Source organism: Oncorhynchus clarkii, chromosome 16 (assembly GCF_045791955.1).
Source record: "Oncorhynchus clarkii lewisi isolate Uvic-CL-2024 chromosome 16, UVic_Ocla_1.0, whole genome shotgun sequence".
Taxonomy (NCBI): domain Eukaryota; kingdom Metazoa; phylum Chordata; class Actinopteri; order Salmoniformes; family Salmonidae; genus Oncorhynchus; species Oncorhynchus clarkii.
The window spans coordinates 5,695,680-5,766,002 of record NC_092162.1 but is presented as its reverse complement, the minus strand read 5'-3'; the positions used below and the strand labels follow the sequence as shown (position 1 = coordinate 5,766,002).

The 70,323-nt window shown below is 44.8% G+C and overlaps 4 protein-coding genes across 6 annotated transcripts in view; 2 read left to right on the top strand and 2 right to left on the bottom strand.

Moving 5' to 3' along the window:
• LOC139367892 (nucleolar and coiled-body phosphoprotein 1-like) overlaps window positions 1-17,115 on the bottom strand; it is a 21,233-nt gene extending 4,118 nt beyond the window's left edge. The window contains exons 1-12 of one of the 2 annotated variants that reach the window (XM_071106262.1): window positions 16,806-17,115; window positions 16,176-16,234; window positions 15,805-15,959; window positions 13,199-13,281; window positions 12,518-12,560; window positions 11,966-12,129; window positions 11,203-11,323; window positions 10,951-11,040; window positions 7,316-7,981; window positions 2,782-3,636; window positions 2,232-2,633; window positions 1,694-1,818 (exon numbers count right to left, since the gene is read on the bottom strand). In XM_071106262.1, coding sequence (XP_070962363.1) covers window positions 1,694-1,818; window positions 2,232-2,633; window positions 2,782-3,636; window positions 7,316-7,981; window positions 10,951-11,040; window positions 11,203-11,323; window positions 11,966-12,129; window positions 12,518-12,560; window positions 13,199-13,281; window positions 15,805-15,959; window positions 16,176-16,234; window positions 16,806-16,916 — 2,874 coding nt within the window. In that variant the 5' untranslated portion in view covers window positions 16,917-17,115. The remainder of the gene's footprint in view (window positions 1-1,693; window positions 1,819-2,231; window positions 2,634-2,781; window positions 3,637-7,315; window positions 7,982-10,950; window positions 11,041-11,202; window positions 11,324-11,965; window positions 12,130-12,517; window positions 12,561-13,198; window positions 13,282-15,804; window positions 15,960-16,175; window positions 16,235-16,805) is intronic. The other variant, XM_071106261.1, reaches the window with a different exon arrangement.
• A 117-nt stretch (window positions 17,116-17,232) lies between these two features.
• On the top strand, window positions 17,233-17,949 carry LOC139367893 (mitochondrial ribosomal protein S6). Its single transcript, XM_071106263.1, has one exon. The coding sequence runs from the start codon at window positions 17,343-17,345 to the stop codon at window positions 17,697-17,699; it is 357 nt and encodes a 118-aa protein (XP_070962364.1). The 5' UTR covers window positions 17,233-17,342; the 3' UTR covers window positions 17,700-17,949.
• Window positions 17,950-22,919: 4,970 nt separating this feature from the next.
• Window positions 22,920-36,587, bottom strand: LOC139367891 (equilibrative nucleoside transporter 1-like). The gene is made up of 12 exons (XM_071106259.1): window positions 36,504-36,587; window positions 35,632-35,713; window positions 33,143-33,297; window positions 32,550-32,689; window positions 31,170-31,304; window positions 30,233-30,330; window positions 29,479-29,548; window positions 29,205-29,284; window positions 26,210-26,318; window positions 25,957-26,042; window positions 23,903-24,102; window positions 22,920-23,085 (listed from the first exon to the last, which is right to left on the bottom strand). The coding sequence occupies exons 1-12, from the start codon at window positions 36,527-36,529 to the stop codon at window positions 22,974-22,976; spliced, it is 1,293 nt and encodes a 430-aa protein (XP_070962360.1). The 5' UTR covers window positions 36,530-36,587; the 3' UTR covers window positions 22,920-22,973.
• Window positions 36,588-42,016: 5,429 nt separating this feature from the next.
• Window positions 42,017-64,379, top strand: LOC139367888 (prosaposin-like). 2 transcript variants are annotated; one of them, XM_071106256.1, is made up of 14 exons: window positions 42,017-42,173; window positions 49,037-49,170; window positions 49,305-49,379; window positions 49,999-50,124; window positions 52,594-52,818; window positions 53,184-53,324; window positions 54,748-54,804; window positions 58,472-58,609; window positions 58,833-58,925; window positions 62,542-62,725; window positions 63,003-63,166; window positions 63,563-63,643; window positions 63,827-63,934; window positions 64,284-64,379. In XM_071106256.1, the coding sequence occupies exons 1-14, from the start codon at window positions 42,140-42,142 to the stop codon at window positions 64,314-64,316; spliced, it is 1,593 nt and encodes a 530-aa protein (XP_070962357.1). In that variant the 5' UTR covers window positions 42,017-42,139; the 3' UTR covers window positions 64,317-64,379. The 2 variants fall into 2 exon arrangements, with proteins under 2 accessions (XP_070962357.1, XP_070962356.1); XM_071106255.1 differs by having other exon boundaries at window positions 42,035-42,173; window positions 53,181-53,324.
• Window positions 64,380-70,323: the final 5,944 nt, after the last annotated feature.

The window sequence follows — 70,323 nt, the reverse complement described above, 5'->3', positions numbered from 1 at the left end:
AGTTTCCCTGCATTAAAGTCCCCGGCCACTAGGAGCGCCACCTCTGGATGAGCATGTTCTTGCTTATGGCCTTATACAGCTCGTTGAATGCGGTCTTGGTGCCAGCATCGGGTTGGGGTGGTAAATAGACGGCTACGAAAAATATAGATTTAAAAACTCTCTTGGTGAATAGTGTGGTCTACAGCTTATCATGAGACACTTTTCCTCAGGCGAGCAAAACCTAGAGACTTCCTTTAATATTAGATTTGGTGCACCAGCTCTTATTGACAAATAGAACAGAAAGACGAGGGCTGTCTATCCTATCTTGCTGATGCAGACGTAAACCCAGCCAGCTGTATGTTATCCATGTTGTCGTTCAGCCAAACATAAGATATTAGTTTTTAATGTCCCGTTGGTAGGATAGTGTAAGAATATTTTGAAGATAAATACGCAACGCAGAGGACCTAAGGCCTAGATTTAACGATCAATGGAAATAGTGGTTTTTCTGTAATAGGAAATTATTGATCACTGGGTCAGATACATGGCAGGAATTTGTCCAGGGATTGAGCCTGAAATAGGATACTGTTATTTGGCCATTGGCCCAGTTTTATTGCAAGTAAGTCTAATTGGTCAACCACAGGCTAGGGCTGGGTTATAAATTACATCTTGTTCCTTTGTTCTGTGGAGAGAATCACTGAGGACAGGGGAGAATGATCATCTACCATCTACCTCCCAGCATGATTTGTTCTCTTTGAATAAACCTATTTACCTCCCCCTGATTTTCCTTGGGGTCTGTGTTATTGAAGAACAACATCAACTGCTAATCTTGAGCGGAGCTCATCCATTTTGTTATCCAATGATTGCACGTTTGCTAATAGGACTGATGGTAGAGGGGGATTACTCACTCGCCGTCGGATCCTTACCAGGCACCCCGACCTACGTTCCCGATATCTCAGTCTCTTCTTCGGGAGAAGGACAGGGATTAGGCCCATGTCGGGTGTCTGAAGCTAATCCTTCGCGTCTGACTCATTCAAGAAAATACATCTTTGTCCAGTACGAGGTGAGTAATCAATGTCCTGATATCTAGAAGCTTTTTTCCGTCATAAGAGACGGTGGCAGAAACATTACGTACAAATTAAGTTGCAAATAACGCAAAAACACAATTGGTTAGGAGCCTGTAAAATGGCAGGCATCTCCTTCAGCGCCATCTGTCAGCACACAGCCAAGAAGACAAAGGCAGGAGTGGTCTTGAAATGTCCTTGAGTGGACAAGCGTATCTCTGAATAAACCTGAAAATAGCTGCGCAGCAACGCTCCCTTCACACCTGACAGAGCTTGATAGGATCTGCAGAGATAAATACTTATGTAAAAGTTGTTTTTAATTTCTTTAGAAATTAGCAAATATGTCCAAACCTGTTTTTGCTTTATCGTTATGAGGTAGATTGACGAGGGAAAAAAAACGATTTAAATACATTTTTAGAATAAGGCTGTAACGTAATAAAATGTGGAAAAAGTCAAGGGGTCTGAATACTTTCCCAAGGCACTGTACAGAAAAGTATCTCTGTGGTACAGAAATGCAACATCTATTTCTGTATACTAAGTCTGACACCATGTCAAAGTTTATTTCCCATATACAACAAATACCAAACCAACAAATGATAAGTATTAAATAGTTATACTAGCCAAGCGCTAGCCAGTCTCTGTTCTGTTCTCACCTTCTTAGAGACTTTAGGGAACGTCTGTGGTGTTGTTGCTGCTGCTTTGTTATTTTTAGGTGTTGTTAATTCTTCCTCGTCCTCTGAGGCTCCTCCTTCCCTTTTTCTCTTACCGTTTACAATGCCTGTGGAGGGAGAGAAGAGGGATAAATGAGGAAAAATATCCTTCTTGTCAATCTATCCAGTTACATAAAAATCCTGGTTATAAGAAATTAAACTAACCCAATAATAAATTTAAAAAAAAAGGGCAATACAACTATAAAACAATGGAACCAATTCAAGCAAGGATGACTTTTCAAGTAATTGAATTGTAGCGTGATAATTAGCCTTGCTGCAAAACATGGGCCATTTTTCCTTCTCTTGGTAAATGGCTCCAATGTGTAGGCCATTAAGATAGCACTCAACACAATACAGTTGTACTAAGGCTTATGAGGCATTTAAAAGCTATAATTGTCAAGAATCAAATTGGGTAAATATCATGAGCTTAAAATGACCACTGAACAGTTTCCAGACCTTTTTAGTGGCGTTCAAAACTCACCGTTAGCGATGGGAGTGGTGACTGCTGCCTCTTCTTCTTCAGACGAAGAAGAGTCGTCTGATGAGCTGCTGGCCTCCTTGGTTTTAGCTGCTGGGGTGGTCTTGGGGGTGGTCTTGGGGGTGGGTTTCACAGACTTTTTACTGGCCTCCTCTTCCTCAGAGCTACTCTCCTCGGAAGAGGAAGACTCGGCAGCCTTCTTCGGTTTCGTTACCTTGACTGCAGAGGTTGTTGCTTTGGGTGTAGCTGGCTTTCCATTGGTCAGAGCAGGTTTGGCGGGCGTCGCCTTGGCGGCCTCTGTCTCCACCTCCGAGTCGGAACTGTCGGAAGAGTCGGAGCTGCTTTCGGCTGCCTTTTTAGCCGAGGCTGGTGTTGTAGCCTTCACTGCTGCTGGTTTGGGCGCTGCTGCAAGGTTCAAAGTTCAATTTAGTTGTCATATGTATAAAAATACAACGCTTAATGCTTATTCACAAGCGACCTCGAAATATGAAAGATACAACAACAAAAATACGCCTACACATAAGTATGAGAGATAATGTGTGAATCTTCTTACCCTCTTCATCACTGGAGTCATCTGAAGAGCTGCTGTCCTCCTTGGCTTTAGGTCTGGCTGCTGCGGTGGTCTTGGGGGTGGTCTTGGGGGCGGTCTTGGGGGCGGCAGCGGGTTTCACAGTCTTTTTACTGGCCTCCTCTTCCTCAGAGCTACTCTCCTCGGACGATGACGACTCTGCAGCTTTAGCCGGTGTCTTGACGGCAGGACTCTTGGCTGCAGGTTTGGGGGTGGTCTTGGGGGTGGTCTTCTTCGTAGCAGCAGCCTGGTCCTCCGAGTCCGAGCTGTCTGAATCGGAGCTGCTCTCGGCTGCTGCCTTGGCTGGGGCTGATTTAGTCACCACTGGGGTGGCTGGTTTAGAGGCCGATTTAGTCACCACTGGTTTGGCTGGTTTAGAGGTAGCCTTCTTAGCTACGGCCTCATCCTCATCTGAGCTAGAGTCGGAGTCCGAGCTACTTTCCGCTGCAGCTGGTTTAGTAACTGGGGTGGCTGGTTTGGAAGCTGATTTAGGAACCGGGGTTGCTGGTTTGGAAGCTGATTTAGCAACAGAGGCTGGAGTAGCCTTCTTAGCTGGGGGTTCGTCATCTTCAGAAGAAGAGCCGGAGTCCGAGCTGCTTTCCGCTGCAGCTGGTTTAGTAACTGGGGTGGCTGGTTTGGAGGCTGATTTAGGAACCGGGGTTGCTGGTTTGGAAGCTGATTTAGCAACAGAGGCTGGGGTAGCCTTCTTAGCTGGGGGTTCGTCATCTTCAGAAGAAGAGTCGGAGTCCGAGCTGTTTTCTGTAGCAGCCTTGGCTGGGGCCTTGGGAGCAGCTGCAGCAGGTTTAGCTGGTGTCTCGTCCTCAGAACTGCTGTCAGAGTCTACAGGACAGACAGGTGTGAACATTACAGCATTTAAAAATGGTAGATTCAGTTAAATAAAATGTGAGTTTGTTTGACAGTCTAAGCCAAGACCTAAATTCTAATCCCCCGAGTGCTATGTAACACTTAACTGTGATTTTCTGTGGATGTTATTCAGTGCCAAACAACGAGCAGAAAATCTTTTCTTAACAGGTTAAGACAACTTTTTCCGCTGTCAGACTGAAATGTATCCAACTGGTGCAGAGTGAGAACAGAAGCAAAACTGAGGACAGGGAAGACTGAACATCTCCCTCCCAGCATAACATCTACGATTTGTCCTTTTCAAATAAATCTATTTTTTCTCCTCCTGATTTGCTTCGGCGTCTTCGTTATTGAAGAACAACCTCAACTACTAACACCGGTTAGTCGAGGTAATATGTACATGTAGGTCAAGTTAAAGTGACTATGCATAGATAATAAACAGAGAGTAGCAGCAGTGTAAAAGAGGGGTAGTCTGGGTAGCCCTTTGATTAGTTGGTCAGGAGTCTTACGGCTTTGGAGTAGAAGCTGTTTAGAAGCCTTTTCGACCTCGACTTGGTGCTCCGGTACCACTTGCAATGCGGTAGCAAAGAGAACAGTCTATGACTAGGGTGACTGGAGCCTGAATTTTTAGGGCCTTCCTCTGACACCGCCTGGTATAGAGGTCCTGGATGGCAGGAAGCTTGGCCCAAGTGATGTACTGGGCTATACGCACTACCCTCTGTAGTGTCTTGCGGTCGGAGGCTGAGCAGTTGCCATATCGGGCAGTGACGCAACAAGTCAGGATGCTCTCGATGGTGCAATTGTAGAACCTTTTTGAGGATCTGAGGACCCATGCCAAATCTTTTCAGTTTCCTGAGGGGGAATAGGCTTTGTTGTGCCCTCTTCACGACAATCTTTGTGTAATGGACCATTTCAGTTTGTTGGTGATCTCAACCTGCTCCACTACAGCCCCGTCGATGAGAATGGGGGCATTCTCGGTCCTTTTCCTGTAGTCCACAATCTCCTTGGTCTTGATCACGTTGAGGATGTTGTTGTCCTGGCACCACACGACCAGGTCTCTGACCTCCCTATAGGCTGTCTCGTCGTTGTGGAGTCGTGCCTGGCCATGTAGTCTTGAATGAACAGGGGGTACAGGAGGGGACTAATCACGCACCCCTGAGGGGCCCCCGTGTTGAGGATCAGCGTGGCGGATGTGTTGTTCCCTACCCTTAACACCTGGGGGCGGCACGTCAGGAAGTCCAGGATCCAGTTGCAGAGGGAGGCGTTTTGTCCCAGGGTCCTTAGCTTAGTGAGGAGCTTTGAGGGTACTATGGTGTTGAACACTGAGCTGTAGTCAAAGAATAGCATTCTCACATAGGTGTTCCTTTTGTCCAGGTGTGAAAGGGCAGTGTGGAGTGCAATAGAGATGTAACCTGTGGATCTTTTGGGGCTGTTTGCAAATTGCCGTCGGTCTAGGGTTTCTGGGATAATGGTGTTGATGTGAGCCATGACCAGCCTTTCAAAGCATTTCATTGCTACAGACGTGAGCGCTACGGGTCGGTAGTCATTTAGGCAGGTTACCTTCGTTAGTCAGGTTTAGTCAGGTTACCTTTGTGTTCTTGGGCACAGGGACTATGGTGGTCTGCGTGAAACATGTTCGTATTACAGGCTAGATGTCGACTGATTACGACTTTAACGCCGATATCGATTATTGGAAAAAGAAAAAAAAGCAGATACCGATTAATCGACCGATTCTAATACGTATATTTGTAATAATGACAATTACATCAATATTGAATGAACACTTGTTTTAAACTTAATATAATACATAATGAATAATGCAAAAACAAAGTGTTGGAGAAGAAAGTAAAAGTGCAACATGTGCCATGTAAGAAAGCTAACGTTTAAGTTCCTTGCTCAGAACATGAGAACATATGAAAGCTGGTGGTTCCTTTTAACATGAGTCTTCAATATTCCCAGGTAACAAGTTTTAGGTTGTAGTTATTATAGGACTATTTCTCTCTATACCATTTGTATTTCATACACCTGTGACTATTGGATGTTCTAATAGGTACTATAGTATTTCCAGTGTAACAGTATAGCTTCCGTCCCTCTCCTCGCCCTTACCTGGGCTCGAAACAGGAACACGTCGACAACAGCCACCCTCGAAGCATCGTTACCCATCGCTCCACAAAAGCCGCGGCCCATGCAGAGCAAGGGGAACAACTACTCCAAGTCTCAGAGCGAGTGACGTTTGAACCGCTATTAGTGCGCACCCATTTCACATCGGTTACAGCAGCCTAAACTCGGGAGTTGATAGGCTTGAAGTCATAAACAGCAGAGCTGCTGGCAAAATGCACGAAAGTGCTGTTTGAGCCTCCCGGGTGGCGCAGTGGTTAAAGACGCTGTACTGCAGCGCCAGCTGTGCCATCAGAGTCCCTGGGTTCGCGCCCAGGCTCTGTCGCAACCGGCTGCGACCGGGAGGTCCGTGGGGCGACGCACAATTGGCCTATAGCGTCGTCCAGGTTAGGGAGGCCTTGGTCGGTAGGGATGTCCTTGTCTCATCGCGCACCAGCGAATCCTGTAACCAAGGTTGCCAGGTGCACAGTGTTTCCTCTGACACATTGGTGCGGCTGGCTTCCGGGTTGGATGCGGCTTGGTTGGGTTGTGTATCGGAGGACGCATGACCTTCAACCTTCGTCTCTCCCGAGCCCGTACGGGAGTTGTAGCGATGAGACAAGATAGTAGCTACTAAAAACATATACCACGAAATTGTTGAGAAAAAGGGGTAAAATTATTAATTTTTTTAAAAAGAAGAAAAAGAAAGTGCCTACCACCGCTCACCGTGGGGACGACGTCCTCGATGCACTTACTGATAAAGCCAATGACTGAGGCCATTGAAACCTTAATTTAACTAGGCAAGTCAGTTAGAAACAAATTCTTATTCTCAATGACGGCCTAGGAACCGTGGGTTAACTGCCTGTTCAGGGGCAGAACGACAGATCTTCGTCAACCTTGTCAGCTCGGGATTTGAACTTGCAACCTTCCGGTTACTAGTCCAACGCTCTAACCACTAGCCGCACCAATTGTTGCTTGTAAGCAGGAATCAGGAGGATAGAATTATGGTCAAATTTGCCACATGAGGGAGAGGGAGAGCTTTGTACATGTCTCTGTAAAGGTGGTCTAGAGGTTTTTTCCCCCTCTGGTTGCACATATAACATGCTGGTAGAAATGAGGTAAAACAGATTTGAGTTTCCCTGCATTAACGTCCCCGGCCACTAGGGGCGCCACCTCTGTAAAGGTGTAAAGGTGGTCTAGAGGTTTTTCCCCCTCTGGTTGCACATTTAACATGCTGGTAGAAATGAGGTAAAACTGATTTGAGTTTCCCTGCATTAATGTCCACGGCCACTAGGGGCGCCGCCTCGGGACGAGCGTTTTCCGGTTCGCTTATGGCCACAGAGGGGCCCAACCGGCGGGAATGAGTCGCAATTTACTGGACGGCTTAACGTTTGTAACATAACCCGTGTATAATAGTAAAAAAAAGTTCATTTGTCTCTAACACCGAGTCACAGATCTGTTTGTGGCCTCTTGCCAACTTATTTCAGCACAAAGAGATCTGGGATGCATTCTAAAAATGACTCCATCTTACAGCCTCGCCAACTTGTATTAAATGTCTTACCAGAGCTGGAAGAGTCTGATTTCTTAGCTGGGGCAGTCTTCGCTGGAGTCACCTTGGCTGCTGTTTTTTTAGCCTCTTCCTCATCTTCTGAGCTCGAGTCAGAGTCTGAGGAGGATTCAGCAGCCTTGCCTCGGGTCACGGTAGGAGTCGCCTTAGCTGGTGCTGCTTTCACCGTCCCCTCTTCGTCATCCTCTGAGCTCGAGGAAGAGGAGTCGCCGTCCACCACCTTCACAGTAGCCTTGGCCCCCGCTACAGTCACAGTCTTGGCCCCCCGCTCCTTCACCTCTGCCACCGTTACGGTTGCTGTAGCTGGCGCCACTTTCACTGTCTTCGAACCCTTCTCCTCCTCTTCCTCCTCTGAGCTGGAGTCTGAGGAAGAGTCTTCCTTGGCAGGGGTAACCGTTACTTTGACAGCTGTGGACTTAACCCTTATTACTTCTGGCTTCTTAGCCTCTTCTTCATCCTCAGAGCTGGAGTCAGAGTCTTCTGCTGGCGTAGCCTTAGCTGGGGTAGCCTTAGCTGGGGTAGCCTTAGCTGGGGTAGCCTTAGCTGGGGTAGCCTTAGCTGGGGTAGCCTTAGCTGGGGTAGCCTTCGCTGGGGTAGCCTTAGCTGGGGTAGCCTTAGCTGCTGGCTTCTTTGCTGCTACTTCTTCTTCAGAGCTGGAGTCTAAGAGGAAAAAGAGAAGAATCAATGAAACTGTTCACTTTAAAATCAAAACACCTCAACTCAGGTAAAACAGTTGTAGTAGTGGCTCGTCATTAAAAAAAAAAAAAATGTAAGGACAGGTTGCACAACATATTTCCACAAATCTAACGTAGATTGACGATACTCCATCTAAACAGTCTTTATGCAAAAGTTAACAAAAACACTTCCTATTTTAGCAATTTGCATGACATTTATCAATATTTCAAAACGTACAATACTTTGACGTCAAGGACTACCGGCCTGGTGCTGGCGGCAGTGCACTGTACCGGCATGTTTGGTTGAAATGCAAGTAGACGGGAATAAAGTCTTATTGCGTCGGACAGACTAGTGATAGGGGAACCCGCCCCTGGCGCGTCAGTCATATGCAGGCCTCACTTCGGTAAGTAGGTACTAAAGTGCCCATAAACGTATCATGTTATGTTGCTAGTAGATAAACAAATATAGATTGTTGTCTAAGTGCACCAGATCATTCAAAACCAACTGTCCCCACACACACACACACGATTCAGCGTGATGTTTGGCGATGGAATAAGCTAGCAACAACTCCTCCAACAGAACACTGTTTTGCATATTTCAAGACGTGCCTTTATGATTTGCTCTACTTCCTGATCTTTATTGGCCGATGTAACGTGCAGGATATCGTGGTAGCCAACGGTTGTGTTCACCATCATCTGGGTTTACTGCTGCTAGTAGTATCACTCATGTGTTTTTCACAGTAAAAGAAATGTGCTGAACTGCTAGTAACGTGATGTGTTTCACAGCTGCTAGTGGTTAGCTAGTTAATGTGACGTGTTTCACGGCTGCTAGTGGTTAGCTAGTTAAGGTAACGTGATGTGTTTCAGGGCTGCTAGTGGTTAGCTAGTTAAGGTAATGTGATGTGTTTCACGACTGCTAGTGGTTAGCTAGTTAAGGTAATGTGATGCGTTTCAGGGCTGCTAGTGGTTAGCTAGTTACGGTAATGTGATGCGTTTCACGGCTGCTAGTGGTTAGCTAGTTAAGGTAATGTGCTGAACTGCTAGTACGTGATGTGTTTCATGGCTGCTAGTGGTTAGCTAGTTAAGGTAATGTGATGTGTTTCACGACTGCTAGTGGTTAGCTAGTTAAGGTAATGTGATGTGTTTCACGACTGCTAGTGGTTAGCTAGTTAAGGTAATGTGCTGAACTGCTAGTACGTGATGTGTTTCATGGCTGCTAGTGGTTAGCTAGTTAAGGTAATGTGATGTGTTTCACGGCTGCTAGTGGTTAGCTAGTTAAGGTAATGTGATGCATTTCAAGGCTGCTAGTGGTTAGCTAGTTAAGGTAATGTGATGCATTTCAAGGCTGCTAGTGGTTAGCTAGTTTAGGTAACCCAGCAGCAGTGGGAAAGATGCTATGCTAAAAGCGCGCTTGTTTACGTAACTGATAAAATAATGTTGTAGCTGATAGAGAATAAAGAAATCACAGGACATGGTCAGACGATAAGATGGTTTTATTCAGAGTGCCAAAATATGTTGTTGTTAATAAATCCTCTTTGCGATAGGGGGCAGCATTTTCACTTTTGGATAAATAGCATGCCCAATTTCAACTTCCTGCTACTCATGCCAAGAATATAAGATATGCATATTATTAGTAGATTTGGATAGTTTTAGAAACTTCAGTTTTTTTCTGTTTGAATCAAGTCTGTGAGTATAACAGAACTTATGTAGCAGGCAAAACCCCGAGGACTAACCATTCAGAATTATTTATTTTTGGAGGTCACTGTGTGTTCATTGGGTTCTCATGGGGAAACGATATTTCTTAGGCACTTGTTTGCAGTTCCTACCGCTTCCACTGGATGTCACCAGTCTTTGGAATTTGGTTGAGGTTATTCCTTTGTGCAATGAAGAAGTACGGCCATCTTGGAAAAAGGTAACGCTGTTGAGAGTTGGCCAAGACTTGAAAAGTAGCATTGGTTTGTTGTCTTCCTGTATTGAAAACAGATAGACCCGTCTTCAATTTGATCGATTATTAACGGTTAAAAATACCTAAAGTTGTATTACAAAAGTAGTTTGAAATATTTTGGCAAAGTTTACAGGTAACTTTAAAGATGTTTTGTAGTGACTTGGATTGGAATTGGAAGCTGTTTTTCTGGATCAAACGCGCCAAATAAATGGACATTTTGGATATATATGGACGGAATGAATCGAACAAAAGGACCATTTGTGATGTTTATGGGACAGATTGGAGTGCCAACAAAAGAAGCTCGTCAAAGGTAATGCATGTTTTATATTTTATTTCTGCGTTTTGTGTAGCGCCTGCAGGGTTGAAATATGCTACTCTTTGTTATCATCAGATAGTAGCATCTTATGCGTTCGCCGAAAAGCCTTTTTAAAATCTGACACGTTGGCTGGATTCACAACGAGTGTAGCTTTAATTTAGTATCTTACACGTGTGATTTAAGGAAAGTTAGATTTAATATAATTTTATTTGAATCTGGCATTTTCCCTGGCTTTTGGCCAAGTGAGACGTGACTGTCCCCCTATCCTAGAGAGGTTAAAAGAACAAGACTTTAGGATGATGTGTGTCTTCACCGTCTTGTGTGGACAGTGGCTTCCCTCCTGCTAGTGGTCCTCTCTATACGTCACTTTTCCCCAACGCGACTTCGATCAAATTCATATAAAATATACAGTTCTACCGAAATACAAATGTAAAGTGATCTATCATATTGGGACTTTTATTTTGAAGGATGTAAACAAATCAGAATGTCGAACAGCGCAACCTAATTCTTCAATCTTCCCTTTCGCCCGTCTGAAGATGTACAACGTGTCGTGTTTACAATTTCTCTAGTCTAGAACCTTTAGAACCAAGGTCTACAACAGATATAACCTATAGCCTTTAGAAACTAGGTCTAGAACCTTCAGAACCAAGGTCTACAACAGATATAACCTATAGAAACTAGGCCTAGAACCTACCTGTGCTCTCAGAGCTGGACTCTGCCTTCTTAGCAGCTGCAGCAGCTTTGGGGGTCACAGTCTTGGCTGGGGTGGTTTTGACTGTTTTAGCTGAGGAGAATAACGAGGTGTCAGATACCAGGACAGCACTCAGGGCCGGTTTCCCAGACAAATGTAGCTGGGTCTTGGACTACAAAACACTTCATTTGAGTTTAGTCTTAAAATAAACTATGTCAGGGAATCCGTCCCTAAGTACAAACAGTAGTTTGTTACCTGACACTTTCTTCTTCTTCTTCTCCTCCTCCTCATCATCGCTGCTGTCATCACTGCTGTCCGAGGAACTACTGTCCTTCGCTGGAGGGGTCTTGACGGGGCCAGGAGGTTTCACTGGGGTCTGTTGGGCGAGACATTCAGTCTAGGAGGTCAAGGTATCACTAACTACATTGTGTAGACAGTCTGAAGATGTAGCAGCTGCACATGTGGTTTTAATTATCATTGAGGACATGCTGAAACAAGACATTTAAAAAAAAATCCCGCCAAATATGAAGAGTGCCTTGGTATTTTCGTTCTAATGTGTACATTGTAGATTTTTTTCATGAAGATGTGTAATGACTTAGTTTTACGGTTGACTGAGTCTTCATTTCTCGTCTAACCCCCCCCCCAACCAACACACATTTACTCCACAATATATAGCTAATGTTCCTCCTTCCATACCGGCATCGTATGACAGTGGCACACAATACTTTTGTTAGATCAAGAAGATACTGTACCACGCCTAGGAAGGGAGACTGTCACTGACAACACAGCTCCCATGGTAACGTGGACACCTGTCCTGTTTGTGAGTCCTGGGCACATATTTACAGATAGTCTCAGAATAGGACTGCTGATTCAGGATCAGGCCCCTTCTGTCAACCGACCTGTAGTCGTTATGACCCGAAAAGGGCAGAACAGATCCTAGATCAGCTCTCCTCCACCGAGAGGCTTTTTGAATAGACCCCCTGGTGAGAGGTTGTGTGTTGTGGATCAGTTTCAGTACCTTAGTGGGCACCTCGTCTTCACTGGAGCTGTCTTCACTACTGCTGCTGCTCGCAGTCTTCTTCTGAGCTGCTGCCTTAGGGGTCGCGGCTGCAGCCTTTCCTGCCTTAGGGGTCGCGGCTGCAGCCTTTCCTGCCTTAGGGGTCGCGGCTGCAGCCTTTCGTTCTGCAGAGCAAAGAAGAACAGTCAGCAAGACAACACCACAAAACAAGTAACATCCAAGAAGCAACCGCACAATGAGGGAAACAACGCTGATACAAATATGGGATCATGGTGGTCGTAAAGCGATTGTCTTGGTCGGGTGTCCGTCTAAAGAGATTCCATGTCTCAAGGGACTTCGTGGTTGAACAAAGGTTAAAATGTAGAAAAGTTTGAGGTCATACGCACAATCCTAATAAAAAAAAATAATGGGTGCTGGGCTAAAGACAGACACTAGAAAAGAATCCGATAGAGATCCTTCTGGATCAAAACGTTGTCGGTAAAGGTGGCAATTGGGAACATGTTCAGTGCGCGGGACTTCCTGTTCATTCCAAAAGGTTAAAAATGTACTTACTAGCTGCAGGAGCTTTGGCCTCATCTTTGGCTGCTGCAGGTTTCTGTTAGCAGAGATGAGGAACGGATTTTTTTTAAATAAAATAAAAACATGCTGCAAGAACAGACCTACCCCAACACCATCTTTATAACATAACCAACAGCAAGATGCCGTCATCAGGACACGCATCATCTTCACTAAGCCCCCGCCCCCCATTGCTCTGTTATGGTCGGCCATTATAGCAAATCAACAACATTGATATTTTATTTTGATCCCCATTAGCCCGAAAAGAATGGCAACAGCTAATCTTACTGGGGTTCTACACATTACGAAAAAGACAAGACGTTTACAATTTTCCTACATTTAAAAAACATTAACATGTAGTTTGTGTGTGTGCGTGCATCTATCAGTTTCACATACATACAACCAATAGGTCACATGGGGGGGGGGGGCGTTATGCCGTGATGTGATGCTTTATCGGTTTCAATAAACCAGGTTTGCTGTTCACTACATGAGATGGAAGGGAGGTCCATGCAATCATGGCTCTGTTCTGGACCTGGAGACTGTGAAAACACCCCTGTGAAAAGACCCCTGGTGGCATGTCTGGTGGGGGAAGTGTGTGTGGACCTGACCATAGATCACACGGTTAGGGATTTTAACATAATAAAAGAGAAAATAAATTGTAAAACATAGCTCATGTACCTTCGCTACAGCCTCCTCCTCCTCGTCACTGGAATCATCACTGCTGCTGGAATCTGATTTAGCAGGGCGTGGAGCCTTGGCTGCTAACGAAAACACATCAAGAAACCGTTTAAAAAAGGTAGACTTAGTAAAAATGTTGCCACGAGCAACACCGCAGATATTGAGATTAGCGAGATGCAAGACTTTTGCTCTAACAGCATCTGTGCATGCGCACGGGTTCACTTCACAACGTCGTAGCCAGGATACCAAAACAGCAGAGAAGTTGAGCCTCGCGCTTCACCTCTTCGTGGATGTGAAAATCTACCCAATATGCTGTTTCCATATCTCAGAGTCCACCTTTTTTACCCCCGTTTTCGTGATGGTCAATTGGTAGTTACAGTCTGCAACTCCCGTGCGGACTCGGGAGAGTCGAAGGTCGAGCGTCCTCCGAAACACAACCCAGCCAAGCCGCACTGCTTCTTGACAACGCACGCTTAAACCGGAATCAAGCTGCACCAATGTGTCGCTAATGCGCAATGGGACAAGAACATCCCTGCCCGCGAAACCCTCCCCAAACCTGGATGACGTTGGGCCTGGTATCGGGGGGCCTCGCGGTCGCAACACAGCCTGGTATCGACCCAGGATCTGCAGTTACGCAGCTAGCACTGCCTTAGACCGCAGCACCACTGGGGAGGCCCCTCTGAGGCTACCTTTAACTGGATAAAAAGGTCAACTCTGTCCATCAACGCCATGGCAATGTAGGATATTGGTTTAGGGGCAGCGGTTCTCAAACTAGGGGTCGCGAACCCATGTGGGGTTGCCTGGTATGAAAGTTGGAGAATTTTAGAAATCCTTCAAACGCGCACACACACAGTACCAGTCAAAAGTTGACACACCTACTCATTCAAGGGTTATTTATGTTTACAATATTTTACATTGTAGAATAGTGAAGACATCAAAACTATGAAATAACACTTTTCTGTTACTACATGATTCCATGTTTGTTAAACATATCAAAATATATGTTAGATTATTAAAAGTAGCCACCCTTTGCCTTGACAACTTTTCACACTCTTGGCATTCTCTCAACCAGCTTCATGAGGTAGTCACCTGGAATACATTTGAATTAACAGGTGCACCTTGTTAAAAGTTAATTTGTGTAATTTTTTTCCTTCTTAATGCGTTTGAGCCAATCTGTTGTGACATGGTAGGGTTGGTATACAGAAGATAGCCCTATTTGGTAAAAGACCAAGTCCATATTATGGCAAGAACAGATCAAATAAGAAAAGAGAAACGACAGTCATTAATTTAAGAGATGAAGGTCAGTCAATCCGGAAAATGTCGAGAACTTTTAATGTTTTTTCAAGTGCAGTTGAAAAAACCATCAAGCGCTACGATAAAACTGGCTCTCACGAGGACCACCACAGGAAAGGAAGACCCAGAGTTACCTCTGCTGCAGAGGATAAGTTCATTAGAGTTACCAGCCTCAGAAATTGCAGCCCAAATAAATGCTTCACTGAGTTCAAGTAACAGACATCTCAACAGTCACTGTTCAGAGGAGATGGAGTGAATCAGGCCTTCACGGTCGAACTGCTGCAAAGACACCACACAGAAGAAGTGAAGGGGACACCTAGTCAGTTGTACAACTGAATGTACTCAACTGAAATGTGTTGGCTCAGGTATTACACTATAGGGCCAACATGGACCATAATGTGCTGCCTCAGGTATTACACTATAGAGCCAACCTGGACCAGGTATTACACTATAGGGCCAACCTGGACCAATGTGTTGGCTCAGGTATTACTCTATAGGGCCAACCTGGACCAATGTGTTGGCTCAGGTATTACACTATAGAGCCAACCTGGACCAATGAGTTGGCTCAGGTATTACTCTATAGGGCCAACCTGGACCAATGTGTTGGCTCAGGTATTACACTATAGAGCCAACCTGGACCAATGTGTTGGCTCAGGTATTACACTATAGAGCCAACCTGGACCAATGTGTTGGCTCAGGTATTACTCTATAGGGCCAACCTGGACCAATGTGTTGGCTCAGGTATTACACTATAGAGCCAACCTGGACCATAATGTGCTGGCTCAGGTATTACACTATAGGGCCAACCTGGACCATAATGTGCTGGCTCAGGTATTACACTATAGGGCCAACATGGACCATAATGTGCTGGCTCAGGTATTACACTATAGGGCCAACCTGGACCATAATGTGCTGGCTCAGGTATTACACTATAGGGCCAACCTGGACCATAATGTGCTGGCTCAGGTATTACACTATAGGGCCAACGTGGACCATAATGTGTTGGCTCAGGTATTACACTATAGGGCCAACGTGGACCATAATGTGCTGGCTCAGGTATTACACTATAGAGCCAACCTGGATCATAATGTGCTGGCTCAGTTATTCTCGCTTGCATTGTCCTTTCCAGCATTGTTCCAGGCCAGTATAACTCCATTCAGCAGTGTGGCTCAGTTGATAGAGCATGGTGCTTGCAAAACCAAGGGTTCGATTACCGCCGGGGATACCCATACAAAAATATATGCACACACTACTGTCGCTTTTGATAAGACTCTGCTAAATGGCAAATATTAAAAGGACAGATGAGTGCGTACCTGTGGGTGTGGCCTTGGCAGGTGCTGCAGCTTCCTCCTCGTCGCTGCTCGACTCCTCACTGGAGCTCTCTGCAGTCTTTGCCTTCTTAGCAGACGGACTGTCACTGGCTCCCGGACCGATGGGCAGCGCCTTGCGTTTCTTAGCTTCGGGAGACCTGAGAAAAGGAATGGCGAACAGAGCAGTGAGAGGCATTCAAAAATAATTTAAACAAGCTGTTACCTATTGGTATGTGCACTTAATGGTTTAGCCCCACAGTCATCGACAAAGGGCTCTGAGAAGATGAGGTTGGGATTGAAAACATACACATGTCAAGTCATTCTCGCCAGCCACGTTGTTGGGTTGTAAAGTTACTGGACAAGAGTGTACTTACTTCACCCAGAAGTTGAAAATGTCAAGAAGACCAGCAGCTTCTTTTTCATCCTGGGGTGGCTGTTGCAAAGGAAGAATATTTCACATCAGTCATTTTATTCTCTTTGCAGGTTTATAGCCATCATGAGGCATTTACATGTAACCAATTTTTTCTGAACAATGTTTTACCTACAAACAAGTGCATAAAACACATTATGAGGAGTATTATTAGAACGAGTAGTTTTCGATGATGGATCAATGTTCGAACAGCAATAACCATTTCCCAATAAACATTAAAAGCCTGACATGTTAATCTAGCTTGTTAGGTAGTTATAGCGTACGCACACGGTATTTCATTGCCTGCTGACTCGTCAGACAGACATTTTATTCAATCGTTCAACGTTAACTTGCTAAGCTATCTAGTTGAGTCCAGTTATTATGTGATGGCAGTTGAAGAAGCAATCATCCTAAAAGTTGAATATGTAACTTAACATAATCAATGGGTATTCTAATAAAAACGAATTATTAGTGGATTGGAGTCACACGTGTTCTCTCGGCACGGCGTGCACCTCCTGCGTAGCAGACTAGCTCACCGAGCGGTACACAACATTGTCAACAACTACTAAACGGGATACAGAATATTGTCACTTACCACTTTAGCTTGTTTGATGAAGTGTTGGGCAGCCTTGGTAAACTTGTTCTCCAGTAGAAATGAATAGACATGTTTGTAAAGATCACTCGGCACGGAACTTTGCTCCGCCATTTTCACCAGGCTCGTGTGGAAGAAAATCGCCGAAGACGCACATGCGCGTTGAAACGCCGTCGCGTAATAAACAACGTCACCAAAATAATAAAAACCACGGAAAGCACATCGGTAAAACAAAAAAATCTTTAGTTTGAGTCCGATAATAATTTATTACTCAATACTAGTAATATTAATGAACATAGCTCTACACATTGTCCTACTTACGTTTATTATGTATTGTATGAAGATATTCTTATGTAAAACGTTTCAAGCGCCATACCTCAACCTTTGGTACAGTCTAGTGTATATATTTTACGTCATCTCTAATCGTCTCACGACATGGCACCTGACGTCCGGGGAATATTGTAAATGAAGGACATTTGTATGAGTCTGGACGTTTAAACTGTATTACTGTCTGTTCTTGTCTTTCACAATCTGTAAATCATGCCTCGATATGAACTTGCCCTCATTGTAAAGGCCATGCAGAGGCCGGAGACCGCGGCACTTTTGCGGCGCACAGTGGAAACCTTGATGGAGCGAGGCGCTGTGGTGAGAGGCCTGGAGAACCTCGGAGAGAAACTTCTACCGTACAAGATATCGAAACACAACGAGCGACACACGCGCGGTGGATACTTTCTGATTGACTTCCACGCTGCTCCCGGTATTGTCACGGGCTTGCTGGATCATCTGGAGAGGGACATTGACGTGGTGAGGCCTACGGTCTTGAAGAATGATCCGGAGCCTTCCAATGGACCCTGCTGCGGACACCCGGTGGCATCTAAACACCAGGACACAGTGTAGAAATTGAACCGTCATCATAGGAGTTATTTCTAGTTGCCCAGCTTCTGTGACACATTGAGAAGTGGATCGCATTTGATAGCCAGGCTTTAGCCTGGGTGCCGGTCTATTTCTGCTTCCTTGCCAACAATTTAGAAATAGAAGACAGGGTTTTTTCACATCCCGAGGGAAGACTCACATCATGTTCATTAGGCACCAAACGGAAGAAAATTGACAAACAGGGAGGCACCGCCTGGACACAGAACCATCGTTAAATTACAATATATCATTGAGTACGTTTTTGGCATACAAAAACATGTAAACACATTTTCCTTGGTCATTCATACCATCCAATATACTGTAATACTATTTCAGTGCTATCTGCTTTTAATGGTTGATTAAATGACTAAACAAATTCCAAACTTATAAAAAAAATACATCGTTTCATTTTGTATTCATAATTTGCACAGTCAAGTTTTGGTATGTGTTTAATTACATGACATTTTCACCTACTCTTAAATTTCATTCAGTGAGACGTTAAAGTAATGCTGCATTACCTTCCCTTTCAATCATTTAGCAGACAAGCATATCCAGAGCAATTTAGTGCATTAATCTTAACGTAGCAAGGTTAAGACAACCACATATTACAGTCATATAATTAAAGTACACGTTTTTCTCAAGCAGCTGTCAGCAAAGTCGGTGTCAGTAAGAAAAGACTAGTGCAAGTATTTAAAGCCGATTTTTACGTTGATCTGAAAATGTGGTCGGAGGCGTCATGGAGGGTGTGATGCAATTTCGGACCTCCGGAGGCATAGAGACCAAATTGAGCTGGCTGAGGCATCTCCGTTTGCCTCATTTTGTAACAATGCGGTGGGCTCCGTGTAGCTCCGCATTCACATGATTAGTTGGTGGGAGGTCCTGCATGAACACAAACTCACTCCATTGACAACTAATAATATTCTGCACTGGGGGGGGGATAGACAAACACACTATCCGGGAGACACTTCCACACTGTAAAACCAGGTGGCGGTCTAGGTGCTGAGCTAAGCCTTGGTAATTACTCAGCTGTGTCCAATTAAGGAGATTGACAATCAGAGCGCAGCTTGGAGAGCCGACTGCTTTTTGTTTCGAGTTTGGAATCTTGAGTTTAGGCATGATTTTTGAAGTTTTATTTTTAGTGCTACTTATTGGTTTCGTAACAATACCACACTAGGTATAGCATTCTTTTCCTCGTCGACTTCTACCTTAAAGTAGGCTTTTTTGAAGGCTGCTTAGTGTTTATTCCATCATACTTAAAATTGAAAGTACTGTATTTGGGACACTACATTGAGACCACATACCATTACACTACTGGAAGTAACATTTGTCATTTAGCAGATGCTCTTATCCAGAGCGACTTACACTTACCGTATGCTTCCCAGTCAAAACAGTTTGGGTATATATTATGAACATTTTGTTCGGTTTGGTCTTCCCTAACCCTAACCCTAACCCTAACCCACCCGGTGATTGGTCAACAGTACTACACCTAGTAGGAATGGGAACATGAAGTCATTCAACGAGAGAGACAGTTTTCATGCACATTATTTTCATTTTGAGAAATATTGCACCAAACATCATGGCTAGATGTCAAATTGCTGTGACTAAGACCAAAAACATCATAATTAATGACAGATTTCTTGATCTTAGATTAATTTGGACTATTTTGAGGAAGTGTTCCTGGCTATGTTGTTGCTACGGTGGCTCAAGAGGGACAAATGGTACAATTGCAGGGTTTTTTTTTCTTGTTTTTCAAGCGAAGGTCTTTAGGGAGTATGAGAGCACAGATGGTCGCCATGCCTACCCGAGTTCTGCGAGGTGTAAACCAAACCTATGTATGCGGATTCCTTTACATTTAGTGCATAGCTAGGTTAGACAACCACATGTCACAGTTAGCGCATTCATCTTCAGATAGCTAGGTGAGACAACCACATATCATAGTCAGTCAGTGCATTCATCTTAAGGTAGCTAGGTGAGACAACCACATATCACAGTCAGTTAGTAACATTCATCTTCAGATAGCTAGGTGAGACAACCACATAGCACAGTCAGTCAGTGCATTCATCTTAAGATAGCTAGGTGAGACAACCACATATCACAGTCAGTACATTCATCTTAAGATAGCTAGGTGAGACAACCACATATCACAGTCAGTGCATTCGTCTTAAGATAGTTAGGTGAGACAACCACATATCCCAGTCAGTTAGTAACATTCATGTTAAGGTAGTTAGGTGAGACAACCACATATTCCAGTCAGTTAGTACATTCATCTTAAGGTAGTTAGGTGAGACAACCACATATCAGTCAGTTAGTGCATTCATCTTCAGGTAGCTAGGTGAGAAAACCACATATCACAGTCAGTTAGTGCATTCATCTACAGCACATATGTCAGAGTCAAGGCCCGCGGGCCACATCCGGCCCGCAAGAAGGTTTTTTACGGCCCCTGGGATGATCTTGATTTATTATTAGAACCGGCCCGCAGCAAGCCGGCAGCCCGCAGATCTTTTACACGCACCAATACTACATTTCCCACAATGCAAAGGTGACGCACCGAGCAGTAGGCTGCTTCATTTCAATATTTATTGGCACAGCAGTCGTCAGCATCACAGTAAAATTAACTTTCAGATACCCATCAAAAATGGCAAAACGGAAGGTGGATACTGAGAACCGGGGGTTTCAAACAAGGTGGGAGTCGGAGTATATGTTCACGAAGGTAGCTGGAAAACCTGTGTGTCTTCTGTGTGGAGAAAGTGTGGCGGTACTGAAAGAGTATAATCTGAGACGACATTATGAAACGAAACACGCGGACAAAAACAAGAATATGGACATGGAACAAAGGCTACAAAAGGCAGAGGAATTAAAACGAGGCCTCAAATCTCGACAGGCTCTGTTCAAAAAAGCCAAATCACAAGGCCAGGCTGCTGTCAAGGCCAGTTTTATTTTGGCAGAAGAGATCGCTAAATCAGCCCGGCCATTTACGGAGGGGGATTTCATCAAAAACTGCATGATTAAAGTTTGTGACGAAGTTTGCCCAGAAAAAAGGCAACTCTTTTTAAATGTGAGTCTGAGCAGAAACACCATTGCCGAGAGAGTAGACCAGTTGTCCATCAATCTAAAAGAGCAGCTTGTGAAAAAGGGAAAAGATTTTATTGCATATTCCTTGGCTGTGGATGAGAGCACCGACATTTCTGACATTGCCCAGTTGTCAATTTTCATCCGCGGAGTGGACTCCAGCCTAAGCGTGACAGAGGAGTTTTTGGCTTTACGTCCTATGCATGGCACAACTACGGGGCATGATTTGTATGAAGAGGTGTCAAGATGTGTAAATGAGATGGAGCTGCCTTGGGAAAAACTTGTGGGTTTGACAACCGACGGAGCACCTGCGATGTGTGGACACAGGAGCGGACTGGTGGCGAAGATACGGGAAAAGATGCAAGAGGAAAACGCGACAGGTGAGCTGACAGCTTATCATTGTATCATACACCAGGAAGCGTTGTGCGGTAAAGCCTTGAAAATGGAGCATGTAATGAGCATCATCACGCGCACAGTTAACTTTATCAGAGCCAAAGGTTTGAATCACCGCCAGTTCAAGGCATTTCTGACGGAGTTAGAAACGGAGCATGGTGATTTGCCTTATCACACAGAGGTGCGATGGCTAAGCCAGGGAAAGGTGCTTCAAAGATGTTTCGAGCTTCGTGAGGAGATTTGTCTATTCTTGGACAGCAAAGGGAAAGACACAACACAACTCCGAGACGAAATGTTTCTGTGTGAAATGGCTTTTCTGTGTGACATTACGAGTCATCTGAATGCAATAAACTTGCAGCTGCAGGGTCGGGATCGTGTCATCTCTGATATGTACAGTACAGTGAAGGCATTTAAAACCAAACTGACTCTGTGGGAGACGCAGATGCGGAAAGAAAATTTGAGCCACTTTCCCAGCTGCCAGACCATGAAAGAGAAGCTCTCTACCAGTGCGTTCCCGAGCACACAGTTGGCTGATAAAATAGGTATGCTTACCACTGACTTTCGACGCCGATTTGCTGACTTTGAAGCACAAAAAAGCAGGTTGGAACTGCTCGGTAACCCATTTGCTGTTGACGTGGAAAGCTCACCACCAAACCTCCAAATGGAGTTGATTGACCTCCAATGCAATGATGCACTGAGGGAAAAATATGCGGCAGTGGGTGCTGCGGAGTTTGCCCGTTTCCTCCCCGGCACAATGCCCCAGCTGCGCATCCAGGCTGCTCAAACGTTGTCTATGTTTGGCAGCACATACCTGTGTGAACAACTGTTTTCTTTGATGAACCTGAACAAAACATCACACAGAAGTCGACTTACTGCTGAACACCTCCACTCAATTCTGAGGATTTCTTCAGCTCAGAGCCTTACCCCGAACATTGATGAACTTGTGGAAAAGATGGGACACCACCAAGTATCACCCTCAACCTCAAACAAGTGAACATTACTGTGCAATCACATATTTAGAGTTTTTACTCAGTTCAAGTTTAAAAGTTAAAATTTAATATTTGTTTTCACTGCATGTTACTTCTCCTTAAACAAAGTGTTGTTTTTGATTAATAGATTTTTGCACTTTATTTTTTTGTATTTCAATCCAATTATATTTTAAAAATATTTCAGTTGAGTGGATGATAGAAAATTGCTATTATTGTTTTTTCTTTGAAGTAAATTTAGCCCACTTTTGCTAAAATAGAAAATATAGTCTACTGATGGTGCCTTGAATACCGGTTTCTTTCATTTAATGTTCATGTTATGGGGATATTTATATAAAGGAAATTTGTCTTTTGTGTCTGTTGAAAATTAAAGATTACTGACAGAGCCATAAGAAAATATTGCTTTATTTATCTGATCATATTGTAATATATTTGTTAGGTTTTCAGTAGGTTCAATTAGGTTCACTAGACTATATGCGTCATTTAAAAAATTTTCAATGAACATTCGAACAGTCCGGCCCTCGTCTTGTAGCTGATTTTTTTATTTGGCCCTCCGTCCATTTGACTTTGACACCCCTGATCTACAGGTAGCTAGGTGAGACAACCATACCACAGTCACAGCAGCTGTCAGCAAAGTCTGTGCTAGTAAGAAAAGACTAAGTGTCAGTGTAAGGAACGCGAGGGTGTGGCCTAACGTTTCAAAATGAACAGAGACGTGGCAGTTTGCAACAACAGTCATTGTAGCATTTAGAAAAACTGTTAGTTATGTTAGTTATGTTTGGGTTATGCATGCTCCCCACATCGGGCTATTTTAGACTATGGCTCTGAAGAGGAATGAGAAGGATGCTCCCAGAGCCAAACCCAGGGACAGGAAGAATGCCATGATGGCACCAGCAGTCTCTGCCTCATGAGGAGCAACTAATCTGGAGAGAGAGGAGGAAGAGATAGAGAGAGGAGGAAGAGAGAGAAAGAGAGAGGAGGAAGAGTGAGAGAGAGAAAGGAGAGAGAGAGGGTGAGGGGATCAGGTGTCTTGCCAACTCCTGGAAATGTCATGCAGAACATGGCTTGACAAGGCCAATGGAGCAGTAGCCAAAACCACAAACAGGTCTGGGACCAGGCTTCAAACAGGTCTGGGACCAGGCTACAAACAGGTCTGGGACCAGGCTACAAACAGGTCTGGGACCAGGCTTCAAACAGGTCTGGGACCAGGCTACAAACAGGTCTGGGACCAGGCTTCAAACAGGTCTGGGACCAGGCTACAAACAGGTCTGGGACCAGGCTACAAACAGGTCTGGGACCAGGCTACAAACAGGTCTGGGACCAGGCTTCAAACAGGTCTGGGACCAGGCTACAAACAGGTCTGGGACCAGGCTACAAACAGGTCTGGGACCAGGCTACAAACAGGTCTGGGACCAACCTACTGTGGTAACACTTTAGGTGCAGTCTGTCAAACTGGGAGACATTTTTCTCTTGCAATAAATGACACCTTACGCAAATGCTTTGCTTGTACCGTGTGTGTTGTGCCTACTAACGTTGTTAAAGAAAGGTTAGTGTAGGCCTAAATCACGCTGCATATTATCATTTTACTCATCCCATCTATGTCAAATGTTAGTTAGCATTGCAAACGGTTAGTTTGCAATGTGTGTCATTACGAGAGGAGAAGGTCGCCCTGTAGGCTACCTTGAAAGTTTTAAATCTATCTGGGTTTTCGCTCCAGGCGAAGGAGGCAAGCGGTCTTACTTGGGCCCGAAGCACATGCAGAGGCTGGCCAGGTATCCGCTGGAGAAGGCGAAGAGGATCATGAAGACGATGAACCAGGCGTCGTGTGGAAAGACGACAGGCAGGTTGTAGCGGGGCTGAACGTTGCACAGCATGAAGAGAGGCACAAAGATCACACGGGCTGCCATAAAAATGGGCACCAGTTTGCTGTCCTTCCCAGGCTGAAGGTGGATGGCAGAGAAAGAGACATAGCACATTCAAATAAATGCCATAGTGCTAAGGCTAAGTCATAGTGCTAAGGCTAAGTCATAGTGCTAAGGCTAAGGGACAGTGCTAAGGCTAAGTCATAGTGCTAAGGCTAAGTCATAGTGCTAAGGCTAAGGGACAGTGCCAAGGCTAAGTCATAGTGCTATGGCTAAGTCATAGTGCTAAGGCTAAGTCGTAGTGCTAAGGCTAAGTCGTAGTGCTAAGGCTAAGTCGTAGTGCTAAGGCTAAGTCGTAGTGCTAAGGATTAGTCATAGTGCTAAGGCTAAGTTGTAGTGCTAAGTGATAGTGCCAAGGCTAAGTGATAAGTGCTTTATTCGATAGAAGATGATGACTTAAATTCACATTTGATAAAAACATTGTATGTTTAAAAAGCGTTCCTGCTGTGTTTGTCGTAATTAAGCCGGCTGTAAAATGCATAGAAACTGGATTGATATATTCATAACATTCACAACGTCACCACAAGATTAGTAGATAAGATGCAAAAGGTATTTATCTTAAATTCAGGGTAGTTTAAAGTTTACTTGTATTTTTTTGTCTCTTAAAAAACTACTGTAAATTTACCATGCCAGTAAAGGCCAATGGGTAACCTCTACTGTTCTGTTAGTGTCTACTGTTCTGTTAGTGTCTACTGTTCTGTTAGTGTCTACTGTTCTGTTAGTGTTTACTGTTCTGTTAGTGTTTACTGTTCTGTTAGTGTTTACTGTTCTGTTAGCGTCTACTGTTCTGTTAGCGCCTACTGTTCTGTTAGCGTCTACTGTTCTGTTAGCGCCTACTGTTCTGTTAGCGCCTACTGTTCTGTTAGCGCCTACTGTTCTGTTAGCGTCTTCTGTTCTGTTAGTGTCTACTGTTCTGTTAGTGTTTACTGTTCTGTTAGTGTTTACTGTTCTGTTAGTGTTTACTGTTCTGTTAGCGTCTACTGTTCTGTTAGCGCCTACTGTTCTGTTAGCGTCTACTGTTCTGTTAGTGTCTACTGTTCTGTTAGCGCCTACTGTTCTGTTAGCGCCTACTGTTCTGTTAGCGTCTACTGTTCTGTTAGCGCCTACTGTTCTGTTAGCGCCTACTGTTCTGTTAGCGCCTACTGTTCTGTTAGCGCCTACTGTTCTGTTAGCGCCTACTGTTCTGTTAGCGTCTTCTGTTCTGTTAGTGTCTACTGTTCTGTTAGTGTATATTGTTCTGTTAGCGTCTACTGTTCTGTTAGCGCCTACTGTTCTGTTAGCGTCTACTGTTCTGTTAGTGTCTACTGTTCTGTTAGCGCCTACTGTTCTGTTAGCGCCTACTGTTCTGTTAGCGCCTACTGTTCTGTTAGCGTCTTCTGTTCTGTTAGTGTCTACTGTTCTGTTAGCGTCTACTGTTCTGTTAGCGCCTACTGTTCTGTTAGCGTCTACTGTTCTGTTAGTGTCTACTGTTCTGTTAGCGCCTACTGTTCTGTTAGCGCCTACTGTTCTGTTAGCGCCTACTGTTCTGTTAGCGCCTACTGTTCTGTTAGCGTCTACTGTTCTGTTAGCGCCTACTGTTCTGTTAGCGTCTTCTGTTCTGTTAGTGTCTACTGTTCTGTTAGCGCCTACTGTTCTGTTAGTGTCTACTGTTCTGTTAGCGCCTACTGTTCTGTTAGCGTCTTCTGTTCTGTTAGTGTTTACTGTTCTGTTAGCGTCTACTGTTCTGTTAGCGCCTACTGTTCTGTTAGTGTGATCTGGAATCCTTAGTTCACAATATCCACAATTCCAATAAGTATCAGTTAGTTTCAGGCATATTCATTCAAATGAGCCGATTTCTTCCATTCTGTATCGCGTGTTTTGTTGCCGACTTACCCACGTGCACACAGCAGTGAGGCTTCTCCCGGCCCAGTCGCTCAGGTTAAAGAGCAGGAAACAGCACACAGGGATGAAGTACATCTCTGAGAGGAGATGATAACGTACGATAACACACATTACCAGTGAATATTACCAAGTCCATTTTTGTTGTTGTTGTTGTAAAGGCTCGTAAAATCAAAAGTGTGTAAGTAAACCGTAAAATGAATAAACATAAACCATGCTCTTGTCATAGATATTCATACACACAGACCCCAGGCGCCTCCATTAGCGACGGTAGACTTGACATCCACCGTGACGGCAGGGTAGACACCGATGGTGACGGTGAAGGCAAAGCACACAGAGAGAGCCGGGACCCAGATCTACAGTCAATGGGTCAACAAGAAAGTACTTTAGATCACCTTTTTTTTTGAGAGTTGGGACGATAGAAAATCGAATGGTTGGGAACATTGATGTTTCTCCATTATGACTCATTTGTGTATAACACTACAACATTCTATGGCAGCCGTGTTAGTGCCACATTCAAAATAAATGGTGAATATTTCAACAATGCTATGTAACTAAAACTGTTTTGAATTAGAACGACATTACCACATTCTAAATATACAGTTTGACGTCGGAAGTTTACATACAGCCGAATACATTTAAACTCAGTTTTTTTTAAATTCCCGACATTCAATCCTAGTAAAAATTCCCCGTCGTAGGTCAGTTAGGATCACCACTTTATTTTAAGAATGTGAAATGTCAGAATAATAGTAGAGAGTGATTTATTTCAGCTTTTATTTCTTCCATCACATTCCCAGTGGGTCAGAAGTTTACTTACACTCAATTAGTATTTGGTAGCATTGCCTTTAAATTGTTTAACTTGGGTCAAACGTTTCGGGTAGCCTTCCCCGAGCTTCCCACAATAAGTTGGGGGAATTTTTGCCCGTTCCTCCTGACAGAGCTGGTGTAACTGAGTCAGGTTTGTAGGCCTCCTTGCTCGCATATGCTTTTTCAGCTCTGTTCACAGGTTTTCTATAGGTTTGAGGTCAGGGCTTTGACTTATTCATCCTTAAGCCATTTTGCCACAACTTTCAAAGTATGCTTGGGGTCATTGTCCATTTGGAAGACCCATTTGCGACTAAGCTTCAACTTTCCAACTGATGTCTTGAGATGTTGCTTCAATATATCCACATAATTTTCCTTCCTCATGATGTTATCTATTTTGGCTAGTGCACCAGTCCCTCCTGCAGAAAAGCACCCCCACAACATGATGCTGCCACCCCCGTGCTTCACGGTTGGGATGGTGTTCTTCGGCTTGCAAGCCTCCCCCTTTTTCCTCCAAACATAACGATGGTCATTATGGCCAAACAGTTCTATTTTGGTTTCATCAGACCAGAGGACATTTCTCCAAAAAGTACGACCTTTGTCCCCATGTGCAGTTGCAAACCGAAGTCTGGCTTTTTTTATGGCAGTTTTGGAGAAGTGGCTTCTTCCTTGCTGAGTAGCCTTTCAGGTTATGTCGATATAGGACTCGTTTTACTGTGGATATAGATACTTTTGTACCTGTTTCCTCCAGCCTCTTCACAAGGTCCTTTGCTGTTGTTCTGGGATTGATTTGCTCTTTTCGCACCAAAGTATGTTCATCTCTAGGAGACAGAACGCATGTCCTACATGAGTGGTATGACGGCTGCGTGGTCCCATGGTGTTTATACTTGTGTACTATCGTTTGTACAGATAAATGTGATACCTTCAGGTGTTTGGAAATTGCTCCCAAGGATGAACCAGACTTGTGGAGGTCTGTAATTTTTTTCTGAGGTTCTTGGCTGATTTCTATTGATTTTCCCATGATGTCAAGCAAGGAAGCACTGAGTTTGAAGGTAGGCCTTGAAATACATCCACAGGTACACCTCTAATTGATTCAAATGATGTCAATTAGCCTATCAGAAGCTTCTAAAGCCATGGCATCATTATCTGGCATTTTCCAAGCTGTTTAAAAAGCACAGTTAAATTAATGTATGTAAACTTCTGACCCACTGGAATTGTAATACAGTGAATTATAAGTGAAATAATCTGTCTGTAAACAATTGTTGGAAAAAAATGACTTGTGTCATGCACAAAGTAGATGTCCTAACCGACTTACCAAAACTATAGTTTGTTAACAAGAAGTTTGTGGAGTTGTTGAAAAACGAGTTTTAATGACTCCAACCTAAGTGTATGTAAACTTCTGACTTCAACTGTATGGCTGGCTCTACGTTATACTAACTGAGTCCACCACAGAGTGGGGGGGGGACAGGCGAAGTCTCCATCCCCCTAAAAGGAAACTTAACCTGTTTCAGACTAGCAAAGTCTCCACCTCTATAAACAGAAATTCTTAACCAATTTTTGAGCCAGATGTCCCCTCCACGTCCGAAATTATAAAGATGCGACCACCTGCGAAATCGTGATTTGTCCAAATATTCATCAATGAAAAATCCGTGCACCGGAACAAAGTTCCTTGAAAAAAATGTCTTCATAATATCTGCACGTACTCTTCGGAACTATTTCGCCTGGGAAGCATGCAGACGCTTTAAATTGTCGCTTCCCTAGTCTGTTGGCAGACGCAACGATTTCATACAGTATGTTACGTCCGTTTGTCCACGAGAGATTCGTTCAACCCAGGAGAAAGATAAGGATAGAGAGCAGTATGCGGGTAGGTATAGTGAAGAATATCAAAAGTATTTAAAAAGTATTTATTGCGATAGTGGGTTTATAATCCATTTTAAATACCTACAGTATATAAAAAGTGTATTGGGTTTTCATTGTTTTTCCAATTCAGAAAGTTAATTGAAATTATTTTTTGTTGTTGAAATACTCAAACTCACAATATGCTATGAAAGTGACTGGTTCATTCGACATGCTGGATACAGCTAAATTAACTTGTCATTTTTATCGATTAGCGATAAGTGTCTGCAAATGTGTCTCTTAAAATGATGTAGTGTTTTGTATTTGCTTTTAAAGCGCAGTAACGATTTTCAGTTCATCAATAGAATTGCAATTCATCCCCTGAATTGTTTTAGGTCGGGATTTAATCCGTGCTATAACCAACTTTTTAAGTTACAGTTGAGCCAACATGTGCAGAGTTTACACCATGAATGCGATCTCCGTGAACATCTGAGAAAATGTATTTAATTAAAAAGCCTCATTGTGTGGGCTGTCTGGTGTCCTACTCTAAAGCGAGCCATGGTTTGAATTCCGGCCTCAATCTAAAAATAATTATGCCATACCTTCTTGAAGATGGTCAACATGGACACGGTTTGTTCCTCTTCTCCTTGTTTGAGAACTGGTGTAGTCGCTGCAGCATTTTCTGGAAGGAGAAGGAACGAGGCTATCCAACACATTGCTTTCATGATCCTTAAAATTGGTAGCCTAATGCAAATGTTTGAATAAAAATATATTCAACAAGTGTCCAAGTTTATGATTTACTTATCTATACATAACACGTGACAACTATCTTTCTCTTATTTCTACATATCTGACCAAACATAAATGTCATTTTACCGTCCAGCCTGTTCACCTCGTCACTAAGCCTGTTTCCACTTTGTCTCTTGTTGTAATATCGATAGAACTCCTAAAGTAAGGTTCAGAACAACACGAAATTACAACCAATTATCTCACTCTGGGATGTTAATTAACAAAAGAGGAGAGATGAACTGGAATGTCAAATATATGTAATAACATATATTTGACATTTACACACTGGTAAATTATTATGTGATGAATGAAAAGGGGATGAAGTATTAGTTGTATTATGAAGTATTAGTTGTATTAGTTGTATTATGAAGTATTAGTTGTATTATGAAGTATTAGTTGAATTAGTTGTATTATGAAGTATTAGTTGTATTATTTGTATTATGAAGTATTATGAAGTATTAGTTGTATTATGAAGTATTAGTTGTATTATGAAGTATTAGTTGTATTAGTTGTATTATGAAGTATTATGAAGTATTAGTTGTATTATGAAGTATTAGTTGTATTAGTTGTATTATGAAGTATTAGTTGTATTAGTTGTATTATGAAGTATTATGAAGTATTAGTTGTATTATGAAGTATTAGTTGTATTAGTTGTATTATGAAGTATTAGTTGTATTAGTTGTATTATGAAGTATTAGTTGTATTATGAAGTATTAGTTGTATTATGAAGTATTAGTTGTATTATGAAGTATTAGTTGTATTATCATCGAGTAGCATCTCCTAACCCCATTTTTCAGTCAAATATATGCAATAATAACATTTAAAATCCAGAGTTTATTACCAGTTTAGGGAGGATCGCATAGGACATTATGGCCAATATGATCACAACACAGGCTGTGAGGAAGTATCCAAAAGCAACATCATTTAGTGCTGAGCCACCTGGGGTGTGTGTGAGAGAGAGCGAGAGAGGGCGGGACGGAGGGAGAGAGGGCGGAACGGAGAGGGAGAGCGAGAGAGAGGGAGAGCGAGAGGGAGGGAGAGCGAGAGGGGGGAGAGGGAGAGGGAGGGAGAGCGAGAGGGGGGGAGAGAGAGAGCGAGTGGGAGTTAGAGAGGGAGGGGGGGGAGAGAGAGTGGGAGGGAGAGAGAGAGGAGAGAGGGGGGGAGAGAGAGAGGGAGTGGGAGAGGAGAGAGAGTGGGAGGGAGAGAGAGAGGAGAGAGAGTAGGAGGGAGAGAGAGAGGAGAGAGAGTGGGAGGGATAGAGAGAGGAGAGGGGGGGAGAGAGAGAGAGGGAGTGGGAGGGAGAGACATCACTTGTACAGCCATTTCAAAAGTCATAAAATCTTAATTCCCAGGCACACCATCACCATTTACACCATCACAATTTACACCATCACCATTTACACCATCACCATTTACACCATCACCATTCACACCATCACCATTCACACCATCACCATTCACACCATCACCATTTACACCATCAACATTTACACCATCAACATTCACACCATCACCATTCACACCATCACCATTTACAGAAGTATATGAATCATTTACAGACATGGTAACGTGTACATATCCCAAAGGAGTCTATGAATTCATTTCAATACTACTAATCTCTTGCCTCAACTGCCCTTTGTGGTGGTGGACTTAATTATTTTAATTTATTCTAAAGCATTAGTAGTAAAAAATGTAAAAACAGGTATTTTTTTATGATTATATACATCTGTAGAAGTGTTAATCGTGAAATAAAAAGGTGTATCATGTCTCTGACGTACTTGCGATAGCACAGATCATGGAGAAGGCAGCGAACGTGCCCGCCAGGCCTTGCCCACTCATTATGGGTGTGGTGTATTTGGCGGGAAGAAGGCCTGCCATGCCAAACAGACTGCCCTGCAGGATAGCTCCAAAGGCTGAAGAAAGGTTTAAAAATAATAATAAACACAGTCAATAACACAGAGTCCAGTCATAGAAACATGAAGCTAACATTTAATATGCAGTTTGAGTGTTCAATAATCTTACTTCTCCGTTTTAAAAAGACATTTGGGTGACAGATAATTACTGTTTTTGTCTTCTTGGCAGGTGAATGAATAAGAGCTAAATCAGAGGTTCCCAAAGTTTTTCACGGGGCCCCCTCCTTTCCAGCATTGGGGAACATCCCGCGGGTTTTCATTAAGGATCTCGCTGTACTTTATTCCGTTCATCTTTCCCTGGATCCTGACTAGTCTCCCAGTCCCTGCCGCTGAAAAACAATCCCACAGCAATGATGCTGCCACCACCATGCTTCACCGTAGGGATGCTGCCACCACCATGCTTCACCATAGGGATGGTGCTAAGTTTCCTCCAGGCCAAAGAGTTCGATCTTGGTTTCATCAGACCAGAGAATCTTGTTTCTCCTGGTCTGAGAGTCTTTAGGTGCCTTTTGGAAAACTCCAAGTGGGCTGTTATGGGCCTTTTACTGAGGAGTGGCTTCCGTCTGGCCACTCTACCATAACAGCCTGATTAGTGGAGTGTAGCAGAGATTGTTGTCCTTCTGGAAGGTTCTCCTATCTCCACAGAGGAACCTCCCTGACCAAGGCCCTTCTCCCCCATTTGCTCAGTTTGGGCGGGCGGCCAGCTCTAGGAAGATTCTTGGTGGTTCCAAACTTCTTCCATTTAAGAATGATGGAGGCCTATTGTGTTTTTAGGGATCTTACATTTTTGGTACCCTTCCCCAGATCTGTGCCTCAACACAATCGTGTCTCGGAGCTCTACGAACAATTCCTTCGACATCATGGCTTGGCTTTTGCTCTGACATGAACTGTCAACTGTGGGACCTTATATAGACAGGTGTGTGCCTTTCCAAATCATGTCCAATCAATTGAATTTACCACAGGTGGACTCCAATCAAGTTGTCAAAACATCAAGGATGATCAATGAAAACAGGATGCACCTGAGCTCAATTTCGAGTCTCATAGCAAAGGGTCTGAATACCAGGGGGCGCGCCCCATAGTTTGGGAACCACTGTGCTAAATTAACAAAATGTAATGTAAAGACAGACCACATTGAAGGGTGGCTGAGGTCTAAGTGTGCTTTCAGGACAACTCAAGGGGAAAGAATTGACTGGTTGAAAAGGAGGAAGGGGCCAAATAAGAGGCCATAGGCTCGAAAAAACTCACAGTTTATGATAACAATCTTGATCATGGTTAATGTGAAGAAAGGGCCCGCTGCCATGTCTATTTTCACCGCGATGGCCGTGATAAGAAACAGCACCAAAATCACCGCCAGGCTGCCCATGATCCGGAACTTTTGAGGAATCCTGGAAGTTAGAGAGTCGGGGGTCAAATAATCAGAGGTCAATCTTATGTTGATCACACGTCGGTCCTCTGCCTGGTTAGTGCACTTTTAACATCACTGGGCCGAGCTGGGCCAAGCTATACAATTACTATGATATTAGCTTATCCCCAAAAAACGTGAAGATGTATTATCATATTAGCTCGTCCCCCCCCCCCCCCCAAAAAAAACATGAAGAATTATTATCATATTAGCTCGCCCCACCCCCCAAAAAAAAGATGAAGATTTATTATCATATTAGCTCGCCCCCCCCCCCCCCCAAAAAAAAGATGAAGATTTATTATCATATTAGCTCCCCCCCCCAAAAAAAAAAATACAAAAAAATGAAGATTTAACTTTTGGAGTAGTGTTTTATAACGCATTAGGAAAGTCAAGATAGTGTGGGGCGTGTGGGGGTGAAGTGGTGGGCTAAACTAACCTGTGATGCAGGACTGAGTTGAGACAGGTGAAGATCAGTAAAGGCACCATGGCACAAAGTGTCGATACGTTATTGTAACTGGCCTCCGTAGGACTACGGTCGTAGGGTTTGTCGGTTGATATTTGGGTGGGGTCTCTGAGACGGCTGGTAAAATACTGTAGAGAGACAAGAGGACAGAACCTTTAGTTTTAGTTCATTGCTAATGTGTGGCGAACGTTCTACAGGAACATGGCTGTTCTACAGTAACATGGCTGTTCTACAGTAACATGGCTGTTCTACAGCAACATGGCTGTTCTACAGTAACATGGCTGTTCTACAGCAACATGGCTGTTCTACAGTAACATGGCTGTTCTACAGTAACATGGCTTTTCTACAGTAACATGGCTGTTCTACAGTAACATGGCTGTTCTACAGGAACATGGCTGTTCTACAGCAACATGGCTGTTCTACAGTAACATGGCTGTTCTACAGGAACATGGCTGTTCTACAGCAACATGGCTGTTCTACAGCAACATGGCTGTTCTACAGTAACATGGCTGTTCTACAGTAACATGGCCGTTCTACAGCAACATGGCCGTTCTACAGCAACATGGCCGTTCTACAGCAACATGGCCGTTCTACAGTAACATGGCCGTTCTACAGTAACATGGCTGTTCTACAGTAACATGGCTGTTCTACAGCAACATGGCTGTTCTACAGCAACATGGCTGTTCTACAGTAACATGGCTGTTCTACAGTAACATGGCTGTTCTACATCAACATGGCTGTTCTACAGTAACATGGCTGTTCTACAGTAACATGGCTGTTCTACAGCAATATGGCTGTTCTACAGTAACATGGCTGTTCTACAGCAGCATGGCTGTTCTACAGTAACATGGCTGTTCTACAGTAACATGGCTGTTCTACAGCAACATGGATGTTCTACAGTAACATGGCTGTTCTACAGTAACATGGCTGTTCTACAGTAACATGGCTGTTCTACAGTAACATGGCTGTTCTACAGCAACATGGCTGTTCTACAGCAACATGGCCGTTCTACAGTAACATGGCTGTTCTACAGTAACATGGCTGTTCTACAGCAACATGGCTGTTCTACAGTAACATGGCTGTTCTACAGTAACATGGCTGTTCTACAGCAACATGGCCGTTCTACAGCAACATGGCCGTTCTACAGCAACATGGCCGTTCTACAGTAACATGGCCGTTCTACAGTAACATGGCTGTTCTACAGTAACATGGCTGTTCTACAGTAACATGGCTGTTCTACAGCAACATGGCTGTTCTACATCAACATGGCTGTTCTACAGTAACATGGCTGTTCTACAGTAACATGGCTGTTCTACAGCAATATGGCTGTTCTACAGTAACATGGCTGTTCTACAGCAGCATGGCTGTTCTACAGTAACATGGCTGTTCTACAGTAACATGGCTGTTCTACAGCAACATGGCTGTTCTACAGTAACATGGCTGTTCTACAGTAACATGGCTGTTCTACAGCAACATGGCTGTTCTACAGCAACATGGCTGTTCTACAGCAACATGGCCGTTCTACAGTAACATGGCTGTTCTACAGTAACATGGCTGTTCTACATCAACATGGCTGTTCTACAGTAACATGGCTGTTCTACAGTAACATGGCTGTTCTACATCAACATGGCTGTTCTACAGTAACATGGCTATTCTACATCAACATGGCTGTTCTACAGTAACATGGCTGTTCTACAGTAACATGGCTGTTCTACATCAACATGGCTGTTCTACAGTAACATGGCTGTTCTACAGTAACATGGCTGTTCTACATCAACATGGCTGTTCTACAGTAACATGGCTGTTCTACATCAACATGGTTGTTCTACAGTAACATGGCTGTTCTACAGTAACATGGCTGTTCTACAGCAACATGGCTGTTCTACAGCAACATGGCTGTTCTACAGTAACATGGCTGTTCTACAGTAACATGGCTGTTCTACAGTAACATGGCTGTTCTACAGCAACATGGCTGTCATGCACCACCCAGGTAGATGATATCCATTGGAAGTGGATGCAATACAATAATGTATTGCATAAAGCGCTTTGAGTACTTGAAAAATGCTGTTAAAATTAATTATTCTAATGAATAGATAAGGGGGTATTTTTATTTTACTAGGCAAGTCAGTTAAGAAGAAATTCTTATTTTCAATGACAGCCTAGGAACAATGGGTTTGTTCAGGGGCAGAACAACAGATTTGTACCTTGTCAGCTCAGGGATTTGAACTTGCAACCTTGCGGTTACAAATCCAACGCTCTAACCACTAGGCTACCCTGCTGCCTGTGAATTATCACAAGATAATATCCAGACAATCTAGAAAGTAACACTTGAAACATATTTGGAAATGAATACAGACTGAATACAGACGTCTCACTAAAAGCTCCGGCATTGTATTTCTGGTATGTATTCATTCATTGTTCAGTCTGAAAGTAGAAGATGAGAACTAATGTTGTGGCTCTACCATGGTGGCTGTCATGAAGAAGCTCCATGGCAGGAGAGTTCCTAAACCCAGCATGAAAAAGATCAGCCACACGCCATTGTTTCTGTTGGATGACAAGAGGAGAGGAAGCAACTGTTACCCGGTTTATTTGTGTAGCTAATATGACGATTTATACCATATTAATTTACGTAGTATGTAGGCCCACAAAGAAATTACAAGGTGAAATGCTAATTACTTGACACATATGATACTAAATGTGGGATTAAATTAAGCAAATTCCAATACTTTATTTTATTTGTTTAGTTAATTTGACAATAAATAACATATTTATTTACGTAGTATGTAGGCCCACAAAGAAATTACAAGGTGAAATGGTAATTACTTGACAGATATGATATTAAATTTGGGTTTAAAGTAGGCTCCCGTGTGGTGCAGCGGTCTAAGGCACTGTATCCAGGGACTGTAGTGGGAGTCCCACTGTGTCCCAATTGTCCCAATTGTGGTGCACAATTGGCCGGGGTAGGCAGTCATTGCAATTAAGAATTTGTTCTTCAACTGACTTGCCTAGTTAAATTAAACGTAGCAAATTTCAACATTTTCTATAGGGCAAGATGTGACCACTAGGGGGCGATCCCGGATGCCCGGCTGACCTCATGGTGAGCACTCTTACCACAGTCCCTAAAGAGATATCTCCCTTGAAGGAGCTCGTGACACACTTCCAATCCAAAGGCTAACCTATCGGGTACATTACCATTTGGTTTGTGTTACAATATAATTTGCCAGTAACCATAAAAAGAGGGACTAGCCAGAGTTTCACAGAAACTAGATACTGTATCTAAAACAGTTAAGATGTCATCATAAAAAGAGAACACATAACTAGGCTGCTAACTCACTTGTCTTTAGGCTTGTGGACATCCATAGTTTGTTTTCAGTGATGAATGTCTATCACCTTTTTTTCCCACAGCTCTCCGGCAAACCTGAAAACAAATGGGATGGATTGACACACATCTCATGTATTTTGCCCTTCAGTCATGTCGAAGGAATTACAACAAAACGAACTGAAATTATTGCAGAATTCAACAACATCAGAAAAAACAATGACCTAGACTCGAGGGATTTAGGGAATAACACTGGATAGAGGATTTACAATTCTACCATTACAATCTATCTGTAGGTTACTATTCATTCTGGTTATCTAATATTATTGCCCTCTTGTGGTCCTTATGGATACATTTCTAAGCATCCTTCACTATGGCTGAGTTTACACAGGCAACCCAATTCTGATCATTTTCCCTATTATCTGATTGGTAAACACTTTTAAAAATCAAAAACATTTGGCAGGAATCTGTAGCCCACCTTTGTTTAAACATAGAAGCTGGTAGAAATTAAACTCACAGCCCATGATAAACGGGTAGTCTAAACTGTCTACAGTAACGCAGACAGTTTGACAAATTGGTGCGTTTTGACTAACTTTACTTTTTCCAGGGGACCTCTACGTAATATATATATATTTTAAAAAATGTATTTCACCTTTATTTAACCAGGTAGGCTAGTTGAGAACAAGTGCTCATTTACAACTGCGACCTGGCCAAGATAAAGCATAGCAGTGTGAACAGACAACAACACAGAGTTACACATGGAGAAAACAATTAACAAGTCAATAACACAGTAGAAAAAAAGAGAGTCTATATACATTGTGTGCAAAAGGCATGAGGAGGTAGGCGAATAATTACAATTTAGCAGATTAACACTGGAGTGATAAATGATCAGATGGTCATGTGCAGGTAGAGATACTGGTGTGCAAAAGAGCAGAAAAGTAAATAAATATAAACAGTATGGGGACGAGGTAGGTAAATTGGGTGGGCTATTTACCGATGGACTATGTACAGCTGCAGCGATCGGTTAGCTGCTCAGATAGCAGATGTTTAAAGTTGGTGAGGGAGATAAAAGTCTCCAACTTCAGCGATTTTTGCAATTCGTTCCAGTCACAGGCAGCAGAGAACTGGAAGGAAAGGCGACCAAATGAGGTGTTGGCTTTAGGGATGATCAGTGAGATACACCTGCTGGAGCGCGTGCTACGGGTGGGAGTTGCCATCGTGACCAGTGAACTGAGATAAGTCGGAGCTTTACCTTGCATGGACTTGTAGATAACCTGGAGCCAGTGGGTCTGGCGACGAATATGTAGCGAGGGCCAGCCGACTAGAGCATACAGGTCGCAGTGGTGGGTGGTATAAGGTGCTTTAGTAACAAAACGGATGGCACTGTGATAAACTGCATCCAGTTTGCTGAGTAGAGTATTGGAAGCTATTTTGTAGATGACATCGTCGAGGATGGGTAGGATGGTCAGTTTTACTAGGGAAGTTTGGCGGCGTGAGTGAAGGAGGCTTTGTTGCGAAATAGAAAGCCGACTCTAGATTTGATTTTAGATTGGAGATGTTTGATATGAGTCTGGAAGGAGAGTTTACAGTCTAGCCAGACACCTAGGTACTTATAGATGTCCACATATTCTAGGTCGGAACCATCCAGGATGGTGATGCTAGTCGGGCGTGCTGGTGCAGGCAGCGAACGGTTGAAAAGCATGCATTTGGTTTTACTAGCGTTTAAGAGCAGTTGGAGGCCACAAAAGGAGTGTTGTATGGCATTTAAGCTCGTTTGAAGGTTAGATAGCACAGTGTCCAAGGAAGGGCCAAGAAGTATACAGAATGGTGTCTGTCGTCTGCGTAGAGGTGGATCAGGGAATCGCCCGCAGCAAGAGCAACATCATTGATATATACAGAGAAAAGAGTCGGCCCGAGAATTGAACCCTTTGGCACCCCCATAGAGACTGCCAGAGGACCGGACAACATGCCCTCCGATTTGACACACTGAACTCTGTCTGCAAAGTAGTTGGTGAACCAGGCAAGGGAGTCATTAGAAAAACCGAGGCTACTGAGTCTGCCGATAAGAATATGGTGATTGACAGAGTCGAAAGCCTTGGCAAGGTCGATGAAGACGGCTGCACAGTACTGTCTTTTATCGATGGAGGTTATGATATCGTTTAGTACCTTGAGCGTGGCTGAGGTGCACCCGTGACCGGCTCGGAAACCTGATTGCACAGCGGAAAAGGTACGGTGGGATTCGAGATGGTCAGTGATCTGTTTGTTAACTTGGCTTTCGAAGACCTTAGATAGGCAGGGCAGGATGGATATAGGTCTGTAACAGTTTGGGTCCAGGGTGTCTCCCCCTTTTGAAGAGGGGGATGACCGCGGCAGCTTACCAATCCTTGGGGATCTCAGACGATATGAAAGAGAGGTTGAACAGGCTGGTAATAGGGGTTGCGACAATGGCGGCGGATAGTTTCAGAAATAGAGGCTCCAGATTGTCAAGCCCAGCTGATTTGTATGGGTCCAGGTTTTGCAGCTCTTTCAGAACATCTGCTATCTGGATTTGGGTAAAGGAGAAGCTGGGGAGGCTTGGACGAGTAGCTGTGGGGGAGGGGGCGGAGCTGTTGGCCGAGGTTGGAGTAGCCAGGAGGAAGGCATGGCCAGCCGTTGAGAAATGCTTGTTGAAGTTTTCGATTATCATAGATTTATTGGTGGTGACCGTGTTACCTAGCCTCAGTGCAGTGGGCAGCTTGGAGGAGGTGCTCTTGTTCTCCATGGACTTTACAGTTTCCCAGAACTTTTTGGAGTTAGAGCTACAGGATGCAAATTTATGCTTGAAAAAGCTGGCCTTTGCTTTCCTGACTGACTGCTTGTATTGGTTCCTGACTTCCCTGAGCAGTTGCATATCGCGGGGGCTATTCGATGCTATTGCAGTCCGTCACAGGATGTTTTTGTGCTGGTCAAGGGCAGTCAGGTCTGGAGTGAACCAAGGGCTATATCTGTTCTTAGTTCTGCATTTTTTGAACGGAGCATGCTTATCTAAGATGGTGAAGTTACTTTTAAAGAATGACCAGGCATCCTCAACTGACGGGATGAGGTCAATATCCTTCCAGGATACCCGGGCCAGGGCAATTAGAAAGGCCTGCTCGCAGAAGTGTTTTAGGGAGCGTTTGACAGTGATGAGGGCTGGTCGTTTGACCGCGGGCCCGTAGCGGATACAGGCAATGAGGCAGTGATCGCTGAGATCCTGATTGAAGACAGCAGAGGTGTATTTGGAGGGCAAGTTGGTCAGGATGATGTCTATTAGGGTGCCCATGTTTATAGATTTAGGGTTGTACCTGGTGGGTTCCTTGATGATTTGTGTGAGATTGAGGGCATCTAGCTTAGATTGTAAGACTGCCGGGGTGTTAAGCATATCCCAGTTTAGGTCACCTAACAGAACAAACTCTGAAGCTAGATGGGGGGCGATCAATTCACAGATGGTGTCCAGGGCACAGCTGGGAGCTGAGGGGGGTCGGTAGCAGGCGGCAACAATGAGAGACTTATTTCTGGAGAGATTAATTTTTAAAATTAGAAGTTTGAACTGTTTGGGTATGGACCTGGAGAGTATGACATTACTTTGCAGGCTATCTCTGCAGTAGATTGCAACTCCTCCCCCTTTGGCAGTTCTATCTTGACGGAAAATGTTATAGTTGGGTATGGAAATCTCAGAATTTTTGGTGGCCTTCCTAAGCCAGGACACGGCAAGGACATCAGGGTTGGCAGAGTGTGCTAAAGCAGTGAGTAAAACAAACGTAGGGAGGAGGCTTCTGATGTTGACATGCATGAAACCAAGGCTTTTTCAATCACAGAAGTCAACAAATGAGAGTGCCTGGGGACATGCAGGGCACCCTCATATATATAGTAAACATGTACCATTCACATTTAAGTCCAATTGTAAGTAAAGGAAGATAGGCAATAGGACATCATCATTTAATTCAATTTCCAATAAAAGCCATACGGATGACGTTAAGCAACCTCTGTACAAAATAACACCTTGAATCCCCGATTGAGTCACAACAGTAAAATACAGAAATGAAAAGTATCAGTTCCGTTGGAGTATCCATTAACTAGAGCTTTGTGCTGTTGCGCCATATCGATCCCAACGCAACATAACCTTTATTTTGAGGAAATATGGCTGTTCTCTGTCACAATCCCATCCTGTAGAAAATAAATCACATCAAATAAATGTGATCTGGAACAATACGTTAGTAGTACGTTTACATATTCCCCGAGGAGAGGGAAAGGGGGGATACCTAGTCAGTTGTACAACTGAACGCATTCAACTGAAATGTGTCTTCCGCATTTAACCTAAACCCCTCTGAATCAGAGAGGTGCCGGAGGCTGCCTTGTTCAGGGGAACAGTGGGTTAACTGCCTTGTTCAGGGGAACAGTGGGTTAACTGCCTTGTTCAGGGGAACAGTGGGTTAACTGCCTTGTTCAGGGGAACAGTGGGTTAACTGCCTTGTTCAGGGGAACAGTGGGTTAACTGCCTTGTTCAGGGGAACAGTGGGTTAACTGCCTTGTTCAGGGGAACAGTGGGTTAACTGCCTTGTTCAGGGGAACAGTGGGTTAACTGCCTTGTTCAGGGGAACAGTGGGTTAACTGCCTTGTTCAGGGGAACAGTGGGTTAACTGCCTTGTTCAGGGGAACAGTGGGTTAACTGCCTTGTTTAGGGGAACAGTGGGTTAACTGCCTTGTTCAGGGGAACAGTGGGTTAACTGCCTTGTTCAGGGGAACAGTGGGTTAACTGCCTTGTTCAGGGGAACAGTGGGTTAACTGCCTTGTTCAGGGGAACAGTGGGTTAACTGCCTTGTTCAGGGGAACAGTGGGTTAACTGCCTTGTTCAGGGGAACAGTGGGTTAACTGCCTTGTTTAGGGGCAGAACAACACATTTTTACCTTGCCAGCTCTGGGATTCGATCAAACAACCTTTTAGTTACCAGCTCAATGTTCTAACCACTAGGCAATCTGCCGCACAGCGCCCCAAACTCCCAGGATGTTCACATTTGAATATTTATTTGCATGTAAATGGCATAAATTGAGCACCAACCCTCAGTAGAAATCAAACCAAGTTGAATTAGATCAGTTGAATACAGTGATCGCTGATCTTATCATGTGCAAGCCGTCATTATAAATAAGAATTTGTTCTTAAACTGACTTGCCTAGTTAAATAAAGGTTCAATTTTTAAAAAAATTAAATGTGCTCATATTGTTCACCTCATAGGCTACTAGCTAAGAATCAATGTGATGAGAAATAAAGCGCCTATAGCCTTTTTAGTCAATGAGTACGTTTGTTTACACATAATTGCAATTATGTTACTACATAATGATATACTATCTATGTTAAAAGCAACAACAACAACAAAAAAAGACAGTAAATGGTTATTTGTGGAAACATCAACAACATCAATCAACAACATCAATCAACAACATCAACAACATCAATCAACAACATCAATCGAAGACGCCAGTGGTCAGCTGACGATGAGGCGTCCTATAAACAAAGACAGTAGACGCTGTGTGATATAAACCAAGAGCAAGCACCCGTCCTGTATAGCAGCGCTCAGAAATACACCCGACATTCACGTACACCACGGAACAAGACGGACTCCGGACCGCTCCGCCATGCTGTGCCTTGCTCTGTTTTTCGTCTCCGCGGGTAATATGATACAATGTGGAACGTAATTATTAGTTACTCAATTGTCACTTTGTATCAAAGATGACTAGTTAAAGTTGTAGAGAGAAACAAAGTATCCAGGTTACTTTAGTTTTGTAAACAACACCGTAGACATGGCTAGCTTACCAAGTCATTTAGCTTTGTCACTGATACATTTTAAACCTGTTCCTTCACTTTATGCATCTTCAAGATGCGTAGTTAACTAGCTGATGGTGCGGCATTGACTTTGTAGTAGCTGGCTAACGTTGGCTAATCATTGTTGTGTTAAGACGCGTCCTAGGAGGCAGCAAATTAGCGCTAACGATGGCTAAATGTGTATATATATGAATCAAAAGTTTGGACACTTACTCATTTAAGGATTTCTTTATTTTCTACATTGTAGAATTATAGCGAAGACGTCGACTATGAAATAACATGGAATAACACATGAAATCATGTAGTAACCCAAAGTTTTTTTTTAACAAAATATTTTATGGTTTCTTTATTCAAAGTAGCCACCCTTGGCCTTGACAGCTTGGCATTCTCTCAACCAGTTTCATGAGGTAGTCACCTGGAATGCATTTCAATTAACAGGTGTGCCTTGTTAATTTGTGGAATTTCTTTCCTTAAAGCATTTGAGCCAATCAGTTGTGACAAGGTAGGGAGGGGTGTTATACTGAAGGTAGCCCTATTTGGTAGAAGACCAAGTCCATATTATGGCAAGAACAGCTCAAATAAGCAAAGAGAAACGACAGTCCATCATTGCTTTAAGACATGAAGGTCAATACAGAACATTTCAAGAACTCTGAAAGTTTCTTCAAGTGCAGTCGCAAAAACCATCAAGCGCTATGATGTAACTGACTCTCATGAGGACCGCCACAGGAAAGGAAGACGCAGAGTTACCTATGCTGCAGAGGATAAGTTCATTAGAGTTATCAGCCTCAGATATCGGCAATTAACTTCACCTCGGATTGCAGCCCAGATAGAGTTCAAGTAACACACATCTCAACATCAACTGTTCATTGGAGACTGTGTGACTCAGGCCTTCATGGTCAAATTGCTGCAAAGAAACCACTACTAGACACCAATAAGAAGACTTGCTTGGGCCAAGAAACACAACCAATGGACATTAGACCAGTGGAAATCTGTCCTTTGGTCTGATGAGTCTGAATTTTTAGTTCCAACCGCCGTGTCTTTTGTGAGATGCAGAGTAGGTGAACGGATGATCTCCGCATGTGTGGTTTCCACCGTGAAGCATGGAGGAGGAGGTGTTATGCTGTTGGGGAGTACTTTGTTAGTGACACTGTCATATATATATATATATATATATTTTTTTTTTTAAAGAATAAGGCACACTTAACCAGCAATGCTACCACAGCATTCTGCAGCGATACGCCATCCCATCTGTTTTGTGCTTAGTGGGACGATCATTTGTTTTTCGACAGGACAATGATCCAACACACCTCCGGGCTGTGGCAGTCCTCATGCTAGCTATTTTTTATTTATTTTTTAGCTCAGCCATTGGTGTGATGCATTTAGTTAAACGCAGTACCTAGTTAGGCCAATGTATTTCTTACACCTGTTTTTATTACAGCTGTGTTACATTGAGTCTGTACCCTCTCTTTTACATGGAGCATCATGTAGGAAAACAAAGTATGGTATGTACTGTTGTCCTCTCAAATCAATCTATCCCTAGTCTAACCTGTTTTCCTGTTCACTAAAACATTTTTTTTAATGTAATTTAAAAAACTGCATGTTTTCTTGACGTAATCCATCCAGGTGCATGATGGGCCCATCCGATCTTTCTCATCTTAAACAAATGCATTCGTATCCTCATGGTTCTTTCGTCCAACTACATTCCTAATGCAGCAGTTCTAACAAATGTATTGTTGAGTCAAAACGGGGACAAAGTGTGTAGGACAAGTACATCTTCGAGTGGGTAGGTAGGCCCCAGGGGAGTGTGGGTAATGGGTATTTTTATTAGGTAGACGTTTTCAATTTCCTCATTTTATGTTTCGTTAGGGTTTCGCTTCACTTTTTCGATCGTGTGGGTTTATTCCTGATTTTTAGGTCATAGATGTTAGTTTCAACATGTATTTTTCTGATTTTAGGTAATAGGATGTTAGTGTCGACATGTCTAATGTTGCCTTTCCATGATTCAGATCCAGAGTAAATTAGCTGCAAACTACCTCTAACACGTTCCCTAAATCAGTTATGCAGTCAGTCTGTCACGTTCCCCTACACATGCTGAATGCTTAGTCAAGCAAAGCGATCTTCCCTATAGGCCTAATTGGCTAATATCACTACAAAAAGCTTGGTGGTAATAAACATGCCTGTTACCTTTTTGCTTTAGTGTCCTAGTTTGTCCTAGTTTGGTCAGGATGTTGAGTGTGTCTTACTGCTGCTCTGAGAGAGACAATGACTAGGCCTATTTATAATGCCCCCCCTTCCTTGTTGACTTCTTTTGGGACGCCCTGTGTGATGTGAAATTGTTTGATTACTCATGGTGAGTGTCAGTCATATGATTTCTCATATTTGCAAAACTACAGGCTAGGTATCGGTTCCTGCAATACGTTTGTTCTAGTTCCCGCTTTAGTTTTTGGGGGTAATTTGTAGCGCACTTAGTTTGCAACGGTGACAACACAATCAGTATGAGACTAGTTCTTTGACGTCTTCATTGGGAGTACTGCTTAAGCATTTGGCTGTGGCCTCTATAACATCTGCTAAACTGTGTACGCAACTAATTTTTGATTTGTTCCCTCTCGTCGTCATCTGCTATCAAATGGGAGGTAGCTGAAGGGGTAGGGGGGGGTGGGGGGTTAGTTTGTGCTGCCATGTGATGGTTGCTTCACTCCCGACTCACACAGCTGAGTGGCGTAGACTACAAGCAGCTCTGAGCTGTTCCATTATGCGTCATCATCAAACTCAAACATGCGATTGATCACTCAACTGTGAGTCGTGAATGGTCCTTAATTTAACTTTTTTTTTTAAAACAGCCGGCCAAGTTTACTGTAGAACTATAGGCTATCGTGGCAGCATAAGACTCCTAAAATGTAGCCTGTTTTTGTCCTGTTTATGTGATGTTTTCAAAGTAGGTGGTAAAAAAAATGTGAATAGCTGACTCGCTAACATTGTAGCATAAAGGTTTTCCTCATTGGAGTCAGACAAGTTGAAATGTCTTTGATAATGAGGCCCAACACCTCATAGAGCAACATTTTTTATTTTTGTCTGCCTAGGAGAACAGGAGGGGAGAACAGGAGGGGAGAGGTTCTATCTCTACTGTATCTTTCCCAGTACAAGGCAGCACGGGAGTGAATGATTGACTCACTGCAGTGTGACTGTATTATCAGCGTATGAACACGAGTGATTTGTTTCACATTGGGTTGCCTACTATGACCTCTGATGCCTGGGGTCGGTTTTGGGACTGTACAAGGTTTTGCAACGGAACCAAAAGGAACTTTTCTAATTGGACAAGTGCAGATAGTACCGGAATGTTTCGTGCTGACAACACACAGGACCGTGCCGATCTGTTGTCGCTCTTCAGGCTGTTAGCTTGGCGTGGGTCTTTGTGATAACTAGGCAATGTCATGTTGGTTTTTTGCCTTTATTTTGATTTTGTCACATGAGTAGCTGTCTATCAGCTTGCTGGTTTATTTGGCAATGGCTGTGCATCATCAGCTTCTTTCCCTCAGTCAATGCAACATTTGTGCTTACGTCCTTGACTCTGAAGATTAGAATTTTTGCGTCTCTGCAAATTTGGCAACAATAAAAACCTCCATGGTAGCCTTTAAAATTTGGCAGTTAGTGATGGATAAGTATGCTTCAACAATAAACTCAAATTTCATGCACAAAAGCTAATAGTGCCTATTTTTTTAAAATTCAAATTTAGTGATAACCAATTGCGATCTTGTCGCTGCAACTCCCCAACAGGCTCGGGAGGCAAAGGCCAAGTCATGCATCCTCTGAAACAAGACGTACTAAATCACGCTCCTTATCAACCAAAAAAAAAAAACTCCTTTGCACCTGGTTAAATAAAACTGCTTTAGTGTTGTCCCTATAATATACACTCTTATCCAGAGACGTGCTTGCAGGTGGAACTAGGGTTAAGTGCCTTGCTGAAGGGCACACTGACAGATTTTTCACCTAGTCGGCTCACGTATTCGAACCAGTGACCTTTCAGTTATTGGCACAATGCTCATAATCACTAGGCTACCTGCCACCCATACCAAAACGATACTGTATTGACACAACAACAAACCAGGAAGTGTATTGGCTGAAGTCTGAGAATAACCACTGGGCTTAATGTTTATTTTTTATTTTTTTAAACATTGAACAATATGTTGATAACTGATAAAATAACACCTTCTAGGCTATTACATTTCTTTCAAAAATAAACGCAAATAATAAATAACGTAACATCTGAAATTTCTCTTATGCAAAACCATGTCTGATTTTATATATTTTTGTTGACAATTACAGAACTTTAAAAAAAAAGTAATTTGATACATATCAGGGTTTTCTGATCTTTAACATTCATTATACCTAGTCATTTCTGTAATAAATGAAGAGTTTAAAGCAACAAACTCTTACGCTCGTTTCTGAAGCTTGCTAGTTTGAATCCCAGACTTGGTGACAAATCTGTCTGTGCCATTGAGCAAAGGCACTTAACCCTAGTTACTCCTGTAAGTTCTGGATAAGCCCGTCTGCTCAATGACTCAAATGTACACATTTATGCTATGATTCAGAGTGTATTTCAACTCCCAGGGTGCAATGCTCCACCCAGGGCTCATGGGGCCAGGGTTCTGGTCTAGAAGCATGGTTTTGACTGACCCCTATAGCTTTGCGTTGGTACTGCAGTTTAACTGACGCCCGGACCAGAAAGACCATTTCCATGATGTCTGGCTGGTGGGTCATGTCAAGATGTGGTACCCTTCCTGCAGGCTCATGAGGGAGGAGGATGTCTTCCCTGTAACGCACAGCGTTGAGATTGCCTGCAATGACAACAAGCTCAGTCCGATGATGCTGTGACACACCACCCCAGACCATGACGGACCCTCCACCTCCAAATCGATCCCGCTCCAGAGTACAGGCCTCGGTGTAACGCTCATTCCTTCGACGATAAACGCAAATCCGACCATCACCCCTGGTGAGACAAAACCGTGACTTGTCAGTGAAGAGCACTTTTTGCCAGTCCTGTCTGGTCCAGCGACGGTGGGTTTGTGCCCGTAGGCGACGTTGTTGCCGGTGATGTCTGGTGAGGACCTGCCTTACAACAGGCCTACAAGCCCTCAGTCCAGCCTCTCTCAGCCTATTGCGGAAAGTCTGAGCACTAGTAGGCGCTCCAGAATGAGTGTGTGAAGAACTGCAACGCTGCTGGGTTTTTTATACTCAATACCTTCCCGTGTGTATCTAGAATGATCCACCACCCAAAGGACATCCAGCCAATTTGAGACAACCTGTGGGAAGCATTGGTCTCAACATGGGCCAGCATCCCTGTGGAACGCTTTCAACATGCCCTAACGTAATGAGGGTAAAGTCGGAGGTGCAACTCAATACCAGGAAGGTGTTCTAACAGTTTTGTACACTGTGTGGATAGCTGTTGTGTTCATATTGAGGCAAACTACCTTTTATTTTCTCCAGCTGATGGAGGATTGGATGCTGACCTCGTTGACCTCACAATAACGTGGTTGTGTGTGTGTGTGTCTGTGTGTATATCTCTCTCTCTCTCTCATACAGTCTAACAGATGGTTGGTGCTTTCCACTGTGGTTTCCTAGGGTTTCTTGCTAGGATCTGTTCCCATAAAACAGAGTTTACTATTTCAGAGTTTTCTCTGCCTCTCTCTAAGATCAGATGAGGAAGTAGGACTTGTTGGTCGTGGTATTCCCCTTTACGAGTCACATGATCCTTTCACTTCCTGTTCTAGGATTTATTTTAGAGAGTTGTAACACGCCTCTACTTTCGCCTGCTTAAAAAGGAACTGGACCTGGGTTACATACATGCATGCATACATACTGTAGGGCTGGACCTGGGTTACATACATACTGTCACCACTCTGTTGGGTACTGAACAGGGTACTGAACAGTGTCTCCTAGCCGTCGCCACCACTCTGTTGGGTACTGAACAGTGTCTCCTAGCCGTCGCCACCCCTCTGTTGGGGACTGAACAGTGTCTCCTAGCTGTCGCCACCCCTCTGTTGGGTACTGAACAGTGTCTCCTAGCCGTCGCCACCCCTCTGTTGGGGACTGAACAGTGTCTCCTAGCCATCACCACCACTCTGTTGGGTACTGAACAGTGTCTCCTAGTCGTCACCACTCTGTTGGGTACTGAACAGTGTCTCCTAGCCGTCGCCACCACTCTTTTGGGTACTGAACAGTGTCTCCTAGCCGTCGCCACCCCTCTGTTGGGGACTGAACAGTGTCTCCTAGCCGTCGCCACCCCTCTGTTGGGTACTGAACAGTGTCTCCTAGCCGTCGCCACCCCTCTGTTGGGTACTGAACAGTGTCTCCTAGCCGTCGCCACCCCTCTGTTGGGTACTGAACAGTGTCTCCTAGCCGTCACCACCCCTCTGTTGGGTACTGAACAGCGTCTCCTAGCCGTCACCACCCCTCTGTTGGGTACTGAACAGCGTCTCCTAGCCGTCACCACCCCTCTGTTGGGTACTGATCAGTGTCTCCTAGCCGTCGCCACCCCTCTGTTGGGTACTGAACAGTGTCTCCTAGCCGTCACCACCCCTCTGTTGGGTACTGATCAGTGTCTCCTAGCCGTCGTCACCACTCTGTTGGGTACTGAACAGTGTCTCCTAGCCGTCGCCACCCCTCTGTTGGGTACTGAACAGTGTGGGTAACTAGTGTCTACCCTCTCCTAGCCGTCGCCACCCCTCTGTTGGGTACTGAACAGTGTGCCCGTGGTCCTCCCTACTGGTGCCACAATGTGAAGACTGCCTCTATCTGTGGAGCCGTGGTCCACTGCCAACAGAACGTATGGAACCAACCCCAGATGGTGAGACTCGAGTCTATTTTATCTAGCATGTTATTCTCTTTTGGGGGGGGGGTGTAAAATGGATGAACAGCGGGGCATTGTTTAACCTGGCCTTGGTTTAGCTACCCTAATCAACTTCCTCCTCCCTGTTTCAGAAATCTGTGCCATGTGACCTGTGTAAGGGGTTGCTGATAGCGGTGGACCAGCTGCTGAACAACAATGCTACTCAGGTGAGTCATGGAGGATGAATGTGGGGAAAGTTCCCTGTTTTTTTGTTGTTGTTGCTGGAAACAGTTTGGCAGAGCATGAATTTGTCTTCTATCCAGTGTACACCGTAGTGGTACAGATATGGCATAACTGTTTTCCGCTCCCAGATGAATGAGTGCCTAAGAGGGTGCATTATGGCTGAGTAGTGTTGTTATAGCTTCTCATGAGGGGATCCTCATTTAAAAAATGTTGTAGTCCTGAACTAGTTCACATGATTTACGTAGTGAAAGGCTTGATGATTAGTTGAATCGGGTGCTATATCTGGAATAGGGCTTAATACATGGAACTGCTGCGCTCCACATAGTGGGGGTCTGAGGCTAGGGGGGGGGGGGGGGGGGGCGGCATCGCTCCACATAGTGGGGGTCTGAGGCTGGGGGGGGGGGGGGGGGGCGGCATCGCTCCACATAGTGGGGGTCTGAGGCTGGGGGGGGGGGGGGGGGCATCGCTCCACATAGTGGGGGTCTGAGGCTGGGGGGGGGCATCGCTCCACATAGTGGGGGTCTGAGGCTGGGGGGGGGGCATCGCTCCACATAGTGGGGGTCTGAGGCTGGGGGGCTCTAAGCTGATGTTCATGTCCTCTAGGGTGAGATCCTGGGTGTCCTGGAGAAGGCCTGTCACCTGATCCCTGACAAGACCCTGGCTGCACAGTGTAAAGAGATCGTGGACACCTACTACCCTATCCTCATTGGTATCATCGCTGGAGAGCTGGTACACACACACACACACACACACACACACGGGTTTATAGGAAAGTAAGCTAGCCTACACACACAAACCGAGAGAAACATTTGTTATTCAGAATCAATCCAACATCCTCATCCTGCTAAGCTAAATGGCATTGTTTCAAGGTCATTTCAAGGATAATTTAGCTATTTGAGTTTGATGATAACTGTTTATCCTTAATGCTATTAACCCATACACATGTATTGAATAACAGTTTCACTACATAGAGCCCCCCCCGAAAAAAAAATCTAAACTAAGTTTGTACTGTTCTATATCTTTGAGAGATAAGAAAATCGGGAATTATTATTTAAAGAAATTTACACATGCATTTAAACCCTTATTTTTGGCAGGTAACAGTCTCTGTAAATACAGTACCAGTCAAACATCTGGACAACTACTCATTCCAGTTTTTCTTTAATTTTACTATTTTCTACTTTGTAGGGGGGGGGGACTAGGGAACACAGTAGCTGTTCTGTGGGGGGGGGGGGGGGACTAGGGAACACGGTAGCTGTTCTGTGTGGGGGGGACTAGGGAACACGGTAGCTGTTCTGTGTGGGGGGGACTAGGGAACACGGTAGCTGTTCTGTGTGGGGGGGACTAGGGAACACGGTAGCTGTTCTGTGTGGGGGGGGGGGGGGACTAGGGAACACAGTAGCTGTTCTGTGTGGGGGGGGGACTAGGGAACACGGTAGCTGTTCTGTGTGGGGGGGACTAGGGAACACTGTAGCTGTTCTGTGTGGGGGGGACTAGGGAACGCTGTTCTGTGTGGGGGGGGACTAGGGAACACGGTAGCTGTTCTGTGTGGGGGGGGACTAGGGAACACGGTAGCTGTTCTGTGGGGGGGGGGGGACTAGGGAACACAGTAGCTGTTCTGTGGGGGGGGGGACTAGGGAACACGGTAGCTGTTCTGTGTGGGGGGGACTAGGGAACACGGTAGCTGTTCTGTGTGGGGGGGACTAGGGAACACGGTAGCTGTTCTGTGGGGGGGGGGGGACTAGGGAACACGGTAGCTGTTCTGTGTGTGGGGAACTAGGGAACACGGTAGCTGTTCTGTGTGTGGGGGACTAGGGAACACGGTAGCTGTTCTGTGTGGGGGGGACTAGGGAACACGGTAGCTGTTCTGTGTGGGGGGGACTAGGGAACACTGTAGCTGTTCTGTGTGTGGGGGGGGGGGGACTAGGGAACACGGTAGCTGTTCTGTGTGTGGGGGGGGGGGGGGACTAGGGAACACGGTAGCTGTTCTGTGTGTGGGGGGGGGGGACTAGGGAACACGGTAGCTGTTCTGTGTGGGGGGGGGGGGACTAGGGAACACGGTAGCTGTTCTGTGTGGGGGGGGGGACTAGGGAACACGGTAGCTGTTCTGTGTGTGTGGGGGGGGGGGACTAGGGAACACGGTAGCTGTTCTGTGTGGGGGGGACTAGGGAACACGGTAGCTGTTCTGTGTGGGGGGGACTAGGGAACACGGTAGCTGTTCTGTGTGGGGGGGACTAGGGAACACGGTAGCTGTTCTGTGTGGGGGGGACTAGGGAACACGGTAGCTGTTCTGTGTGGGGGGGGGGACTAGGGAACACGGTAGCTGTTCTGTGTGTGTGGGGGGGGGGGGACTAGGGAACACGGTAGCTGTTCTGTGTGGGGGGGACTAGGGAACACGGTAGCTGTTCTGTGTGGGGGGGACTAGGGAACACGGTAGCTGTTCTGTGTGGGGGGGACTAGGGAACACGGTAGCTGTTCTGTGTGGGGGGGACTAGGGAACACGGTAGCTGTTCTGTGTGGGGGGGGGGGACTAGGGAACACGGTAGCTGTTCTGTGGGGGGGGGGAATAGGGAACACGGTAGCTGTTCTGTGTGGGGGGGGGGACTAGGGAACACGGTAGCTGTTCTGTGTGGGGGGGGGGACTAGGGAACACGGTAGCTGTTCTGTGTGGGGGACTAGGGAACGCGATAGCTGTTCTGTGGGGGGGGGGGGGGGACTAGGGAACACGGTAGCTGTTCTGTGGGGGGGGGGGAATAGGGAACACGGTAGCTGTTCTGTGTGGGGGGGGGGGACTAGGGAACACGGTAGCTGTTCTGTGTGGGGGGGGGGACTAGGGAACACGGTAGCTGTTCTGTGTGGGGGGGGGACTAGGGAACACGGTAGCTGTTCTGTGTGGGGGGGGACTAGGGAACACGGTAGCTGTTCTGTGTGGGGGACTAGGGAACGCGATAGCTGTTCTGTGGGAGGGACTAGGTAATGAATTGCATTTAGGATGCCAGCTGCATATAGATTAACCCTGTTCCTGGACTCACACTTTCAATGGAAATAGTTTTAGTCCAGGACTAGGCCTGATCTGGGTCTGTGAAGTGGGAAACCGACCCTGAGAGTTTATTATAGTGTGCGTTCCAGTAGTGACTTAATGGTGGCGTCTCTAGTGAGATCTACGGATTGTAGTGACCAGAGTCCGTTTCTGGATTCCAGGAGAACCCTCAGGTGGTGTGTGGCGCCATAGGCCTGTGTGACTCCCAGCAGGCAGCCCTGGCCAGACTCCAGTCTCAGATCCAGTCTAACCAGATCCCACCGCTCACGTCCAATGAGATTCCTCAGGAAGACCTGGCCCAGAGGGTCGCCCCCTTCCTCCTCAACGTCCCTGGGCTCCTCTACCCCCAGGCCCAGGAGAACACCAAGCAAGAGGTTCCTGAACAGGTACGCCAGTCGTCATAGAATTTTGGGGGTCGTAATTCTGGTCTTTGGTGTCTAGGAATTGGGTTTCGGTGTAATAATTGTTAGAGAACTTTACAAAATCGTTAGATTTAGAATTTACTATGGTGCCCAGCATAGCTGCACATAAGTTATGTTCAGTAAGGCACAAAGTACCAAATCTTTTCAACTGAAATCTGTCTTATTGATCAAATTCTGGCTGAAATCAAATTCTGGCTCCCATTCCAAACTGTTATTTCACTACTGAACATGACCCCAGTACCAACTTTCAACTGTCACTGATTTCGTGTGTGTGTGTGTAACTGCTACTCCTTTAGTCACTAGTGAGTGTCTTCTGTCCCCTGTAGCAGACTGGAGACTTGTGTGAGGACTGTGTGAAGTTCATCACAGACTTCCAGGACGAGGCGAAGAGCAACACTACCTTCGTCAACTCTCTGATCGAACGGATCCAGAGGCAGTGTGACCTGCTGGGGCCTGGAATCTCTGACCTGGTGAGAGGCCTTGTTATCTAGTTAGTTACCGATCCAGGACCAGTGTGACCTGGTGAGAGGACTACGTAGTTATCTAGCTAGGAGTTAGTGAGAGGACTGGGTTTTAAAAGGAGTTTGGTGGAGTGAATATTTTGAGTAATCCAGCAATGGAACTAGCCGTAATCTAATTTACACTTCATGCCCTAGTTGCCATCTGGTTTAATGCAATAGTTGGTTTATTGGACCCTGCTGGTTATCTATGAATGTTCGAACATGTTGAACAGTCGGGCCTTAATAATCTCCACCCAGCACAGCCAGAAGAGGACCGGCCACCGCTCAGAGCCTGGTTCCTCTCTAGGTTAATAATCTCCACCCGGCACAGCCAGAAGAGGACCGGTCACCCCTCAGAGCCTGGTTCCTCTCTAGGTTAATAATCTCCACCCAGCACAGCCAGAAGAGGACCGGCCACCTCTCAGAGCCTGGTTCCTCTCTACCCGGCACAGCCAGAAGAGGACCGGTCACCCCCCAGAGCCTGGTTCCTCTCTAGGTTAATAATCTCCACCCAGCACAGCCAGAAGAGGACCGGCCACCCCTCAGAGCCTGGTTCCTCTCTACCCGGCACAGCCAGAAGAGGACCGGTCACCCCCCAGAGCCTGGTTCCTCTCTAGGTTAATAATCTCCACCCAGCACAGCCAGAAGAGGACCGGCCACCCCTCAGAGCCTGGTTCCTCTCCACCCAGCACAGGCAGAAGAGGACCGGTCACCCCTCAGAGCCTGGTTCCTCTCCACCCAGCACAGCCAGAAGAGGACCGGTCACCCCTCAGAGCCTGGTTCCTCTCTAGGTTAATAATCTCCACCCAGCACAGCCAGAAGAGGACCGGCCACCCCTCAGAGCCTGGTTCCTCTCTACCCAGCACAGCCAGAAGAGGACCGGCCACCCCTCAGAGCCTGGTTCCTCTCCACCCAGCACAGCCAGAAGAGGACCGGTCACCCCTCAGAGCCTGGTTCCTCTCTAGGTTAATAATCTCCACCCAGCACAGCCAGAAGAGGACCGGCCACCCCTCAGAGCCTGGTTCCTCTCTACCCAGCACAGCCAGAAGAGGACCGGCCACCCCTCAGAGCCTGGTTCCTCTCTACCCGGCACAGCCAGAAGAGGACCGGTCACCCCCCAGAGCCTGGTTCCTCTTTAGGTTAATAATCTCCACACGGCACAGCTAGAAGAGGACCGGCCACCCCTCAGAGCCTGGTTTCTGTCTAGGTTTCTTCCTAGGTTCCCACTTTTCTAGGGAGTTTTTAAAATGTATTTTAAAATTATTTTTTAATTTAAGGGCTTTATAAATACATTTGATTGGAAGTATTTCTTGGTCAATCTATGAAGCTGGAAGATCATTGGTTTCCACTGACTTTGTATCTGACTGTTTTGTCTTCTCCTCCTGTGTTTCAGTGCAAGCAGTATATCAGCCAGTACGCGCCTCTCATCGCCCTGCAGCTCATGTCCATGGTCAGTCACTAGGGCGTCTCCAAAATGACATCCTGTTTCATATATTTAGTGCACCACTTTTGGCTTTCAGCCCCGCCCCCCTCCCCCAAACTGGAGGGTTCTCTTCTGCTGATGTGTAATTGTAACCAATGCCTCTGCACAGTGTTGCCTGACATATACTTAACAGGTTTATACATGGGTGAAATGAACCACTATGTTTATGTCATAATACATCTAGTGTGTGTATCCAGACTCTGACTACAGCACCTCCTAGCCTGCTATACAGGGCATAGCCTATGTTTATGTCATAATACATCTAGTGTGTGTATCCAGACTCTGCTACAGCACCTCCTAGCCTGCTATACAGGGCATAGCCTATGTTTATGTCATAATACATCTAGTGTGTGTATCCAGACTCTGACTACAGCACCTCCTAGCCTGCTATACAGGGCATAGCCTATGTTTATGTCATAATACATCTAGTGTGTGTATCCAGACTCTGCTACAGCACCTCCTAGCCTGCTATACAGGGCATAGCCTATGTTTATGTCATAATACATCTAGTGTGTGTATCCAGACTCTGCTACAGCACCTCCTAGCCTGCTATACAGGGCATAGCCTATGTTTATGTCATAATACATCTAGTGTGTGTATCCAGACTCTGCTACAGCACCTCCTAGCCTGCTATACAGGGCATAGCCTATGTTTATGTCATAATACATTTAGTGTGTGTATCCAGACTCTGCTACAGCACCTCCTAGCCTGCTATACAGGGCATAGCCTATGTTTATGTCATAATACATCTAGTGTGTGTATCCAGACTCTGCTACAGCACCTCCTAGCCTGCTATACAGGGCATAGCCTATGTTTATGTCATAATACATCTAGTGTGTGTATCCAGACTCTGACTACAGCACCTCCTAGCCTGCTATACAGGGTATAGCCTATGTTTATGTCATAATACATCTAGTGTGTGTATCCAGACTCTGCTACAGCACCTCCTAGCCTGCTATACAGGGCATAGCCTATGTTTATGTCATAATACATCTAGTGTGTGTATCCAGACTCTGCTACAGCACCTCCTAGCCTGCTATACAGGGTATAGCCTATGTTTATGTCATAATACATCTAGTGTGTGTATCCAGACTCTGCTACAGCACCTCCTAGCCTGCTATACAGGGTATAGCCTATGTTTATGTCATAATACATCTAGTGTGTGTATCCAGACTCTGCTACAGCACCTCCTAGCCTGCTATACAGGGTATAGCCTATGTTTATGTCATAATACATCTAGTGTGTGTATCCAGACTCTGCTACAGCACCTCCTAGCCTGCTATACAGGGTATAGCCTATGTTTATGTCATAATACATCTAGTGTGTGTATCCAGACTCTGCTACAGCACCTCCTAGCCTGCTATACAGGGTATAGCCTATGTTTATGTCATAATACATCTAGTGTGTGTATCCAGACTCTGACTACAGCACCTCCTAGCCTGCTGATTTCATTCACATCTTTTAATAGTTTGTTTTTATTTCCCCCTCTATTCATGCACCTCCCTCCTGCTCTCTCCTCCTCCTTCTGCACTCCTCCTCCTGCTCTCGCTCGCTCTCTCCTCCTCTTCCTGCTCTCGCTCGCTCTTTCCTGCACTCCTCCTCCTGCTCTCGCTCGCTCTCTCCTCCTCTTCCTGCTCTCTCCTCCTCTTCCTGCTCTCTCCTCCTCTTCCTGCGCTCGCTCGCTCTCTCCTCCTCTTCCTGCTCTCTCCTCCTCCTGCTCTCGCTCGCTCTCTCCTCCTCTTCCTGCTCTCTCCTCCTCTTCCTGCTCTCTCCTGGGGTGGGTCTGTAGGAACAGGTAGGTTTCCCTCTGTTCAGTCTCTCGTCTCACACCCTTTAGGCATTGGCCACACAGAGACTTGGATGAAATCCTATTATGCATTCAGCTTTGTCCGTGAAAAAGGCTGACGTATGGAGCCAATCATCTCCCGTTGTCCATCTGTCAATGGGTGACTACCGTTGTAAAAAGATCTGTCGTTCTGTCTGCCCACAGCCTCTGTTTCTATACGGTCTGTCCACTAATGCTACTGACTTCAAGTACTCACATTTCACTGTTCTAGAACTGCGTCACGATGTTTCTCTGTGCTGAATACCTTTGTCCTTGGAAAACCAAGCTTTTTTTTTGGTGGGGGGGAGACATATTTGATGGGCGTGTCGTGATACGAGACAGCAGACTGGTTTCCATTTAGTCCATTAGGTTTGGGAGGTGTAGCATGTATACCAGTGTATTTGGAAATAGCCACGGGTTGTTTTTTTCCACTTCCACCAATATCGTTGAAACAATTCTTTTGAATTTAAAAAATATTTGTATCATATTTTCAGTAAATACAGTCAACATGTTGTATAAAGCAGATTGTTAATTTCACCTGTTACATTGCGAAGCTCACCGTAGTAGAACAGTTGAGCCAGCCGTGTTGGTAAACAGCACCACAAGGGAAAGCTGCAGCGGTTGAGTCCAGCTGTGTGTTGGCACGGGTCACATTTTTATATTGAAAGTCAAGTTATTTTTTTAGTTGTTGTTGCTTCAATAGCATGATCATGTTCAACTAAAGTTTTCCTTCAAGACATTATCGGACCACATTTGGTAGAAAACGTCTTCATATCATAGAAAGGATGCAGCCAGCTGCTTTTTATAATGTTTTGCTTACAGTTCATCTTGTATTTTAGCCGGGGGAGAAAGTAGACTGGCTATACTGAGGGAAAGTAGCTCCACATCAGTCAGAGTGCTGTCTGCTGATAGAATGATGGAGAACAGTAGCTCCACATCAGTCAGAGTGGTGTCTGCTGATAGAATGATGGAGAACAGTAGCTCCACATCAGTCAGGGAGCTGTCTGCTGATAGAATGATGGAGAACAGTAGCTCCACATCAGTCAGGGAGCTGTCTGCTGATAGAATGATGGAGAACAGTAGCTCCACACCAGTCAGAGTGCTGTCTGCTGATAGAATGATGGAGAACAGTAGCTCCACATCAGAGTGCTGAACAGTGGACTGGTACAGGGTATAGCCTGGCTCTGTCTCTGAGACTATAGAACAGTGGACTGGTACAGGGTATAGCCTGGCTCTGGCTCTGAGACTATAGAACAGTGGACTGGTACAGGGTATAGCCTGGCTCTGGCTCTGAGACTATAGAACAGTGGACTGGTACAGGGTATAGCCTGGCTCTGAGACTATGGAACAGTGGACTGGTACAGGGTATAGCCTGGCTCTGAGACTATAGAACAGTGGACTGGTACAGGGTATAGCCTGGCTCTGAGACTATGGAACAGTGGACTGGTACAGGGTATAGCCTGGCTCTGAGACTATGGAACAGTGGACTGGTACAGGGTATAGCCTGGCTCTGAGACTATAGAACAGTGGACTGGTACAGGGTATAGCCTGGCTCTGAGACTATAGAACAGTGGACTGGTACAGGGTATGGCCTGGCTCTGAGACTATGGAACAGTAGACTGGTACAGGGTATAGCCTGGCTCTGAGACTATGGAACAGTGGACTGGTACAGGGTATAGCCTGGCTCTGAGACTATGGAACAGTGGACTGGTACACCATACATCATCTTAATGTCATGTGATGAAATGTATTTTCTGTAGAATGGTATGAATGTGTCTAACTGTCCATTCTGATGTTCTCCCCACTCAGCAACCTAAAGATATCTGTTCCCGTGCTGACTTCTGCCCTGCAGAGGTGAAGAGCTCTGTCCCTATGATGAACCTGGTGGCTGCCAAGGCCGTCCCTGCTGTCAAACTGGTCCCTGCCACTAAGCTGGACGCTGTCAAGGTAACCTACTGGTACCAGAGGTTCTGGCAAGTGTCCGTGTACAACTGTACCGTCACTTACATTCTTACATAAAAAGTTATATAATCACTCTGACTACTTGTTTTGTAAAGTAGTTATGATGTTGGCATGGTTACTATTCTAGTTTATACCGATGCGTTTCGGGACCACAACTTATTTTGTTCCAAGACTATTGTAGTTACGCCGACTCTTGTCTGTTCTCCAGAACATGGTGCGTGCCCGTGGTTCCCCTCAGTGTATCACGTGCAAGTTCATTATGAAGGAGGTGGAGAGCTTGCTGGGGGATGAGAAGACTGAGGTAGGTCACCTGACGGGTTGCTCATGAGTCATGCATGACCTGCTATATGGTGTATGACTGAAACTTCACGCTGTTTGTAAGGGAGTTACAATAAATTATGTTTTTGTCATGTGGGGGGAAAGCACTAATAAATGAATGTGTATACATAGATAGATAAATGAATGTGTATACATAGATAGATAAATGAATGTGTATAGATGGATAGATATATAAATGAATGTGGATAGATATATAAATGAATGTGGATAGATGGATAGATGTATAAATTAATGTGATTGCTCTCCACCTCTGGCCAATGTTGGATGAACAACACAATTTCAGTTTGAATATTGCTGCTAAAAAGCCACAGTTAATCCAGACAAAAAACTAAGATATTTGCGGCTTTAACCATAACATTTTTATTTTAAATAGTTCAACTGAAATTGCTATTAATGTAACATGTAGGCTGTGTCTTCAGGGTTCTTAAACAAGGATTCTGTCTGCAATAGGCTAGAATGTATGAGTTATTCATTACAGAATCTCTTCATTTAAACAGAATCCCCCCCCGGAGGCCAAGTGGGCTCGTTTGTCCTGTGTGTCAAGGACCAACAAGAATTTAGTACAATGCGTCTCATCTCTGTGTCCTCAGGCCACCCATTACCCATTGTGATGGTTATTACTGTGCAAGCAGCAGTGGATATTGTTTTACCCTAGTTCACTTTGTAGCGGTGGTGTCAGACGGGTGAAGTTAAAGGTTTGGTTGGGGCACCAGGCAGGTATTAACCCTGCTGAAAAGGACAAGAGTAGGATTGAGTACCACTACCACACACACACACACACACACACCAGCAGAACAGACTGACTGGAGAGTAGCCTGATGGCCACTGGAGAGTAGCCTGATGGCCACTGGAATAGTAGCCTGATGGCCACTGGAATAGTAGCCTGATGGCCACTGGAATAGTAGCCTGATGGCCACTGGAATAGTAGCCTGATGGCCACTGGAGAGTAGCCTGATGGCCACTGGAATAGTAGCCTGATGGCCACTGGAGAGTAGCCTGATGGCCACTGGAATAGTAGCCTGATGGCCACTGGAATAGTAGCCTGATGGCCACTGGAGAGTAGCCTGATGGCCACTGGAGAGTAGCCTGATGGCCACTGGAGAGTAGCTTCGCAAATGTCAATGACTGGAGCGGTCCCAAAATATACAGCCATGGTGCCATAGAGGTAACCCCGGCGATCAACTTAAAACACTTTACAAACTAAGCACGCTGAAAATAAACTAGACTTCTGCAGAGTTGGACACACTGTCAAACTGCCACGCCGACCGAGAAGCGCTTTCTTTATATCCTCACTGCTGAAGGCGCTCTTAGCTAGCTACCTTTATATCCTCACTGATGAAGGAGCTCTTAGCTAGCTACCTTGTTATATCCTCACTGCTGAAGGCTCTCTTAGCTAGCTACCTTGTTATATCCTCACTGCTGAAGGCGCTCTTAGCTAGCTACCTTGTTATATCCTCACTGCTGAAGGCGCTCTTAGCTAGCTACCTTGTTATATCCTCACTGCTGAAGGCTTTCTTAGCTAGCTACCTTTATATCCTCACTGCTGAAGGCGCTCTTAGCTAGCTACCTTTATATCCTCACTGCTGAAGGCGCTCTTAGCTAGCTACCTTTATATCCTCACTGCTGAAGGCGCTCTTAGCTAGCGACCTTTATAGCCTCACTGCTGAAGGAGCTCTTAGCTAGCGACCTTTATAGCCTCACTGATGAAGGAGCTCTTAGCTAGCGACCTTTATAGCCTCACTGATGAAGGAGCTCTTAGCTAGCGACCTTTATAGCCTCACTGATGAAGGAGCTCTTAGCTAGCGACCTTTATAGCCTCACTGATGAAGGAGCTCTTAGCTAGCGACCTTTATAGCCTCACTGATGAAGGAGCTCTTAGCTAGCGACCTTTATAGCCTCACTGATGAAGGAGCTCTTAGCTAGCGACCTTTATATCCTCACTGATGAAGGAGCTCTTAGCTAGCTACCTTTATATCCTCACTGATGAAGGAGCTCTTAGCTAGCTACCTTTATATCCTCACTGATGAAGGAGCTCTTAGCTAGCTACCTTTATATCCTCACTGATGAAGGAGCTCTTAGCTAGCTACCTTTATATCCTCACTGCTGAAGGCGCTCTTAGCTAGCTACCTTTATATCCTCACTGCTGAAGGAGCTCTTAGCTAGCTACCTTTATATCCTCACTGATGAAGGAGCTCTTAGCTAGCGACCTTTATATCCTCACTGATGAAGGAGCTCTTAGCTAGCTACCTTTATATCCTCACTGCTGAAGGAGCTCTTAGCTAGCTACCTTTATATCCTCACTGCTGAAGGAGCTCTTAGCTAGCTACCTTTATAGCCTCACTGCTGAAGGAGCTCTTAGCTCGCTACCTTTATATCCTCACTGCTGAAGGAGCTCTTAGCTAGCTACCTTTATATCCTCACTGCTGAAGGAGCTCTTAACTAGCTACCTTTATATCCTCACTGCTGAAGGAGCTCTTAGCTAGCTACCTTTATATCCTCACTGCCGAAGGAGCTCTTAGCTAGCGACCTTTATAGCCTCACTGCCGAAGGAGCTCTTAGCTAGCTACCTTTATATCCTCACTGCTGAAGGAGCTCTTAGCTAGCGACCTTTATAGCCTCACTGCCGAAGGAGCTCTTAGCTAGCTACCTTTATATCCTCACTGCTGAAGGAGCTCTTAGCTAGCGACCTTTATAGCCTCACTGCTGAAGGAGCTCTTAGCTAGCGACCTTTATAGCCTCACTGCTGAAGGAGCTCTTAGCTAGCGACCTTTATAGCCTCACTGCTGAAGGAGTTCTTAGCTCGCTACCTTTATATCCTCACTGATGAAGGAGCTCTTAGCTCGCTACCTTTTTTTAAGCCAAGATGTTGTCTAATGAGAAATTTCTCTCAAAAACCTAGGAAGATAAATGGTGTCTAGGCAATGGCAAAAACTTGGCGATAAAAGGAAGGTGAGATGAAATGGTGTTGGTCACACCTGGCCTCATCCCCAGGATTTTGTGCACCTTTATTTAACCAGGTAGGCTAGTTGAGAACACCTTTATTTAACCAGGCAGGCTAGTTGAGAACACCTTTATTTAACCAGGCGGGCTAGTTGAGAACACCTTTATTTAACCAGGCAGGCTAGTTGAGAACACCTTTATTTAACCAGGTGGGCTAGTTGAGAACAAGTTCTCATTTACAACTGCGACCTGGCAAAGACAAAGCATAGCAGTGTGAACAGACAACAACACAGTTACACGTAGCATATAACCCCTGGGACATCAACCATTCAGAGGAGTTCTTCATTCTATGGGCGTGGTCTTATTAAGTAAAGTATAGGTGATCATTTTAATTTGAGCGAATCACATGACTGCGAGGCGGGGTTCCAAATAGAGGCGAGACCCCGTATGGAAGACGTACTAGCCGGGTTAGTGGGAAGGTGTTGTGGGAGGTTATTGGTTGGTAGATTAAGCCAATGCCTATCCACCGGGATATTATTTTGTTTGTTTGGCATTTGGGCAGATGTGTCTGGGGAAGGAGATTTAAGTCATGCCTAACTAACCCCTATCCTCTTCCGCTCCTTCCTCCCTCTTCTCAGCAAGATGTGGTGCGCGTGTTGGAGAAGGTGTGCTCTGTGCTGCCGCCCTCCCTGTCAGCCCAGTGTAAAGATCTGATCGAGTCCTACGGCCAGGCCATCATTAAGCTGCTGCTACAGGAGGCCGACCCCAAGACTATCTGCACCGTGCTGGGGCTCTGCAAGGACGCCAGCCGTGCCTTCACCCGTGAGTAGAGGGAGTGTGCTTGGGAAGTCTTGAAGTGTGTGTGTGTGTGATCTATCCTGTGTGTTTGAGACACGTGGAGCAGGCCCTGTCGGTTGGGCCCTGTCGGTTGGGCCCTGTCGGTTGGGCCCTGTCGGTTGTTTTAATAACAGATTAGAGAACGACCGGGCCAATACCGTATAACAATTTTTATTCAAGATCATTCAACTAGAAAAGGCCAATTTTATTGATGGTGCTCCAATCCAGATGAAGTGGTCTCCTTGTTTCCCCCGTCCCTCAGCGGTGTTGGACCAGTCCCAGGTCGAGGCGGGAGGCCTCTGTGACATCTGCAAGATGTCCGTGCGTTACATCGACGGGATCCTGGAACAGAACGCCACACAGGCTCAGATTGAAGACGCAGTCAGGAAAGTCTGCAGCTTTGTCCCGGAGACCGTCAGGGGCGAGGTGAGGATGGAGGACGTCTACTTGTTCCACGTGTTGTTATCAGGGTAGCCTAGTGGTTAGAGCGTTGGACTAGTAACCGGAAGGTTTCAAGTTCAAACCCCCGAGCTGACAAGGTACAAATCTGTCGTTCTGCCGCTGAACAGGCAGTTAACCCCACTGTTCCTAGGCCGCCATTGAAAATAAGAATTTGTTCTTAACTGACTTGCCTAGTTAAATAAAGGTAAAATAAATTGGTAGATTACACTGACCATGAAATGGGAAAACAGGGATTCCTAAACTCTGTTACTGCAACAGAAGAAGAATGAATATTGGCTAGTAACTGGTCGACTAGACGTTGTTGGTGTAACTGTTCATCTTTCTTTCTCTCTCTCACTTTCTTTCTCTCTTCTCCTCCAGTGTGACCAGCTGATTGAGCAGTATGAGCCCATGCTGGTTCAGCTCCTGCTGCAGATGTTGGACCCTGACTTTGTCTGCATGGTGAGCACTGGAATACCTAGAGGAATACACTGCACTATAGAGAAAAAGTATGATGATGGAAGAGGGGAAAAACCTCTAGATCGATAAAGACGATTTAACTTCACTGACTTCCCTGGTTGAAATGAATACGTTATATGTATGCCAGTATCTGACAGTGGGTTCTGTGGTTGTCCTGGGTTACAGAAGGTGGGATTGTGTCCCGAGGCAGTGCAAAGTCTTCTGGGTATGGACCAGTGTAGCTGGGGACCTGCGTTCTGGTGCAAGAACATGGACTCTGCGAAACTCTGCAACGTGAGTACTCGACACGCAGGCACTGGGCTGCACTGCTTCTATCATAGTAGCACAACCGCAGTGAGTGACGTTTCATTCCAGGGTTGAAAAATAGATTGTCAATGTAACTCCCCTGGTTTAAATAAATGAATGAATTCAATACAAATTCCTTTTAATTTTTATCCAACCGTTATTTCCGGCCATGCATTATGATTGGCCGAGAAGAACGACTCATCCAGGTCTGTTCTTGAAATCCTGTGACTAAAGTACTCCTGAAATATCAGACCGGATATCTTATGTAAAGGACGGAGAAGCCCCTAGGATGCCTATTGCTGTCTAACCTGTGGGTTGTTGTCTGTCTGTCTCCCAGGCGGTGGCACACTGCAGGCGTCACGTGTGGTGATGGGAGAACGGATCAAGACCGGCCGACACAATCTTTCAGGAGAAATACTGTTGCACTGCTTTTTTTTTAACTCAATAAATGTGTTCTGTTTTTCGTAAAACATGTAGGTTTTTGCAATTGTCAATATAAATTTACCGAGCAGTTTGGAGAAGTGGGGAGGGAATGGAAAACCTTTTGTCTGACAGAAGTTTGTTTCTTTATTGGGGGGTAGGAGAAGCAGTGTTAGGGTTGTCGAGTGGATCTACCAGACTGTTTTGTCTAAAAAAAAAACAGATCTATAGTTGTACTGATTTATTGAATGTACTATGGGTGTGGTTTGTGTACATCTCTCTTTTTTTAGATAAATTATTTTACATGTCACACACTGTCCCTTACTTGACACGCCTGGTTTCCCGGACATAGTTCGGGACTAGGTTTAACCTAAAATATAATGCTTCTTAGTCCAAGACTAGGCTTAATCTCGGTCCATGAAACTCTCCCATTTTAAGTATGTGATGCAGACAGCTGGGTAACTGGATACTACTGTCTGTGAAAGAACAGTGGTCTGAGACTTATTGAATCTCAGGGGGTCCTGTCAATGTGCTCCTTTGCAGTGACGGAACTTTCTTAGTGTCTCTACCATACCTTCCTGGGATAATTTCTGTTTTAATTGAGTCTCTCCTAATGCAAGTTCATCTCTATTTTGTAGAAACAGTTGAATAGTATTTTCAATTATTTCGGTGTAATTTTTTTTATATTAATGAGCTGATGTGAGGACAGTAAAGATTGTGTGTCTGATATGCTACCCTATTCCCTAATATAGTGCGCTACTTTTCAACAGGGGCCCATTGGGGGGGGGGGGTCAAGTAGTTTCCACTGTAGGACCAATGGAATGGTCTACTCTAAATGTTGAGCCACGCCCTATGTGTGCGAGAGAACGAATGCATCCTTTGACTGGGTCCCATATGGGACCATATTCCCTGCGTAGTGCACTACTTTTGACCTAGATACCCACGGGCCCTGGTTGAAAAGTAGTGCACTATATAGGGAACATGGTGCCATTTGGGACGAACATTTCTAATGGTATGTTTGTGCCCCTTTTTATAGCCTCTCTGCTTGCAGTTTCCTCTGCTCTCTTCACGCTGTTTGTGTGAAGTAATGTGTTCTGAAGGAAATGTAAACAACCACACTGAGGCTATATACCGTTTAACTCAATTTTAATGTCACGGCTGGTCAAACCCTCCAGCTTTTTACTGAAAGTGGTGGGGCAAGTTTTTTAAAAGTTTTTTTTATTTTGAACAATATTTCATTGTTTAATCGGCTGATTTGTTGCTTTTAAAGATGACGTGCTTTTTGTGATCAGACTACTGTCAGGCGATCGATTGGCTCGGTCAGATTTCTTTATTTTTATTTTTTTACAGTTGAAATAAAAATGATCTCAAATCCACTTTGTTTTCTGATTGGTCAGAATGTTTATACTAGTAATTGACACAAGAAGCAGCCTTTGAATACTGTTGCTTTTATAGAGGACAAATGGCACCCTCCACGTTATAAACCCATGTAGGCTGGACATGCTTCCTGAAGATGCCAGACACTAATAATTAATCAAATAAGTAGTATTTAGTATGCAATGTAATTAGAGCCACTAAAATGCAATGATGCAGTACTTCGGGTGTGAAGATATGTTAATCATATGGCCTTCTGAAGCCCATAGTGTTGAGGGGATGAACGCCAATAGATGGCGCCACTGAGGTCTAAGAACTGGAGACTGCGTCCAAGCTGTGCGGACTTTTTTGTTTCCGAGGTCATCTACTCACGTTCGCCTACACCGATTCGGATTCATGGACCGGTGTTGAGGCCAGATCTGACTGCCCACCGAATCTGGCTGACCATCGCGCCGACCTGCGTCACAAATAAACGTTTTGTATGCTGATTTTTGCTGCTCCTCTCCCACATCACCGCCCCATTGTTTTACTGTTGCTACGATTTAAAGGTTTTGAATGGTCAATCTGATATCTGCGGTGGCCGTAAGGCGTTAATTGCGACGCGGCGCTACACGGAGCCCTCTACATTGTTAACACAATTTGAGAGGCACATGGCGATGCGTTAGCGCCTGATTTGGCCCATGGAGGCTCCGCGACGCTTGTTCTGAAAATGTGCTTGAATGATTCGTATGGAGGATACGAATCATTCAAGCACATTTTCAGAACAAGCGTCAATTGTCTTTAATAGGCATATGCATAGGGTGGAAGCTGTTTGGGTCTTTGTGTGTAAGAAAAAAAAAGATGTACGTCAAAGACACAATGACACATCAAATAACACAATTATATTATAGAATGTTTTTTTGTGCTGAATTTGCACTTGCAAGTTAAGTGCCACCCCACTACTATCAGTAGCACTGTCAAAGCTGTACATAAAAGTCTGCAAACAAGCACAAACTGGCCACGAACGATGTACAATAATCGCGTTGGTAATAAGGCATTATTTGTTGGACCGCTACTTCTGGGGTAGTTAGCTTTCGCTTGTTACCTAACTAGCAGCAATTACAACCAGCCTGAAAACAATGACCAGTAGAAACTGCAGTCATTTTCATTATTCTTAGCAATGATTTAGGAATCCATGTGAGTAAGTATTAGCTAGGTAGCCACTTGTTGTTCATTATTGAAATTGAACTTCAGTTCATGAAAATAAATAGCTAGCCAGCTACTTAACCCTGTTGCCCAAAGCTAATGTTATAAGCAGCCATTGGATTCATCTGACTAGTGAGGCTCGACCGGACCGGTTATGTGTTGTGAAGCTAGCCACAATAAGGATCAGGCACAATAGTGGAATTTGTGTTTTGCCTTCAAAATAAAAGTACCTCTGATAGTGATGCAGAAGGTTACAATTGGTGGAAACATGCCATGTTTAGACTAGATAATGTTAAACAAGGTTGGAATGTGAAGCAATGAAATGGGGGATCAGTCTAGTCGGTGACACCCACAGAACACAACTGTGAAGTGTTTACGCAAATATTAGCGTTGCAACTCTTATTGCGGGACTGTGACTGTGAATTCACCTCCCCAGTCAGCCTATTGTGTGTATTGACATTCATATTGCACTGTAGAGCTTTACCTAAGGATTGTGGATCAATTAAATGGGGTATCAGTCTACTCAATACCAAAGATATTTTTTCCCAACACCCTCAGAGTTATCAGACTGCAAAACATCCACGCAGTATTGTTTTCCCTCTTGAATAGTGTTCAGTACACATGGGTTGACAATAATAAATGTGGCTCAATTCAGTTGTTTCAGAGTCCCGCAATAAGAGCTACGATGCTAATGTTCTCTGGGTGTCACTGAGTGGACTGAAACCCAATGTCGTTGATCCACAATCCATGGGTAAGGCTGTACAGTGAAATAAGGATGCCCCACAATGCAATTCTAAAGTATAATACATCCAGTGTGATGTCAACAGATGTCAAATGAACAAATTAATTTATTATGTTGATTTTATATGACAATATCCCAACCTCGTTTATTATGAGCTATTCAATTATGGCATGATTCTACTATTTGTATTCATTTGCATCGCTGTCATTTACATACTTTTATTTTGAAGGCTAACCGCAAAGTCCACTTGTGGCTAATCCTTATTGTGGCTAGCTACACATAGATGGGTCTGACCATCATTAATCAAATAAGAACTGTTTTATAAATTCGGGCCATTTTAGATGATGACACCTAGCTATATAGTTAGCTAGCTAATGGGCTAGTAACCCACAGTGTGTTCTGCTAACGGGCTAGTAACCCACAGCCTGTTCTGCTAACGGGCTAGTAACCCACAGTGTGTTCTGCTAACGGGCTAGTAACCCACAGTGTGTTCTGCTAACGGGTTAGTAACCCACAGTGTGTTCTGCTAACAGGCTAGTATCCCACAGTGTGTTCTGCTAACGGGCTAGTAACCCACAGTGCGTTCTGCTAACGGGCTAGTAACCCACAGTGTGTTCTGCTAACGGGTTAGTAACCCACAGTGTGTTCTGCTAACAGGCTAGTATCCCACAGTGTGTTCTGCTAACGGGCTAGTAACCCACAGTGTTTTCGTTCTGCTAACGGGCTAGTAACCCACAGTGTGTTCGTTCTGCTAACGGGCTAGTAACCCACAGTGTGTTCTGCTAACGGGCTAGTATCCCACAGTGTGTTCTGCTAACGGGCTAGTATCCCACAGTGTGTTCTGCTAACGGGCTAGTAACCCACAGTGTGTTCTGCTAACGGGCTAGTAACCCACAGTGCGTTCTGCTAACGGGCTAGTAACCCACAGTGTGTTCTGCTAACGGGTTAGTAACCCACAGTGTGTTCTGCTAACAGGCTAGTATCCCACAGTGTGTTCTGCTAACGGGCTAGTAACCCACAGTGTTTTCGTTCTGCTAACGGGCTAGTAACCCACAGTGTGTTCGTTCTGCTAACGGGCTAGTAACCCACAGTGTGTTCTGCTAACGGGCTAGTATCCCACAGTGTGTTCTGCTAACGGGCTAGTAACCCACAGTGTGTTCTGCTAACGGGCTAGTAACCCACAGTGTGTACGTTCTGATAACGGGCTAGTAACTCTTTTTACTGTAGCTTGATTAGGTTCTGTTTATTTTACTTTAACATTTAGAATAAAGTCACCTCTGGCCTCTGTCTAGCAACTATCTGAAAAGTATGTCAAGGTAATTACACAATTAACTACAACATTTGCATTTTATTATTTTGCTCAGTCTGCCAGTACATCTTTCTGTCGGCCTGTCCACTTAGGATTTCCAGTACCAGTCTGGAGAGCGCTGGTGGCCACTGGAGGGCAAAGCAACTTCACTGGGCACATGTAGAAACTCATCATCATGAAGTTAATCTATACCAACTGATACAAGTAGCCTAGGTCCCAAGATAACAATTCACTTTGACCCAAGAGAACAATCCAGTCTAAGAATTTGCAAATGGTACGATCATAATGAACAGTATTATATGGATCAGCCTCTCGACTCTGATACTCTTTGGGCCCTTGTTACTAACTCCATTCACTTACCCTAATTCTGGAGAGCTACATTGGTATGTGTGCATAGCTGGAAAGAGTTTGGGGTGGGGGGGGCTAACCCTAGGGTATGGCTAAATGGGGTGTGTGGAAATACAGTCAACCCTGGGGTATGGCTAAATGGGGTGTGTGGAAATACAGCCAACCCTAGTGTATGGCTAAATGGGGTGTGTGGAAATACAGCTAAACCCTAGGGTATGGCTAAATGGGGTGTGTGGAAATACAGCTAACCCTAGGGTATGGATAAATGGGGTGTGTAGAAATACAGCTAACCCTAGGGTATGGCTAAATGGGGTGTGTGGAAATACAGCTAACCCTAGGGTATGGCTAAATGGGGTGTGTGGAAATACAGCTAACCCTAGGGTATGGCTAAATGGGGTGTGTGGAAATACAGCTAACCCTAGTGTATGGCTAAATGGGGTGTATGGAAATACAGCTAACCCTAGTGTATGGCTAAATGGGGTGTGTGGAAATACAGCTAACCCTAGTGTACGGCTAAATGGGGTGTGTGGAAATACAGCTAACCCTAGAGAATGGCTAAATGGGGTGTGTGGAAATACAGCTAACCCTAGGGTATGGCTAAATGGGGTGTGTGGAAATACAGCTAACCCTAGTGTACGGCTAAATGGGGTGTGTGGAAATACAGCTAACCCTAGAGAATGGCTAAATGGGGTGTGTGGAAATACAGCTAACCCTAGGGAATGGCTAAATGGGGTGTGTAGAAATACACCCCATTTTATTAGGATCCCCGTTAGTTGTTGCAGCAGCTACTTTTCCTGTGGTTCAACATGAAACACAATACAGAACATCAATAGACAAGAACAGCCCAAGGACAGAACTACAATGATTTAAAAAGGACTCACGAAGCCTACATATCAATACATACACACAAACTAGGTCAAATAGGGGAGAGGCGTTGTGCCGTAATGCGTTGCTTTTTCAGTTCTTTTAAAATGAGGTTTGCTGTTCATTTGAGCAATA

Excerpts from the sequence above, each read along its gene's own strand:
- LOC139367893 (XM_071106263.1), top strand. The coding sequence starts at position 17,343 with ATGCCTCGATATGAACTTGCCCTCATTGTAAAGGCCATGCAGAGGCCG.
- LOC139367891 (XM_071106259.1), bottom strand. The coding sequence starts at position 36,529 with ATGGATGTCCACAAGCCTAAAGACAA. Across the intron at positions 29,549-30,232 it reads ATGCGATCCTCCCTAAACTG|GAGTTCTATCGATATTACAA; the intron begins GTAATAAACTCT and ends ACCTTACTTTAG. Across the intron at positions 24,103-25,956 it reads TCACTGCTGTGTGCACGTGG|CCTGGGAAGGACAGCAAACT; the intron begins GTAAGTCGGCAA and ends ATCCACCTTCAG.
- LOC139367888 (XM_071106255.1), top strand. The coding sequence starts at position 42,140 with ATGCTGTGCCTTGCTCTGTTTTTCGTCTCCGCGG. Across the intron at positions 42,174-49,036 it reads TCTGTTTTTCGTCTCCGCGG|CCGTCGCCACCCCTCTGTTG; the intron begins GTAATATGATAC and ends ACCCTCTCCTAG. Across the intron at positions 58,926-62,541 it reads TGGGGGATGAGAAGACTGAG|CAAGATGTGGTGCGCGTGTT; the intron begins GTAGGTCACCTG and ends CCCTCTTCTCAG.